The sequence below is a fragment of the Symsagittifera roscoffensis genome, chromosome 1, assembly GCF_963678635.1.
Source record: "Symsagittifera roscoffensis chromosome 1, txSymRosc1.1, whole genome shotgun sequence".
NCBI classification, from domain to species: Eukaryota; Metazoa; Xenacoelomorpha; order Acoela; family Convolutidae; genus Symsagittifera; species Symsagittifera roscoffensis.
In genome coordinates, this window is record NC_087062.1 from 87,068,700 (window position 1) to 87,140,788 (window position 72,089).

Below are 72,089 nucleotides of genomic sequence, written 5' to 3' on the forward strand. Positions count from 1 at the left end.
GCCATCATGGTGTTGTCTGTGGGTGATCTTGTAGTCGCCACAATTCGAGTAGAGATGTCGGACAGTTCCGACATCTCTTCTCGGTCCAAGGTCCCGGTGAAACTAGCAAATTCTTGGCCTTGTTCTACCAGAGTAGAATCACTCGCCAATCTTCTGTTTCCTCTACCTTCCGGTCCATGTCCGTCCTGGTTCTCATCCATGGCAGGGTCTAAATGGACCTCTACCTCTAACCTTGCCTTTTGTCCTTCTAATGACCTTTGACTCCAGGTTTCAATCATTATGCCTGAAACTTTCTTCCTTTTGTCGGCCCGGGTTCGTTTGATCCTTTCCACAAAAAGGTCAATCATTGCTTTTCTCTGTTTCTCTGGTATGAATTTCCTGGAGCTATCACCTAGTTTAGTTATCTTTGACTTGTCTAGACTCATTTTCAATTTAACACTTCTTACTGCCTATACACTCAATTCGATTTCTAGTGTCCTTTTAATCTGACCACTGATAATAATAACACAACACAATAAATTCCAAAAGTTTCACTCAAATAGTGACCACGAATCCTTTAATGTTATCACAGTACAGCGTGAATACAATTTATTCACAAAAACCGATTATTAGTTGCAAGATATGAAGCTAGCACAGTCTGATGATATCAATGTTTTTAAAAGATAGTGTTCTTACTACCCAACCAAGCACAAATATTATTTAATTAAAACCAAAAATGAAGAAAATAAGAATATTTTCAAAAAAAAACATGTTTTTTGTACTTTAGTCAATCGCAATATGATAGTCGAACTTGTTTTCAAAGAAAGAGCTTTCTCTGCTTGGTGCTGCACCAAACAGACAAAACATGAAGGCAGTAATTTTCTCAAGTGGGCGTCTAGTGCACCCATCGAGTCCTGTGTTACCTATCTGCCGTCGGATTGCCCGAGCTAGACCTACTTAAATCCTCAGGGCAATCACTCTCCCAAAAACGATTGAATATCAATCGACACAAATCAGTTATAAGCTCTTTATCAATTTAGACTTAGTGTCACAAATTTCCGAGTTCAGACCTGTTTTGTTTTGGTCTGGTCTTTTATAAAAGGCAAGTTACCAGTGCAGTCACTGGTTCCTAGCCTGTCTCTTAATAACCTATTACTTTTCACCCTTTTATTTTCTTCTATCTACTTAAGTCTTAACAAAAATTGTATCCCTTCGGATTGGCAAAAATAGTACCCCACCGGATTGGCAAAAATAAAACCCCTCCGGATTGGCAAAAAGAAGACCCCTCCGGATTGGCAAAATTGGGACCCCTCCGGATTGACAAAAACAAGACCCCTCCGGATTGGCAAAACAAGACCCCTCCTGATTGGCAAAATTAGGACCCCTCCGAAATGGCAAAAACAGGACCCCTCTTGATTGGTAAAAATGGGACCCCTCCGGATTGGCAAAAATAAGACCCCTCCGGATTGGCCAAAACAGGATCCCTCCGGATTGGTAAAATTGGGACCCCTCCGGATTGGCAAAAACAAGATCCCTCCCGATTGCCAAAATTGGGACCCCTCCGGATTTATTAGAATAACTCTTTTGAGACTTTCGAAACTTTCACCCGATACCCTTCCGGATACGTTCTCCGATGCTTTTATGCTGTTTGTACTAACTAGGAAGGGTGTATTTTCTTTTCCTAGACCCTTCCGGATTGAAGCTAAGCCTCTTATTTGACAATTCACCTTAACTGTGAAGGGTCTTATTACTAGACCAGTTTCGATTCGACTATGGTTTTCTGGTTCCCTTAGCCTTCCTTTTTGTCTAGAACAGCGTAAAATTGCGTTAATCAACCGTTGCTACCCTTTGGTAGGGGTGTAAGGGCTTTCTAAACAATTTTTATAAAACGTGAAGGGTCTACCTTCCCGAATTACTGAATTTTCTAAAAACAATCTCAAAAAATTTTCACGCTTATTTTCTTGAATAATTGATAGTTTTATGAGTAAGCTCGCCTAATTTTTGATTTAATAATACCAAGATCAACTAGATCTGTCCAGTAGTTCCAAAGTTATTAACAAAAACGTTTTTTTTTCTAAAATCAAAAAGTTTTCTCTCTTATAGGTTTCGCCTAACTTTTTTCGCAATTCTGATCTTTTCGACCTAAAAATTATTGATCCGAGCTCATAAGGCCTATAATCTTCTAAATCATTGCAAAAACCCGATTTAAAACTTTCCAGCTGAAAAATTTTGCCAAAAACAATGCTATTTGGACCCTTCCGGATTGACGCATCCACTAAATCAAACACGCTAAGATCGATTTTTCTGGGTCCCGGAAAGTTATTGGCAAAGGGGTTTTAAAACCTGTCGATTCACTAGTTAACGTTGTCTGAACAACAATTTTTACTGTCCTAACTCAAAAATTTCAAATTTTTTTTTATTTTGTGTTTAGTTTTTTCAAAAATCAAGAAAATTTGGTTTTCGGTACCCAATTAGTTCCAACCACTTCAGAACTAAAGTTAACCGGTTCCACTAAATGTACTGGTACAGTTACGATGTAACTCACTAATTTAGCGCAGTTTTCCGTTAAAAAAAAATTGATATCTCAAAAATCGCGATTTGTGGGGGATCAAAATATCACTACTTTGACCCTAAAAACCGGTCTGCTTAGCGTGTTTTTTACTGAAAAACGGTATAAGAGTATTAATATAGGCTGCATTAATAAAAATACTAGTAATATTTTACCCGTCCGGGTTTGTTCAATTTCCGAATTAAGGTGCTTAACTCGGAAATTCGCAGTTCGGTGAAGGGTCACTACAGTGCAGTCACAGTCGAGCCCGCAACAGAGTAATATCTTACTTTTTGTACCAAAAGGGATAGAAAACTTTTAACGATACCCAACAGTCGATGGTTGTTGTCCTTGAGCCGCTTCTTGTCGCTCCTTGTACTGCTTGCCGGATCAGTCTCCTTCACTAATCCCGAGACCCTTCCGTATTGAGCGCAAATTAGCATTAACGTGCTTAAATACTCAAATAACTCTACAGTACAAGTACCACAAAAGGGCCACACAATTGATCGTAACAATCCTAACTGTTATAAATGCCTGTGCCTGTAAAAACAAAATATTTAACAACAACAAGCGGGAAGGGTCGGATCACATCTCGTCTGGGGGGATGATTTCTACTGATTTTATACTTTTTTTTACTGTTTTTGGTTTTTTCGGTTGTTTTTTAAGTTTTTTGTTTTTCTTAGGTACTATACTACTTTTTGTTTGGTTTCTTGTATATCTTTAAGTGTTTTTGGTCACAGACCTCTCAGGGAACGACTGGACGGCCAATCCCCCCACCCTTCCTGGAACGTGAATTTTCAGTGTTAACTAGGTTAAAAAACTATTTACGGGAATCCGGAAGGCTTCCGCGTTCCAATCTACCCTTCCGCCCCGGCGGTTAGGACCTTATTAAGGGCGTTATTATGAGCATTCGCTCGGCGCCGAATGCTCGTAAACGGTCCTGCCGGTCATGATGTTAAAAAGAATAACACCCAGGAGCGCCATAAAAACATCTATGTAACATTCGCCCGGAATTACATATCGACGAAAATTAAAGCTAAGTTATAAAACGATTGGCTAGCGTCTAAACACAGCTCTACATGCTTTTCACCGTCTCTGCCAAAGCCAGTTCTTTTGGTGGTCTTTCTAACATCGGGTCGACAAAAACGTTACTGCTTCTGGCTTCGGTCAAAACACACAAATTAACTTAATTATATGCAAGAATAGTGAGCTCATGGCTGGGTCTCAGTATCCCCAGACAACGAGGTCACTCTTAAAAACAGGGCTACTATTATTTACTAAATTACCATTGTTTTTGTTCAGTAGATAAAAATCATCATCTCCATCGAAGATGGATCAACCATTTCCCTCAACTCCTAGCGTCTCATTATCTGAAAATGAATCTGGATGTTAATTAAATTCAATTCAGGACATAACCAGGAAGCTAAAAGTTTGTATAAAAAAGTTTGAGTTCAAATCTCGAGACCCCTCCGAATTCTGGAATCCGGGAAATAACGTACTTATCTCCTTTCCAGAAGGCTGGACACACACTGACACTGTCCCGACACCCTTTGCATGAATTGCTCTGTAACGATTGTAGCGACACAATCATTACAACTCGGAGCGGTCTCTGATAATTCCCAGTTGTATCTAGTATTTTATCGTCGTTAAATCTATCGCAACTATTGTTGTTCTGTTTTTCTTCTTGCTTTTTTTTCCAAAAATGGCCATTTCGACGTTTCTCAGAAGTGTGACGTCATCGTTCGAATTTTTAAAAATTAAAAATTCCAAAATCTTCTGACCTTCAGGATTCGTCTAATCTTTTAAATAACCTCGCTAATCTGCTGAAACCGTTAATCTTCCAGGTCAGCGGCTATGAATTCGAAATTGCAATTTTGTCCATTCTGGTCTAATGTCACACCTACAACTCAAACTTTTCAGTCTGAAAATTATCGATTTCTTTGCTTCCGATATGTCAGACAGGGAACTCAAGTACTTGATTTTTGTTGGGATTGAGAATTGACAGGGTCAAAGGAATTGGGAATTGAAATTGGAGTCAATTCTTGTTTCGGGAATGGGAATTGGAATTGAATTTTTGGCTGAAACTGACCTGGAATTGAAATAAAAAATTTGCAAATAAAACTGATATCTTGAAAAAAGACTTGGTCTGAATCCTAATAAACGTAAAAATGCTTGAATACAAACTTAAATTACATTATTTCGTAAGTTTATACGTAACTTCATGACGTCAAATTACACCTCCAGATCGAAAAAATACCGGATAAAACTATTTTAGAAATAAATATTAGAAATTTGAACTTAGAATAAATATTGTGGCAACGGAAAACAGCCAGGAATTGGAATTGGATTTGGAATTGAATTTTAGTCTCTCTAGGAATTGGAATTGTAATTGAATTACAAGGAATTGGGATTGACCCCCCGGAATTGGAACCGTAATTGAACTCCCTGATGTCAGATCAAAATAGCTTGTTTGCAACAGAATATATTTTCCCGAAAAAAATCAAAAATTTGTGGAGAAATATGAACATCTCAATTGACATAAATTCGAGTGATATTGCAATAATTTCAAATGTTACAAATAGCTGTTTAATTATCACACTGCAGGCAAAATTGTGAGACGTTTTTTATTTCTGCTTACAAAACTGTAGCTTTTGTCGAGCTGCAATTTCCCGCTTGTGTTTTGCTGCAAAAAGTTATCTCTGTTCAGAAGAGGAATTGATTAAATTTACAGACAAAATTTGGAAAAATTCAATGCTTGATGTATGGGAAAAAAACTTTCTTTACAAATTTCGCGTACGCTGTTTTTAAAGATCGAGAAAAGGGGTGGTTTTTTATTTCTTGAGAATGCCCCCGAATGTTTCTAATGTAATTTAGAATGCGAAACATTCGAACACCTAATTTTCAGTTGTCCCTCGCTTCAACCTTCAAGAAACGCATTACAGATTAACAATTGGCGTGACGTTTTTGTATCAACCAACATTGCAAGGCTTTAGTATGTTGCTGCGGTTATTCGTGGTGCATATTCAAAATCATCGACGTCATTGAAAATGAATTTGCAAACATTTGTGTCATGGGAAGTATGGAAGATACGAAATACAAATTGCTCATTCTGATAAAAACTGCCAAGGATATGGTAGACTTCAGCAATAATTCAGGATACCCGCTATCCGGTAAAAATTATGTCAATTGAACAAAAACTACTAAGAAGTAGAAGTTAGATATTTCAAGCGTACCAGGATACTCTGTTTCCGGTATTAAAAAATGTATTTTATTCACAAGACACGGAAAGAACAAAAAAAACAGTTTGCCGATCAGGACACGCAGTATCCGTTTGATCAAAAATGTACAGAAACAGTTCAGAAACTATCTAGACAAGCTCCTAACAATTTAGAAGGTGTTTCTTGTGTCAACATTTAGGTAACTAACTCGATGAGTTGTTTTCGATAAATATGATGTTATTTGATGTACATACTGATTATGAAACTCTCAACTAATGTGACATTCGACCAGAATGTGAAAAATGCAATCTCTGCAGAATTCGGAATTTTAGCAGTAGGCCTTCCGGATTGGTGGTTTTTAAGAACTAAGAGCGTTATTGGAACGTTTGGCCAGACGGTGAGGGCTGGAATATTCTAGTATTTTAAAATTTCAAAAATTCGAATGATGATGTCACATTTCTGAGAAATGCTGAAACGGCCATTTTAACAAAAAAACGAGAGAGAAAAAACAACAACGTTAGTTGCGCTGACGATAACAACGATAATCGTGATTGAAAAACAGCAGCAGATTGCAGGAACAGCAGAGAACGTTCTGAGTTGCAACTATTGTGCTGCTACAATAGTTGCGAGGCCGTTGCAAACAACGGTGAAGGGTAAGAAACCAGCCTTCCGGATTAGGAAGAAATCAAGATCAACGAGCTTGATTCAGCGGATTCAAGAATCCGGAAGGGTCTCGGGACGGAAACTTTTATTGAATCGTGTGAACTTTTAGCATCCTGTCATGTCCTGACTTGAATTTAACTGATATTTTGATTAGTTTTGACAAGGATGAGGTGCTAGGAGTTGGGGGGGAAAGGGTTGATCCATCTTCGATGGAGATGATGATTTTTATCTACTGAACAAAAACAATAGTAATATAATGAGTAGTAGCCCTGTTTTTAGGAGTGACCTCGTGGTCTGGGGATACTGAGACCCAGCCATGAGCTCACTATTTTTGCATGTAATCTAGTTAATTTGAGCGTTCTGGTCGAAGCCGGAGAACAGTAACGTTTTTGTCGACCCGATGTTAGAAAGACCACCGAAAAGTACTGGCTTGGTAGAGACGGTTAAAAGCATGCAAAGCTCTGTTTAGACGTTAGCCAGTCGTCTTAAGACTTAGTTTTGTTATCCGTCGATATGTATCTTCCGGGCGAATGTTACATAAATAAAAAGTTAATTTACAATTTAAAAAAAAAAGAGTTTATTTTAAAAATCCTGACGATGCACATAGTTAAGAAAAATTTGCTTTAGAGAGCGTATTTTCAGTTTTTTTGGGTCTATGCCAGCGGTGATCAGCTCGCGTCTCTTTTTTTAGGATAGTGTTTTCAAGAACGATTTCTGTTTTCGACAGTCCTTTAGATATGTATACGTTTTGTTCGTAAGTCTTGAGGAGGGGAGCCTTTGCTAGTGCTTTCCGAGCGTCCCAAACTCGAGGTAATGTAACAAGAATTGTGCGCGGACGGCTGCGGTCCTTGTTTAAAGTACCCAGTCGCTTCATATCACATATCGTGACCTATTCGTTGCTTGAAAGTTAAGAAAAAAGTTCAAACATTCAAAAACAGTTACCATGATTTTTTAAATACCAAAACTCAAAAAATGTGCTAAAAATTAAAACCCATACGGACATTTTTTCAAATTTCTGGCGTATTCAATCAATGAAACTCAAAGTGTAACTTAAAATACCAAATTTCCTTCGCCCTCGACGACATGAGAAGAAACTCGAATACCTGCTAAGCTTTTATGCAAAGTTTTTATGCTCCTTGTAACAAATCAATTATGGCTAACATCTATTTTATAACATCATGACCGGTGGAACCGTTAACGAGCACTCCGCGCCGAGCGGATGCTCACATGAACGCCCTTAATAGGCCTAAACCGCCGGGGCGGAAGGGTAGTTCGGAACGCGGAGGCCTTCCGGATTGCCGTGAATAGTTTTTTAACCTAGTTAAGACCGAAAATTCACGAACCAGGAAGGGTGGGGGGATCGGCCGTCTCCTCGTCCCCTGAGTGGTTTGTGACCAAAAACACTTAAAGATATAAATAAAACCAAACAAAAAATAGTATAGTACCCAAGAAAAACAAAAAACATAAAAAAAATAACCGAAAAAACCAAAAACAGTAAAAAAGTAAAAAATCAGTAGAAAACATCCCCCCAGACAAGATGTGATTCAACCCCCCCGTTTGTTGTTGATAGATATATTGTTGTTGCAGGCATTTATATCAGTCAGGATGGTTACGATCAATTTTGTGGCCCGCTTGTGAGGCTTGTACTGTAGGGTTATTTGAGCATTTAAGCACGTTAATGATAAATTGCGCTCAATCCGGAGGGGTCAGCTGATTTGCGCTCAATTCGGAAGGGTCTTGGGTGAAGACCGATCCGGCAAGCAGTACAAGGAGCAACAAGAAGGGGCTCAACGACAACAACAATCGACTGTTGGGTATCGTTAACAAGTTTTGTATCCCTTTTGGTACAAAAAGTAAGATAGTAATCTGTGGGGGGCTCGACAGTGCTGCACTGTAGTGACCCTTCACCGAACTGCGAATATCCGAGTTAAGCACCTTAATTCGGATATTAAACAAACCCGGAGGGGTATAGTATTACTAATATTATTACTTATATAGCCTATATTAATAGTCTTATATCGATCTTCAGTCAAAAACAACGAAAACAGACCGGTTTTTAGGATCAAAATTGCGATATTTTGATACCCCCACAAGTCGCGATTTTTGAGATATCGATATTTTTTGAAACAGAAAAAAGCGCTAAGTTAGTGTGTCACATCGTAACTGCACTACCGTAATAGATAGAACCGGTGAAGTTTAGTTCGGGAGTGGTTGGAACTATTTTGGTACCGAAAATTGAAATTTCGTGATTTTTGAGAAAACGAAACACTATAAATTCAGAAAAATTTTTGAAATTTTTGAAATACAACAGCAAAAATAGTTATTCGTGCAACGTCCACTAGTGAATCTACGAGTTTTAAAACCCGCTACCCGAAAGCCTTCCGGGTTGCAGAGAAATCGAACATAACGTGTTTGATTTGGTGGATTCACCAACCCGGAGGGGTCCAGGTAGCATAGTTTTTCGCAAATTTTTTCTACAAAAGCGTTTTAGATCGGGTCTTTTGCATTGAACTAGAAGAGTATAGGCCTTCTGAGCTCGGATCAATAATTTTCAGGTCGAAAGGACCAGATTTGCGGAAAAAGTTAGGCGGAACCTATAAGAGAGAAAATTTTTGAGTTTGGAAAAAAGACGTTTTGGTTGATAACTTTGGAACTACTGAGCATATCGAGTTGATCTTGGTACCAATAGATCAAAAATTAGCTGAGCTTACTAATAGGATTAGAAATTTTTCGGAAAAACGAGCGAGAGAATTTTTCGAGATTGTTTTTAGCAAATCACACAAATCCGGAGGGGTACACCCTTCACGTTTTAAAAACTTTTTCTGAAAAACCCTTAGACCCCTACCAAAAGTTGATAGCGATTGAACTAAGTAACTTAGGACAGTTCTAGACAAAAGGGGAGGGCTGAAGGCACAAGACAACCATAATAGAGTCGAAATTAGGCAAGTGATAAGACCCTTCACCGTTAGTGTGAATTGTCAAATAAGTGCCTTAACTTCAATCCGGAGGGGTCTAGGAAAGGATCCTATACCCTTCCCAGTTAATTCAAACAGCATAAAAGCAACGCAGAACGTATCCGGAGGGGTATAAGTTGAAATTAAGAAAACTACGAAAAGCTACTTTGACAGAGCTAAGGGCTCCCAATCCGGAGGGGTCAAAATTTTTCAAAGTCAGAGGGGTCCGAATCCGGAGGGGTCTACTTTCCACAAAACCGGAGGGGTCTGAATCCGGAGGGGTCCGAATCCGGAGGGGTCTTATAGTTGCTAATTCGGAGGGGTCTAAATCCGGAGGGGTCTACTATTAACTAACTCGGAGGGGTCCCAATCCGGAGGGGTCTATATTCTGACAGTCCGGAAGGGTCCTATCTGTGCCAATCCGGAAGGGTATTATTTTATTAAGGACCTAGGTAGACGAAAGAAAGACTAAAAAGTGAGAGGTATTAGGTTATTAATACACAGGCTAGGTATCAGTGACTGCACTGGTAACTTGCCTTTCAATAAGAACCAGACTAATACAAAACAGGTCCGAACTCGGATATTCGCGACACTAAGTCTAAATTAAAAAGAGCGTAGTTCATTGGTGTGGATTGAACATAATACGTTTTTTGGGAAAAGTGACTGCCCTGAGGATTTTAGTAGGTCTAGCTCGGGCAGTCCGAAGGCAGATAGGTAACACAGTACTCGGTGGGTGCAATAGACGCCCACTTGAGAAAATTACTGCCTTCAAAGTTTTGTCTGTTTGGTGCAGCACCAAGCAGGGAAAGCTTTTTCTTTAAAAGACAGGTTCGACTATTGTACTGCGACCGACTAAGAGTACAAGACACATACGTTTTTTTATATATACATTCATATTGTGTCAATAAATATTTTTGTTTTTGATTTTATATCAACGTAAACTGTGCTTGATTGGGTAGTGAATACACTATCTTTTAAATTGACTGATAACATCATATTGTGCTAGTTTCCAGATCTTTAGACCGATAATCGGTTAGTGTGAATAAATTTTATACAAACTGTACTCTGACAACATACAGGGATTCGTGGTCACTATTTAATAGAATCTGGTGAAATTTATTGTGTTGTGTCATTATTATTGTTAATAAAACTATAAGGTCTCTAGCAATTGAGTCAAGAGTAGGCATTGGAAAGTGACAAATAGAGAATGAGTTTAGACAAGTCAAGGATACCAAAACGAGGTAATAGCTCTAGTAAATTCATACCTGAAAAGCAAAGAAAAACGATGACCGATCCTTTTGTGGATCGGATCAAGCGATCCCAGTCTGACAAAAGGGGGACGGTTTCAGGCAGAATGGTTGAAACGAGAAGTCAAAAGACCTCAGAAGAGCGAAGAGAACTGTTGGAAGTGGAGGTCAATACAGACCATACCATGAATGACAACCAGGAAGTAAATGAACTGGAAGGGAGAGGCAGAAGGCTGGCGAGTGAATCTACCCCGGTAGAACAAGGCCATGATTTTGCCACTTCAACCGGGACATTGGATCGAGAAGAGATGTCCGAACTGTCCGACATCTCAACTGAGGTAGCGGCAACGAGAAGATCTCCGACAGACAACACTATGATGGCAAGCGGAACTGGGAAACAAACGACATCATCATCGTTCTCAGAAAGAATGAAGAACACCTTCGGAAACATCTTTCCATTCAGCATGGGAGGAGGAGCAGGAAACGATGGTGAGTCTCAGGAGGAAGAAGATGAAGAGGAGCAAGGGGACTCTGGATCTCAAGTAAGCCTCAATAGTTCGATCCAGGAGAGTGAGGCACACGTCGGAAGAGAGACTGGAACCATGGACAAATTTGGTGTAGTGACAACGATAAACAAAGAGGCAAACACACCAGGCCAGTCAAAAGACTTCGCGATTAGAGCAAGTTCGGAGCCACAACCTGGTGAGAATAAAACCAGAGGGCTCGGCAACGCGTTAATTGATCCTGAAATAAATAAAGAAAAGACGTTGAAGCAGAGAGTCAAGGCCCGGATCTCGACAAGCACGAAGTTACCTGGGACCGACAGGGTTACACCACCACTAGTAACGCCACTCGTGGATAACGGGGCAGCGCTAGAGGAAGCCTTAAACAACATAGTGGACAGTTTAGGAGAACAAAACGAGCAAATGTCAATAAGGATGAGTGAACTAGAAAGAGCAGTTCACATTGAGAGAGAAAGGCTGCGGGAAGAAATAAACCGCAACAGACAAGAAGTTGACAGGAGCGAAAAACGCTTGAAAGAGAGAACGGATGAACACATGACGAGGAACTTGTCGCGAATGACAAGAGAGGCGGAACAGAGGGAGTTACGCTTAAGAGCCGACATGGAGAAGTTAAGAATTCAGCAAGAGCAGTCTCTTGGGACTCTTGACACAAAGATAGATGCGATGATGGAGAGGCGAACTCAGGCTATCATGGATAGGTTGGACGGGCTACTTAGCAGCAAGAGTGGACCAAAAGAAGGAGAACCGAATTCGGGAGGTCCCAGCAGGGAACCGAGGGTGAACTTCAATGAATATCAAAAGAGGAAGACGTATGGATCCACTCGAGGCAGGGGCAGTTCATCAGGCTATGCCACAAGGGATAATGGAGCATGGGGCCCGAACAATAGAGCAAGTTCAACGGGGAACAGACAAACCTCTAACGAACGACCAACGCAAGGCACACATGCGACTGGGAGAAGTGATTCCGGCAACAGGGGGCATGCAAGCCCGAGGAGGAGTCATGTGGGCCAAGCGGGAAACGCTCATGGTGATTCGGATTGCAGGGATGCACCGCACACAGAGCCTTCGACAAGGTGTGAGGACACTCAAGCGGGACACTCAAGGGATGCTACGGCAATGGCCACAGCATTCGAACCCCTGAACAGGTCTTTGGAGACATTCCTGACGAGGTTATCTAGAACCAATGAACGCAGTGAGAAGTCCAGAAGAGTCTTCAAGAAGCCAAGATGCTACAAACACGAATCTGATGGCTGTATTGATACCTGGATAGAGGTAATGAAGCTGCATTTCGAGGAAGAGGACTTGTCGGAGAGACAGGAATGTAGCGCGCTCACCAGCAACTTAGAAGGGACAGCCCTGAACTGTGTCATGGCCAAGAAACAGTATCAACGTGACACTGCTGAGAAAATCTTCGAAATCTTGTTAAACCGTTTCGGATCAGGGGTGCAGGGGTACCAGGCGATGATGCGCTTCGAGAAACGGAGGCAACGAGAGGATGAAACCATAGACAAGTTTCTCGATGATTTGGAAATGCTGAGAAGACGCAGCCAACCGGATGAGTCAAACCGAAGGATGAACCTAGCCCTAGCCTCAAAATTCATCGATGGTGTGAAAAATGATGAACTTCGTACGATGCTAGCAACGCATTACACACCACTATCAACTAATGCGCCAACACCGGAGGAGTTGAGGCTCAAATCAAAAGAGTATCTTTTGTTGAAACCTCCTTCGAGATCTGGATATTACAAGAACAATTAGCCTCGAGGACGAAGATGCGTCAGAGTTGGATCATGAGGATTTCATGAGAGGAGTAATTGCGAAATTCGGCCCGAGGTGTTTCTTTTGTAACTTGGAAGGTCATTTTAAATCAGATTGTCCGCAATTCTGGGATGCAGTGGCAGACATCAAGCATCCAAGACATGAAGAAGCTTTGTCAGGAGTGAAAGCCAGCAAGGCTCGACTTTTGGGTGAAGCGGAGGCACGCAGAAAGGATAAACCTCAAGAGCTGGTGGCAAAGAAGATGCAAGCGGTAACAGAGGAAGCACGTGAACCGGAACCAGCAACTGCGGCCGATGACTTCAAAATCGATTATAGGGCAGCTGCGAGGGATGCTATAAATAGAGTACAGCAGGAACTAGTGACAAAAGAGATTGAGCGAAAGGTGAAACTCGAGCTGGAGAATGAAAAATTACAGGAGCAACTGAACGCCTTCGAAGCAACGGAAGTTGAAGAGGCAAAAGCACCAAGCAGCTTGAGCATGAAACTTAATGTTATCTCTGGTCAGAGGTTCGGTATGGCACCGCAAGGAAGTAAAATACAGTCGATAATCTCGGTGGCAGGGCATCAGGTAATCAGAAATCTGAGTGAACCGTCTGAGTTCACTTTGATGCATTTGGACACATATGCAGACTATCTGAGGCAGATGGAGCCACGCACCGAGTCGAGGGCTGTGAGGGCACTACTAACCACGGGTGGCCCTCGCATGAAGAAACTTCATGGACGCTACCTAGAAGTCTATGGGCCGTATCAAGTGATGCTGAACGTGGATGGGATCAGTATCTACACCAGGACTTATGTAACAACAGATGATGACCAAATAGGGCAGATCTATTTGGGAGAAGAGGAACTGAAGGTCCGCAGGATAGGCCATGACGCCATGATGGAACAAGACGCAGTACACATTGGATATGAAGCAGATGTGACAGCACATCTGCTCGACACCAACGGAACAAAAATCGGAGTCACAGGGCTTCTGGACACAGGAGCGGTAGTGAGTGTGATGCCGATAAAAACTTGGGAAAGAATGGGCTTCACGCGGGAAGATCTAATTCCAACGAATCTCCGACTGGCCGCCGCCAATCGAGGAGCTATCTACGTGGCGGGAAGAACACCAATAACGGTCCTCCACATGGGAGGACGGGATCTTTGGATGAGCTTCCTGGTGGTAGAGAATCTGGACGACGCCGACCAATTCATCTTGGGCAGAGATTTTGTCAGGAATTTTGACGTGATGATTGACTTGAACAACGGTCTGATACGGATTAGAAACCCGGACCGAAAGTATGTTAAGAGACCAATTAATAGGATAATTACAGACGAAAATAAGGTACCAGTTTTTTTGGATAGAAAAGTAAAATTAAAACCAGGACAAGCTGTAGTTGCAATTTTTAGAATGAGAAATTTAAATTCGTTGAGTGATAGTAAACAGGTTTGCTTAGTACCGAATCCAAATAGTCAGAGTTCGGTGATTTTAGGCCGGAGCTTCTCGGTAACGCGAAACGGACTGTGTGTCAGTGTGTTGTTGAACACACTGGACACCACGGTTTCAATCCAGCGTGGAAAGAAGCTTGGCTACGCTTTGCCGATGAGGACCGACTATGAGGAGACAAAAAACTTGAAGAAATATAGTGTAAAAGACTGTCCTTATCATGCCAATAAAGATAAAATTTTAAAGAGGATTAATGAATTAAAATCTATTCATAAATTGTTTTCAATGAAATCCGAAACGGACGACGGCTTATCAAGCTGCTCGAATTTTCCGGAACGCACCTCGTCATATGAACTAGATTCTGACAAACCGGTTTTGCCAGAAATAGAAGATTTAAAAGGGAAAATAAGTGAGGGAGATTTTGAAAGATTGCGGGAGGTTTTATATCGGAACGCAGATGTATTTTCGAAACATAAAGCGGACATCGGTTGCTGTAACTTCGTAGAACACGAAACTGAGCTGGAAGTAGGTGCCGTTCCGCACAGAGAGGGCGCGAGACGAATGACACCACACAAATCGGAAGCGTGCCGAGCGGAAATAGAAATGTTGCTTGAATACGACATGATAGAACCCTCGAAATCGCCATGGGCTTGCGGAGTAGTAATGGCGAAAAAGAAAGGGGGCAGCTTAGATTTTGTTGCGACTTTTGTTACTTGAACGCGGTAACGATAAAAGATGCGTACCCGATACCGCGAATAGACGAGAGCCTCTCTAAGCTTGGTGATGCAAAGTTCTTCGCCACATTGGACTTGGGTTCTGCCTTCTGGCAGGTTCCTTTGCGGAAGAAGGATAGGGAAAAGACCGGTTTCGCGTGCGAATTGGGGTTGTACCAGTGGAAGAAGATGCCCTTCGGCTTGTGCAATGCAACAGCAACTTTTCATAGGCTGATGGCTCAGGCTTTGACAGGAGTGACCAAAAAGTACGGGAATCTCTTGATGTGCTACGTGGATGACGTAGTCATAGCGACACCGACCCTGGAGGATCACATTGATCGGCTCGATGAGGTCTTCGGATGTATGAAAAGAGCAGGCTTGAAATGCAAACCATCGAAATGTGAAATCCTTAGGGATTCGATCAAGTACCTGGGAAGAATGGTGGACAGGCATGGTGTGAGGCCAGATCCGGAAGCAGTAGAGGCTGTGCTGACATGGAAGGCTCCGAGGACGGACACACAGCTAATGAGCTTCCTGGGGTTTGCCAATTATTACCGTGAATTCATTAAAGGATATGCGGACAAGGTGTACCCGATGCAGAAGCTGATGCGCAACAAAGGGAAATAGTTCGAATGGAACGATGAGGCACAGGTTGCTTTCGAGAACATAAAGCGGGAACTGTGCGAAGCGCCAGTGCTAGGCATGCCTACAGAAAAGGGCATGTATGTTCTCGACACAGACGCATCGGTGGTGGCCATCTCAGGAATCTTGCATCAAGAGCAAGAATGGAACGGAAGAACGGTTCTCCGACCCATTGCATACGGCAGCAAGGTCTTGAGTGACACAGAGATGAAATATGGCGCACCGAAAGCAGAAATGTTTGCAGTAGTCACCTTCGTGGAAAAGTACCGTGCATACTTGGGGAGCGCTCCCTTCAAGTTACGCGTGGACAACAGAGCGTTATCCTGGTTGAAAACCTACTCGATGGATCAGAGTTATATTGGTAGATGGATAGTAAGATTGGATGGCTACCATATGATAATCGAACATAGGATGCGTGATAAACACCAGAATGCTGGCAGCCTCAGCAAGAAAACTGAGTTCTATGAAAGATTGGAGCAGAAGCAGGCCAATCAGGCGGAAATAAAAGAGGGATTCTCATTTCTGGACAAAGAAAGTTATGAAGCGCTTCCCTTAACGAGGTGGTTGGATAAGTCTGGACATCCAATTCCAGGACATCCTGAGTTACCAGTAGAGAAAGCAGCCGAGATAAAGATCCTGTCAAAGGAGGACCCGATCCCGTTGGATTTATTGCTGCGCTCGAACCTGGTCCAGCAAGAACTCTCTCGCATGAATATAAACAGCCTCTCATTATTGGATAAAACGGTGCAAGTCACACCACAAGTGATGCGGATGCTGGGTGGATTGTTAGAAAGAGAAGTGACCAGAGATGACCCCGAGTGGACAGCAGCAGTGGCATCGCTAACAGTCAGAAAGAAAGTGAAGATCATGCCGTCCAGACGACAGCACGAAGAGAACGAGAGGGATTGTAGGACAATAGTTCAGCAACTAGTATCCTCAATACCCCAAGAGATTTTAACCAGTACTTCATACGGACAGAAAGAACAGGAGAGCGGCAAGCAAAAGAAAACCGTCACCTTTGTGGACCGGGATAAAGAGGGTGAAGTTGTAGAACAAAATCTGCTGCAAGACTATTTGTCCGGGGAGAAGGATAAGGAGAAAAACCAGCGATCACAAGATCAACACCCGGGACAAGTGAATTTGTCCGGGGAGTCCGAGATAGACGAGAAAATTCCTGATGAGAAACAGGACCTAGAGAACAAGGTTTTGTCCGGGGAGTTCAGATGGATGCGAAGAAAGCACAGACATGATCTGGAGGAGAGCGCAGTCTCCAGCACAACCTCTTCGACGGATGATGATTCCCGAAACTCAGGAATGGACACCTATTCAGACAGGAACTCGAGTTCGGGATCCGAACTGTCAGAACTAGCGATACACACGCTACTAGTGGAAACTCGGGCAAGGGACCTGGACAGAGAAGTGTACCAGGATCCTGACAGTGATCGCTACCTTATACCAAGCGAAAGAGTCTTTGACAACGCAGCGGATGACTTAGAAACGATAGCGGTATCGAAACACTCGATAAGCCTGTTGCCGCAGAAAGAGGCAGTCAGGACTGATCTTCAACCGTTTCAGCAAGAAACACAACCGTTGGCGAAGATTTGGTGCGTTAAGATGGAAGAAGACACACATCAGCCCAACGAGCTGAATAGTCAGATGAGGGTCATGAAGACGTACTTGAAGGCGAGATACAGACTCTCGGACCTTCTAAGAGCGCAGAGAAATGATCGCATGACAAGCAACCTGAAAAGGTGGATCGAGAATGGTTCTCCGGATAAAGGGGACCTCGAGGAAGATAGTTATCGCATCCTGAGACAATACTTCCTGCAGAAGGAAGGGAGGTTATATTTGAACAAGGACGGGATTGTGGCTTGCAAAAGAAGGGAGGAAGACAGAGTCCTATACAAGTATAACGCGATAGTATTACCGCAACTCTATCAGACAGAACTTTTATTCAGGTCACATGATCAAATAGGCCATCAGGGGATCGACAAAGTATATCAGAGGATCCTGAAGCGCTGGGATGAAAAAGGCATGCGAGAAATGGGTGACAGCATGTCTGTCATGCCAACAGGTCAAGGATCCTAGGAAGTTGCGATTCCTTTACAATCGATCGAGTCGTCTGAATTCAACGAGGTGGTGCAAATAGATCACCAAAAGATGTGCATGACAGACAATGGTTACAATCAGGTGCTGGTCATGATAGATCATTTTACGAAGTATGCAGAGGCCGTGCCCTGCATAACTGCCTCGGCGGAAGAGACATGCGACCACCTGATCAATACATGGATAGCAAAACATGGTTGTCCGATGACGTTTCAATCGGACAATGGAACAGCTTTCGTAGGAGAGCTTACGAAAGAGCTTATGAGACGCTCACAGGTCGCTCAGGCTCACTCCACGACATACCACCCTCAGACGAATGGCTTAGTGGAAAGACAGAATAGGACGTTAGTGTCGATGCTGAGAGTATATTGTTCCAGGTATATGACCGATTGGGACAGATACCTTCCACAGGTGATGGGGGCATATAATAGCACGCAACACTCCACCACTGGAGTCAGTCCACACATGATGCTAACTGGACACGAAAAGTCTTTACCCTTAACCTTCTTCTACCCAGAATTAGAGGGAAAGAAAACGTCCCCACAGGTCTACGTGAGGGATGTGATCAGACGCCAACAGGAGTTGAACGATTTGTGTAGACGAAACACTCAACAGGCACAGGCAAGGCAGAGGAAAAGATTCGACAAGAAAGCAGCTGGTGCAAAGGCTTACTCGGTGGGAGACTACGTATGGGTATTTCAGAACGTTATACCACCGAAAGGGACAGAGAAGCTTCTAAAGAAGTGGAGGGGACCCTGCATGATTACAGAGGTGCACCAAGAGGGACGCTTTTATAGACTGAGTACTGGCCGAGCCGCCCACTACGAGAACATCAAGCCACACAATCCATCGACAGAAGACTGGTGTATACCTGCAGACATGGAAGAAGGGGATTATCTAATGATGGATCCTGCTTGTGAGGTCAATGAAAAGGGCACCTGGGAGAAGAACGATGGAAGCGAAGTCGTAGAGGAAGGTACGGATACACCATTGGACCTGGATCCAAACGAACAGATCGAAGCGGACGATGAAACCTTACCCTACGCAGAAGAGGATTGGCAGGATACCGAACAGATAGAGGTTCCCAAGAACTTGGAACCAGATCTTCCGTTCACGATGCAGACTCGTCAGGAGGACGGGATGAGATCAAGAAAGAAATACAATCCTTACGGTGACGACTTTGTAGTGGATAAGATAGATCTAAAGAAAATAATGGAGGAAGTAGTGGGTTTAGAAGAAATAACTGTGTCACAAGACATTGACATAGTCGATGATCACAACGATGAGTGGGTTGACGACTGGTCGAAACCCGAGGTAGAATTTGACGATGAGCAACAGCAGTCATATGAACAAGACCAGACGAACCTGCGTGTCTTAGAGTGGCTGAATGAAACGACCTCGGATCCAGAGGAGACCAGCGTCACGATTCAAGACGTAGATCGTGAAAGCATGAAATACATCAAGACTGAACGAGATGATCCTTCCTGGGCTGCCCAGGAAGGACGATTACTCATTCCAGCTTCTAACCTTGACTTGATACCCGGTATGCGATCGACGGGGACGTCGATGGATATTTTTGTCCGGGGAGTGGGGGTAGGACTTACCCACACTGAAAACTTGATAATAAAAAAATTAAGAATAGCAAAAGAAACAGGAGACTTAGAAGCAGAAACAGGCGAAGAACCTAAGAAACCTGACATAGGCAGGGTAGTTGAGTCATATTTTAATTTACCAAATGAATATTCTAGTAACATAATACTAACAGACAGTGATTTCATACTCACAAACAGAACATGTGCGATAGCATTCACCGCAGACATGAGGTTTAGGACGGCGCTAGCGGCAGATTTTAAGAGGGAATACAAAAACGTGGAATTCCTTTGGAAGCAAAGACCAGGGATAGGGGGCGTAGCAGCCTTACCTCCGGCGGTGTCGCAGATACCGGGAAAGTACTTATGCTTCTTGGTAACGAGGGCGACAGAGAAGCAGCACGTGGACCCAGAAAACCTAGTCTTGTCTTTGACGAGGCTGAGGGACTTCCTTGTGGAAATGGACGTGAAGGAGCTCTCGCTTCCAGTGTACGATCCAAATAGAGGAAGACTGCATCCTCGGGAATTGTACGCGCTTGTACACGTGATATTCTCTGATACGAACATACAAGTGTATCTACATAAGAAATATTACTTAAGTATAGGCTGAGTGATGTGCGAGAGGGTGTTAGGCCAAAGACCAAGTTGCATGTAATATGTGATATGTGTGTTATGTCATGTTATGTTATGTGTTAGGTTATTAAGATCATGGGTAAGTAGGGGTTAGTTACCATGAACAACTAGATGACAATCTTGGGAATAGATCCAAAATTTGGACTGTCCAATCTTAGGTCGAATTCCAAAATTTTAGAAACCAATTGATTTTAATAAATTTTAGGATAAATATCTTTTTATCTGAACTGTTTTTAAGCAAATTTTAACGATATATGTTAAGGTGAAACTGACAAGTGTGACATTCGTGATTTCTTTTCTAGATCCTGATTGATCATTTAATTGCTCATTTGAGTCAAAACTTGAAATCGAAATCAAATCAAACTTGGAAAGAACAGTATGGACAATTTCAACCTGGATGAATTGATGGACCTGGCAGAGGCATATGTAGGACCGATGGTAGATTCGATCTATCGTCGGCTGATCGAACGAGACTTCGCTCTGGAGGACCCAGAGGTGGTCATGTTGCTGACCGCCCTAATCAACATCTTGGGGCACGACAACCGTGGGGACCGCCCCACGGAAGTCCTGTTGATGGCAGCATATGGAGAAAGAGGAGTACTAGACCGCCCGAACTTGAGAGTGATGAGGTGGAGAAACGGGGCTCTCTCAGGGAGTGACTTGGCGAATGAGCCTGGATTGGGAAGTTCTAGGACTTACCAACCAGGTGAGATGCCAATGCCCTCTAAGCCTAAACCTGGGCTGACGAGAATGCATCGGGAGATGAACAGCGAGGCGACCTCGTCTGGTTCACCACTGAGAGCAGCTGTGCCACCAAAAAGGGCGAAAGTAACACAGAAGGTTCAGACGAACCAAACCATACAAGATCTGGACGAGATGAACGATCAGCTGAAAAGTACGGAGAAGGAGTTAGACGATATGACGAAGACCATGCTGGCAATGGAGGAAGACCGGGACATGTGGAGAAAGTTGTTTGAAGACTGCAACAAAAAGCAGGGTCAAGAGATCGAACGCTTAAGGCAGGAACACAAAGAGCGATCGGAGCAGGCGGCGTTGACAACGGCCATTGAGAAAGTGATACCTGCAAGGGATAATCCTCGTGGGCAGTCCCCGATGGAGCTCTTGACACCTCGAGAAATGAGTCAAACAACTTAGACACGGCTTCCAGCAGAGACGAACCGAGTAACAATCCCGGATCCTAGTGACACCTTGGGTGATCCCGTCGTAGAACAGACAGTGAGAAAACTGATAGAGACAGCTGGACGATTGGTCGCTAACAAGAATGCACCAGGTTCCGGGGTGAATGCACCCTATGGAACGATTGACGATACGGGCAGAGTACAACTCTCCCAGACAGTGATCAGACAAGGGATAAGTAACGTGACACCACTCATGGGGAGCTCGAGAATCCCAGAGAGGAAAGTACGGAAGATGCCAGCGAAGAAAGTGTCTCGTATAATAGACGTGCAGAAGAATAATCAATTGAAGTATAATTTCACGGGAGTTCCGGAGACAGATCCGAGAGCCTGCTTCAATCGAGCTACCTGGAGCCCGGCTGTGAACCTGCAGCAACCACCACTCGGGACATCTCACCTGATATTGGGAGACAGCTTAGTCAGAGTGCTGTCGAATTTTAGGACCTCATGGGTCACCACGATGATGGCCTTTGGAGGCGCGACGATAGCCCAATTATATCGGATGGTGGAACTGATGAATCCAAGGAAGATTCCCAATGTGATGATCTTAGTTGGGACGAATGACATCTCCAGAGGATCAGACGAGCAGGAAGCACTGTGGGAGTCAATGATGGTGTGTTTGTTCACTACCCTCTGGCAGAAGTTCAGTTGCGCGGTACTGACCGTTTGCACTGTGCCAATGAATACGAGAAGCCTGACAGCATCAGGAAGGAGGCACAACGAAGGAGTCATGAGATGGAACAAGATCTTGAGGAACATAGCAAATTGAAATGCCGGAAGGATGATCCTCATGGACATTGAACATGAATTGAGAGCCATGGATCAAGCCAGACTGACCACAGATGGCATCCACTTCGACAGTATCGAAGGACAAGCTAGGTTGAATCGAGTCTTCCAAGAACGGTTGGATGAGCTGGAAGCAGAACTCTTTGACACAGGAACGCTGAAGGAAGAGGGAACGGCGAGTGATGCGGTAATTACCACCTTTGTGCCTCCTAGCCTGGAAACACGCCTGGGTACGGTCCCAGCCGTCACGAATTACCGACAACAAAGCTCCAGCGAACCAGGTCGAAGAACAGACGTGCAGGATCGGTTGGGAGAAGCACCGATGAGGAGGACAATTCATCCTAGGAGAAGGATAGGACCTGTCAACCAACCAATCGAAGAAGTAGCAGGCACATCTAGATCGGACACTAGATCGGAGACGACGAGTACCAGTCGAGAGGAAAGACCGAGCAGAGGCTCATTGTTGTGGTCGCGATCCATACCATCTCCTTGGCATATATACAAAGACGAACTAATGAAGCTGGACCTACAGAGAGTAAGCTTCATCGAAGATGCAAGGAGGATGCTGAATGCAGCGACGCTATCCGTCAGCAGATTGTACTCGTTAACCGGCGTAGACTGGTTGATAGCCGCTAGCATAAATTTCAGCTCCACGACGGCCTTGAGATTTGCTGATTTGGAGGGACTGCCCTCTAACAACACGATGGGACCAGTGAATGCGAGACCGTTGCAAGATGTGAGGTTGAACCATGATGAGGGGAATCGTGAAGAGAGACCAGGAAGATTCCTGACGGCGAGAGCACCGATTGGACAACACGTGAAGATATTCAGGCAGCTGACGACACCACCTGGTCATGTGAAGGAGAGAGTGTACCCAAAACTAGTGAACCAAGATGGTGATGCCCAGAGATATGGCGGATTGACAGCGATAAAGAAAGATGAGACCATCTTCGCCGCCTATGACAAAGCAGAAATGAGGAAGGCCAAAATCATGGTAGTAGCGAATTCAGAGTTCGTGTACACCTCCAAGTCTTTTTTTTGGCCGGACGTCATAATGTTGGCTGCGGTTGACCTAGACCTATTGCAATCAGTGTCTTTGGCTATAGGGGTACAAAGGCAGACAGAAATGAACCCAATTACGATTGTGTTTGCTGGCATCAATGACCATCTACGCAGTAGAGGTTTTCTGAGCAGGCTCAGAGATCCTGCAACAGCAGAAAACGCAGTATGGCCAGCGATAAAAGACATCCTGGAGTCGATGGGTGAAGTGGTGGATGCGACGAAGGAGGGATCATTCAATAAAGTGACGTTGAGAGTAGTATTTGCGTTGTCTCCGGGATATGCACATCTCCCGGATGGACTGAAATTTGTGTATGCAATGGTAGCCTTACTTTCGGAAGGATGATATGCTGTGATCATATCAGCCCCGAATCGCATGATAGAAATGGAGAACCTGAGGCCACTTAAGGCTGAACTGCCTGCAGTATGGTCAGATATCTCAAACGCGATGAGAGGATTCAAGGACCACGCGCTACACATGTTAGTGTTGGACGAAACGCTGGGGTTGGAACTGTCCAACTTCAGTCGGCAACTCAAACTGAAACCAGGAATAGATGACGACCATCGAGTGATCACGGCAATGTCCAACGACTTGTGGTTCCGAGCAATGGAAGTAGCGAGTGAAGACACGAGAAGAAAGAATTCACTGGAGACGAGAGCTCATCTGGAGGCGATGGTTCTGAGAACCAAGCCGGAAGCAAACCAGTGGCTACACCTGAATCCTAGAGTAGCGGCATTGGGTGCAGATGCTTATCAGCAAGGCCCAGTAATGATCACTAAGATACACGCCTACTTGTTGAAGGAGGTGAACCTGGCGGAAAATGCCGGAGAAAAGACAGCTGAGTTCGTGAACAGAATGTGTCAGATTACTCTGGAAACCTTCTGGACCCAGGAAGTGAAGGGACAGCAGGGATTTGAAAGGACAGACAGCATGGTAGAAGGGTTGGGAGCCGGATGGACCGCGTCCTTCTTGGCAAAAGTTTACCCGAAAGTCTCGCACTATTTGATAAAGGAATTCCTCCAAGCAGTAGTGAAAGTATCGATAGTGGAATTAATAGCCTTGTTCGTGACCTTCGGAGCGGAGAGTTTCGTGAAAGGACCGTTGATACTGCTTACGGATGGAATAAAGAACCTGCGACCAGACGGACTTCTGACATTGATCGCAATAACCCACGGAAACTTGGGAGGACTAATGAAACTGGCACGCTGTCCAGAGCAGATGAAAGAGAGAGTGAGGAACCTGGATATGAAGAAATCCACGGACTCGTGGAACAAAATAAGAGACCTGAGACACACTCTTATCCAATATCTCTTGCAGCAAAATCGTTTTGGAACCGGAGAAGACGAGACAATTGAAAGAGAGGAAGATGTTAGACGATATGTTGGAGGCATGCCGCTATTAACAGATTTGAGCTTAGCTATGAGAACCGATCCCTTGGCGCTGATCAGAGGAGTCACGGAGTTCGTGACAGTGATCTATGGACCAGCAGTCACGTTTGCGTTCCCTGATGTTAAAGTGGGAGCATATAGGAGGTCGGTGCTGCACCTGAACCTCATATCGGCAGTGGACGGTAGTACACTGAATTGGTGTGAGCAGAACACATTGCGGGAGCTCATGAGTGAAGATCTGTTGTTTGCGAAGATATCAGAGCCAGAAATGACGATCATCAATTTTGACGATCACTTCCGTGACCGCATGGGAGAAGTAGAAAGAGGACACATCGAGGTGTTTCCAAAGCTTTGGAATCTGAGACCCTATGACAAAACGAATGGTGAAATAACCAGAGTGCCTCGTCTCACTGCAGCATACCACAAGGTGAGAGAAGAAACGAAGGACTGGGGCGATTACAAGAAGCTACCGGAGGCAATCCCTGAATTCCCTATAATAAGAAGGATGTTGCTCGGAGCAGGTTCAGAGCATTCGAAACCAATGAAAGGAGAATAGGGAATTTCGTGGGAACGATGGATCCATACTTCGTAGGGAGAAATGCCGCCGTGTTACAGTATACACGATTTGCGTACACGGATCAGGCGACGAGAAGGCGAATAAGCAACGCCGCTACTCCCAAGCCTGGAAGATTTGATGAGGAATGGAAGGGACTAGGCTTAGCTCCGATGAGAAAAAGAGGCAGGACCGAATTGCCTGAAGCCTCATTAATCCTGACCAGTGTGAAAAAGGAGATGAAAGTAGGAGGGATATTGCAGACAAGAACCTTCCTAGCACCCTTCGGCTGTGAAGAAATCAAAGTGGTCCATGGAGAAGAGGAAGATAAATCGGCCGGTACATTGCTCATGCCGAGATTCCAGGAAGAAGCCGACAATGACGAACAAGGACCATCGAGCTCGAATAAGGATAAGTCAGAAGGAGATGACGGACAGGGTGGAAGCCGTCAGACTGAAGAACCCATGCAACAAGATCAAGCTGGTGGGGAAGACGACAGGGCATCGACAGGAGGAACATCCAGCCTGGATTTCAATATCTTCAGTGATCTTGAGAATAATGCAGACACGTTGGAAACGACTGAGCCAGCGGATGAAGGCATCTCGACACTGGAACCTCCGTCAGCCTTTGAGGAAATGAAACGGAATTTGCCGGAGAGCAGCTCTCCTGGCAATTCAAGAAATAACGACCAGAGAATCCTCATGGAATCACCTCGGTGGAGAAGAATAGAGGCCTCAGCCATAGTACCTTTCTTGGGAACGCTGCCCGAAGAGGAATGGGAAGTACATCACCGAGACCACGAGAGTAGGACGGGATGTAAGCTGGACAGAGTGGCGTTTATGGAAGAAGTCTGAACCGTGATTCAGAGCTATGGGACCCAGTCCATCCTCAAAACAGGTCTCAATCAACCCTTGATGAGAGAAGTACTTGACAAGCTTGATGAGTGTGAAGGGAGACGGAGTGAGTTATTGATCGACTCAAACACTGATGAGAGTGAAGCGAATTCTCCCATCAAGATGACACCGCAGGATGATGAAGGAGAGGTGGTGTACCTGTCAAGAACCAGGAGAGGGACGATGCGATCGAAAATGGTGATTGATAAAATCAATGCGATGAAAAAGAAGTTAGGCAGCAGAGTGATGCCGAGGAGAATTGGGAAGACGAAAGTGGATCCAGAAATATCGATGAAAGCTGGTAACTCAGCGAAAAGAAAACAAGTCGAGGAAGTCATGGATTTGGGACAAGGTGATTATCAATTGTCTGGCACAGATAGAATATTAACTGATATAGCGAAGTCAACCGGTTATAAATCCAAAAGGAGTGACCGCACTCTGACTGGAGCAACGTTAGAAATGGAGATACTAAGCCAATGTGGAGAGAGCAAAATGAGGGACTTCAAGCCATCTCCCATGAATCATGGAAAGGGAAGTGTTGCAGGACAACTAACACCAGTGGAATACAACCGACTAACCGTGTCGGAGACAGTGTCGATAGATGAACCAACTGGTGGATACATGGAGTTGTTGGAATACCGAAACTCGGCTAGAGGGTATGTAATGGCCCTGGAAGACGAAAAAGCCATGGAGGGTTATCTGGAAATGATGTTGCAAGGTACCACCCTCAAGCAGAAGGCGTATGGAACTTTGGCGTCGTCTGACATACAGGCGGAAACGATCGAGCAGTTAGTGAGCCTTCCATGGAAAGCAGTAGTATTGAGGTATTTCGAAGAAGAAATGAGGACTACGCCAAGAATACATGCTCTCGTGGCAGTACCTTACGTAAGGACAGAGTTACAACTCAGGCTCGCCTGGTGCATGATGGGACTGACTCGCGAAGAATATGATTCAGAAGAGAGAAAGAGATCAAAAGAAGAAAAGGTTTTCCTTATGACGAATCTGAGGGATCTGATAGTCCAGGAGGGAGCAGCAGTAGCGTGTGCGAAACGGAGAGACGCTCTCTGTTTCATTCGATTCCTGATAGAGCAGATTTCAGTACCTGCATTAAACACTTGTGTTAAAATGTTGAGGGAAGGCGATGAGCGAACGAAAGCCTTGTTCTTACTAGCAATGCTGGATATGCAGCAAAGTAAACCGATGAGGGTAAACATGAAAGAACCTGAAGAATTGGAACCCATGGAAAAGATAGACGAGATCAGGAGATTCTCAAACAAGGAGTTGAGACTCACTAAAGAATCTATGGGAGCATTGCCGAAATCCAGTGAATACTGTGGACCGATCAAGAAGAAGTCATATAGCTACGTATCCGGGATCATAGGGATAGCGTACAATCCTTTCCTGAGTGAAGACATACGCGATTGCTTCTTTGATTATGAGCAGGCGGTGTTACTAAGATTCTGGACGTCCAGAATTGTAACGATCAAGAGCGTTAACAATCCACAGGCCAAATTGGGATTGGTCTTGGAAGAAGAGGCAATTGCACCTTCAGTACCAAAATCCGACAAGAGAGTGGAGTTTGGGTTGGGATTCTCAGATGAGTTACTGAGAACGAGCTTGATGGCAGTATGGGAATTGATGAGGCCGTCATGGTGTCCTAGTCCCAACGCTGACTCAATATTACGGGCGACACAAGACGTACAGAGGGAACTGAATGCACACTGTAACCTGCGTGACCTCAACATCATATATAATGTGATGATAACAGCCTCTAAGAGCAACGGAGAAGATAAAGTGGAGTTGCCTGGCTGGGGACCAGAAGACTGGGTCAAACCTGGTAGCTGTCTGGCGGAAGTCTGTGGACTGGAGGGTCATGTTTGTGGAAGTCTAGACTGTGTGAAAACCCTGGAGAAACAACACAAGCAATTGACAGTATTGTTTGGAAATGTAGTGATGAAAGCAAGAACGGAGACGGAACTGATAGCAGATTGCCATGGAGGAACCGATGTGAATCTAGTGACTGCACTAGGATTCTACAGCATGTTTGGTTCTTTAGAGTCACTATTGAATCTAGAACAGAAACATGAGATGGTCACAGCCATCAGCGTAGAAGTATTCCCAGGAGTTCTGCAGACTGAGCAGAAGTATATAGGAAAATGGAGGGAAGCAATCGAAACAGAGATGAACATCAGACACAGCGAAACTTATTGTAGACCACCAGGAGCACGAAATTTGGTGGGTTCAACGTTGGCTCCAATGTGCAAGAGCAGGTATCCTGTACATTTGGTAGCTGTCGACGTGAAGAGTACAAGAACGATTGTGGATCAAGCCTTCTCAGTGCCGAAGTCCGAAAAGTTGGCGAGAATGTCTGAAAAGTCTTACGAGTTACTATGTAAGATGTTCTCAGCAATTCCAGAGAGAACCAAAGAAGAGTTGGAGTCAATACTAGGAAAAAAGTTCATGGGATATGTGAGCGGGAACTTCAGTGACTTCGAAAAACAGAAACAGAGAGGATCAACTGTCACAGATTACAATGCAGTAGATGAGAATGATGAAATCCACCGAGTGATGATGGAAGTGGAACCATTGCTGGAAGCTTCGGGAAAACGTAATTGGAGGAGCATCATGTTGACGCATGACGAGTTTCCTTGCCACTGCTTGCTGCAGACCTGGTGGTATCCCAAGCGTAGTAATCTGATGTTGATCTGGGACTCTGGAGAGCTGCTCTCCATGGGTTTACCAGATTCATCACAGCCCGTAACAATAGTGATAGTGGGAGTTATGATGGCGATACGATGGCTGGAAGCTCATGTGAGAGAAAATAATACACAGGAGGCGCCGACGAGAGAACAATTGCGGAAATTAGATTGTCTAAAAGATTTCGATCTTTTTGAGACAATGTGCAAAGTTCTGAACATTCCGATGGAAGTGAAGAAGATATGGGCGAGAAAACGATTGATGCCATGGTTCAGAGCTAACATGACTGCGTGGTTGTACGAGTATGCGAAAAAGCATATGTCGAAACATGGCAGAGTGTACAGTGAATATCAGCTGGACATTGGGGCAGGAGCTTTCAAGCGAGTTTTCGTGACTCATCGGAATGCAGTGACCACCGCTGTGAAAAGAATTTCCAGGACGAGTGAGCGTAGTGGAAATGAGAAGGCAGAGATGCTGAAAGAAGATCTGGAGAGAAACGTGACGTTGTGTCTCCACAACAGCTTCTGTAGAAACAGAGAATCCAACGTGGATCCCCTACGTTGCTGTAAACAGAGGGTAGAAGAGCAGAAGTGTTGGAGGACGGCTTCCAACAGCGTCAGGATAGCCAACGACGTGCTACAAGACACGGAAACCGAAAGTGCGGAGTCAGCATCACAGGAGGAGGAAATGGAACATTGACAAATGGTCGAGGAAACAAGAGGCAACAAGAAAAAAAATTAGAAGAATTTAGAAGTTTTAGAACTTCTAAACGACGAAAAAAGAAGAGAACAAAGGAGTGATGAAGAAAAGTTAAAACTCAGAATTGTTTTATGTGTGTGAAAAACTCAAGTGAGAAACCAAGCAACCAAGTTGTAATTGAAAACTGAAACATTTAGTTGAGTTTTGAAATTGTTGCATTTATAAATTTGCATTTTGATTTTAGCAGAAGTGGCTTTAGAGACACTTATTATTTATTTAGAAAGACTTAAGAGAAGAGTATATTTAAATATTCCAGCCTGCATGATTGTTTTTAATCACTTAGGAAGATTGATCACTTTGTGGTGACATGAAAAACTTGAGTAACCTCTTGGAGAGGGAGGTTGGTACATTGTTCTTTCTAACCACAAAGTTTCTTAGTTTTAATATTCAGGACAATAAACAAGCTAGATTTCCGAAAGGAAGGAACATAGTAGGATAATTTTAGCTTGTTGGTTGGCAGGACTGTCCTGCAAGCCAACACCTTTTAAATCTAAGAGAAAAAGTTTTAATCGGGACATTGACACTGGAAGTCAGAAAATATGGTTTTATCTTAGGTTGTATCCTCAACGTGCCGATTAATGAGAGAATTTGAAGGCTATAGTGATGTAGTATGATGCCATTTATATTCTGCGGTGAGTTGAAGTGACGTGGATAAAAGTAATTTCGTTCATTTTGTAAATTCTGTTCGATGACACTGTAACCATTTTATGAACATTGCGCGATTCAATGAGGACATTGACCGGACTGTCCGGGGAGTATGTGACATTCGACCAGAATGGCCAAAATGCAATTTGTGCAGACTTCGAATTTTTAGCAGTAAGCCTTCCGGATCTGTGGTTATTAAGGACTAAGAACGTTATTGGAACGATTAGCCAGACGGTGAGGGCTGGAATATTCTAGTATTTTTAAATTTCAAAAATTCGAATTATGACGTCATATTTCTGAGAAACGTCAGAAACGGCCATTTTGGCTAAAACGAGAAAGAAAGACAAGAACAACTTTATCTGCGATAGCGAACAGGACGAAAATCGAGATTGAAAACGACAACGAACTACAGAATAGCAGAGGACGTTCCGAGTTGCAACTATTGTGCTGCTACAATAGTTGCAAGGCCGTTGCGAGCAACGGTGAAGGGTAAGAAACCAGCCTTCCGGATTGGTATTCCGTCTATTCGAATTTGGCATAGATGCGCATCCGTGGTTTTCACTGTTCGCAGTGGAGTGTAGTCGGGTGCCTGCTCGGCAGCTTTTGGAGATGTTGTCTCCTTTTTGTTTTTAACTTGTTTAGTTCCAGTAAAAATCTCCTGCACTGATTCTTCGATATTTGGAAAGCTAGTTTGAAATCGTTAAGACCTGATGACAAGGATGTGACAATTTCCGTCAAAAAGGCTTATTTGTTTTGTGAGACTTTCAATTGTGAAAGGCATTCACGTAGTAGGCATGAGAGGCTAGACTTTTGGAGGCCCGATAGGAGCTTGTTCGTGTCTTCATCGGAGGCCCATACCAATTCTGAGATGGTAGGATTATAGTCTTTCGAGTTAGATTTGGCAGTGGCGCTGCGTGGTTTTCCGTCGTCAGGCATCGTGCAGTGTATCTTGTAAGGAACTTTCAACTAAGGTTAGTAGCGGGAAAGTTCGTCCAGTGGTCGGCTACCCGCTCGTGACCCCTAGACCACAGGTTCGTCTCCGGACGGTGAACTTTTCAGGATTAAGTTTTTTACAATATTTACAGTAAGATCAAAGATCAGATTTTACTATAAATATTGCTAAAAAAAATTAATCCTGATGACGCACACAATGTGCGTAAACGTTTGAATCAACAGTAATAGACTAAATAACTGTCCTAAGCTTCATATTCTAACTTGTCCATTTTCTAACCTGTAAACAGGGTGCACTTATGCCTATCTATGCTTGTCACTTTTCAGAATGTAATGAACTTCATTCGAAGCTTAGAAGGATTCAAAAACCTGAAAGAAAACGAGCTTTCATGCAAAGAAAGGGTTCTGGATGCATTTATTGGTAAGGGAGAGTGAAGTTACTTATAGATATTTTCGATCTCTGTCAGTAAGTTGTAGCTTTATGGTGGGGTGTTAGTTTTGAGACTAGGCTGCTGGTTTAGTTTGATTGAAAAGACCTTTTTTTCGAATACATCATCTAACATTTTCAAAATGTTCTATCGAGCACTTTCGTATGGATCTTCCACGAGGATTGCATTTATTTATCAATGCATTGTTTTACAAAGCTCAAAAAGGTAATTTTTGTCAACAAATTTTGACTACCTCAAGGAAAGCTCGCATGGGGTTAAGTAAGGTATAATGTTTAAGCCCTATTATTCATGATTCGGGCTCTTAAACAAATTCAAACTAGTCTTTTCAATCTCAAGAAAAACGGCTAAATATTTGTGATTTTCAGACAAAATTTGCAGAGAGGCTGACCCTCGAACTTAAATTTTACAAGAATGCTTACGGTTATTTTTTAACTCATAAATATGGTTACATTTATTTATTTACATAAATCAATCGCAGTTTCTAGAAATTTAGACAACAAAAATTACAAAAATATTTTTTTTTTCTCGAATTTTAAAAAGCATCTTCTATATTTTTGAAGCTCAAAATATTTCGAAAGTGTTTTGTACTTGCACAGTAACATGCTAGTTTATTTTTGTAATGTGAATCCGTAGCAAAATTGAAGGGGCCAGTGTCCTACCTTAAATAGAAGAGTTATAGCATTTCAAGCAATTGCATTGCAGATTTTATGCATGCTGTTTTGTTTTTCCGACCGTTGAAAATGGGTAGGAACTATTTATTCGCGTGTTCAGTTTCTTCTTTTTGTTTTCCATGCGAAATCAGGTGTCTCAAATAATCATCGGAACCTGGATGTTCTTATCAGAATTTCGGAGTGCGAAGGAACTATGGCATAGGGCTGGTTATTTTAACTGATTTTGTCTTCTTCAAGAGAAGGTAGTCGATAGTCATGTTTGATATCATATTAAAGCCTTCAATGGTGATTCAGATTCTATTAAAAAGAAAATTTTTAAGCTCGCTTTTATGGCCTCGCTAAAGTGCACAAGGCCAACTCACCTTTGCGGCCGATCGTTTCGATGCCTGATTCGGCCTACGAGCCTGTTTCGAAGGTTCTTGCTGATTGGATTGGTGGACTTCCTCAAGCTCGTATAAATTGCCATGTTGCAGGCGTTAAGGATTCTTTGTGTAACTTGAAATTGAATTCCGACGAAAAACTGGTTAGTCTGGACGTGGTTAGCTTGTTTACCAATGTCCCCGTCCAAGAAACTATTCTTCTTTGCGCTGATTTTTTGAATAGTGGTGATTTCGCTCAACCACCACTCGTTTGATTGATGCTTTTATTCAGCTTCTCAAGCTTGTTTCTGTCAATATGCTGTTTTCAACTCCCATGGGTTATTACCGCCAGGTTGATGGAGTGGCGATTGATCACCCGTTGGCCCTTTGCTTGACATTATTTTCCTCTCGCAGTATGATGATGAGCTTGCTTTCAATTCTATAGTTTATCACAGATGTGTGGATGACATTATCAGAACGGTGTGAGATGGTGAGATTCCGTACATGATTCCTACTGTAAAAAGTCTACACTCTACACGAGAACTTGAAGTTCACTGTCGCGGAACCCAGTGATGATGGCTGCTTGGCGTTCTTGGACATGTCTGCTAAACTTTCCAACGGTTTTGTCTATACCAATTGGTTCAGGAAGAAAACAGACACTGGTGTTATCTTCAATTAGCATGCAACTGCTCCCAAGCTCTGGAAATCGGGAACTGTCTCGGGTTTTGTCTACCCGGTTTTTTATTCCACCAGCACATGGGAGAGTTTTACGGAAAGCCTGACTAAAGCCGAAAAAGTTCTCACGATCAACCAGTATCCTAAGGCAGTAGTACAATCGATCATTAACAATTTTCTTACAAACATCTTATCCAAACGCGTTGAGACTAAACGTTACGCTAGTGCAGCTGAAAAGTTAAGCCGTACGCGTTTTGCTTTGGCTCTTCAATACCGTGGTCCAGGCAGTGAGAACTTGGCTCGTAACATCAAGAAAATTATCGATACTTGCAATATCTATTTCACCACTGAAAACTGCGCTCCTGCGCTTAAATCCAAGGTTCCCTTTTCCTTAGGTAGTAATGTTGTTAATCACATTTCTTGTCATGGCTACCATGCCACCTATGTCGGACAAACAGTTCGATACCTCTCAACAAGGATTGAAGAACATGGAAGAGCAGGAATGCCAGTTCAGTGCTTTCACTAAATGCACGTCTTCGCAAGTTTCTCTGGACGATGTCAAAGTGCTCGACTCGTCACCTTCTCTCAATTTTTTTTACTTGCATTAGAAGCCCTGCATATTCGCGCCATCCGTCCCAGTCTCAATACGAAAGATGAATATCGGAGCCGAGCGCTGACGTATGCCCTCTGAGGTATTCTACAGAAGAGAACTCTTGTTTGACTGTTGATCAGCCTCTCATTCCTTCTATCATTGTTTTTCACAATCTACTTTTTTACATTTCACTCAACGGTGCTTTCGTTTCAGATTTCTGATGACTGATGATGGAGTATTTCTCCGAAAAGCTTTTCAAACTACTGATGTTTTTGTTCAAGAAATTAGAAAATTGTGTCTCAATGTCGAGAGAAACTGAGCCTAGTTTCAGGTTGAATTGCAAGGTTTAATTCATGCTGCAATTTGATTATTTTAGCTCTTTTACCTTACCGTAAGTAAACTGCCTGAAGACCGATTAGGCCCAAATTTTAAGAAAGAACTACATTACGCCATTTTTGGCGGAAAAGGATTGGTGCTTTTAAGCTAATAAAGTTTTCGAGTGAAAGAAAGCTTTTCAAAGTCGACGGTAAAATGAGTTCTTAAATTTACATCAATATTCTGAGAGAACACATTTTGCGCAACATGTATTTGAGGGCTTTTTCAACAAGATAATGTTCCATATCACAAAACGGTGAAAATTTTGACCGGGATAGCGGAAAATGTTTTGGAGCTCTTGAAACGTTGGTTGTTGTTGTTGTTAGTTGCCCATAGGGGGCGCGTCATGCAAGCGTGGCCCGAGTCTAAGGAACATTGCTACTTCGGCCGGCCGAAGTCACAGGTCTATTGGGGTTAGTTCAGTCGGGTTTGTGGGGCAGTTAAATAGATTGGAAGCTTGGTTACCACAGTCGCCAAATTTTAGCATCCCTGAAAGATGTAGATTTTGTTGAAGAAAGTATGGAAGAATTGGGCATCGAGTCTCTTGGACAGTTTGACAGATTTGTTGTGAACCCAGTGGTTGCTAATGGAGAGAACCTTAAAGATATCAGCCACCTGACTGAGCTTGCTTACAGGTATTCCAGTAATGTGCTCGAGCGACTCACAAGCCGTTCGTTCGCCAGAATGAAGAAGTACCTCGTCGAAAACGACCTAAAGGCAGTGCCACTTGACAAGGGCGCAGGCTACTGTATCACGAAGAAGAGTGTTTACCTACGGAAGCCTAATGATGTCCTGGTCAGTCCACAATTCCAGGTAGTTGAAGAGGGCAACCAACGACGGGTTGAAATAGAGGAAGAATTCAACAGAAGTCTCAAGCTCTTGAAAGATGCGAACAAAAGCAATGCCGACTTTGATGAGAAGTCACGCAGTTGTGGGGCTCAGCCAGCTCGCTTGTATGGTCTGGCTAAATTGCACAAGCAAGGTAGTCCGCTGAGACCAATTTTGTCGTTCCCAGGTTCCTGTTATGAAAACTTGTCACAGTCACTGTCAAGATGGTTGGAACAATTACCCGGCGCCAACATCGAGACTTCCAGTCAAAATGAAAGAAGCTGTTGCCAAAGATAAGGTACCATTTCCCTTGACCTGAAGAGTCTCTACGCTAATGTTCTTGTTACTGAGTCGATCCAATTAGCCGCTGATTTTCTATTCGGACAAGAAATAGTTCCCCGAGTTTCAAAATTTTTTTGAGTTCGTGAATCTGGCCGTTCGGAATGTCATGATTCTGCACAACGACACCTGGTTTGGTCAAAGAGCTAGCCTTGCGATGTGCTCTAAATTTGCTGTTTATTTAGCCAATATTTGGATGAAGAGTTTCTGGGATAAAGTCTCCGGTCACTTAAGAGAGACTTTGCCGAAGACAGCGACCGTCCTGATATCTGTTTCTGGAGCTAATGATTGAGCGCGAGGATGACCGTGCGTCCGCTAGTTGTTACCACAAACCCACAGATACCGGTCTTTACCTCCTGTTCTATCTCGCATGTGCACCAGTCAAGTACAAGTGGAATATTGTCGAGGGCGCTTTTCACAGGATACATCAGCCCTTTCTACTTGGGTTGCTTTCGATATTGGCATACAGAAGCTCAAAAAAACTTATCTCAACACCAGTTCATGTCTTCGCTCGTTGATCCTATCATTTTTGGTACGATCGAGAAAATACGGCAGAATCCGTCGGCTAATGTGCTTGAGAGTCATGATGTTTTCCGCCCGACCGTCTGGAATGAGCGGCCGAATATGGTGCTACCGTACCGCCGTAACCTCTGATCAGTTTGACAAGAGGCTCAGAAAGATGCAGGATATGGGTGTCATCTTCACCACCCGGAAGTTACAAATTATTCTGCCCTCTCTGAAAGCGCCAGTTGCTACAGAACTGCGAAGTAGTCGTGTAGTTTGTGAATTTCGGTGTCCGGGCAGCAACGCCCGCTGCGTCGGACAAACTGACCGTCACTTCTCCACACAACAGAAGGAGCATCTGGAGACGACAGTACCCGTAGCAGAGTACCTGAGCGACTGCGAATGAGTCACAAAATACGAGACAAAGATTCTTGCGCAAGCACCCGATCTAATCACCTTTTGACAATGGAGGCGTTGCATGTTCAACATAATCACCACAGTTGAAAAGCCAAGAAGAGTATTTGCAGAGCACTCTGACTATCCGCGTATGAGCGTTCCCCGCGGAGTCGGGCCCTTAGGCTGACTCTGCGGGTCGCGTGTCTGTTCTCTTTCTGAATGTTGCATCTCTTTTATAGATGTACCAGATATTTCGTTGTTGCTTGTTTAATTTATATATTTTTTTAATTTTCAGTATCTGATGATTCATACAAGTTATGCGAAAAGCTTCACATTTCATTCTTGAACATTGATCTTGGTTTTCAACACCTAATTATGTCGGCTTACTTTCCACAAAGGTTTTTCTTGGCTTCTTTCTAGTTCTAAAAGCAGCGTTTAAAAGTTCTAATATTGCAGTAGGTTTCACTTCAATCTTTTTTCGGCTTTTACTTTTTTTATGAAAAATTTTTTAGACAGTTTTTTTTTTCAAATTCATTTATTTTTTGTGCGAAGATCAGCTTCGCCTCTTAGTAAAAAAATAAATTTAACTTGATTGAAACCAAGTTTGTTAGCCTGAACAGAAAATGTTTGCTCTGCATTGGCTCCCTCTTGCACTCCACTTAATTGTAACTGTTTCACTGTTCCACCAAGTGTAAGTTGTGTTCAATTTTAGGAGAATTTTTTATGATTATCAGAAATTTTGCAGTGAGGTATTTTTCATAAGTTGTTTTGTTATAAACCTTTGTGAAATCGTAAGTTATTCGCACTTTTAAGATGCTATCTTCGAGATCCCTTTGCTGTCCTCTCGGGTTAAATCAATTCCGAATATTGTTTAAACACACGTTAAATTTGTTTAAATTCTTGAGAAATAAATTCTTTCTTTTTTGAGATTCAACCGCGTGTTATGCTTTCAATTTAAAAATAATTTTCAAATGAATATCTAAAATAATCACACTTAGAAGGTTTGTTTGAAGCAGATTAACTGCTCTCATTACCTATTCTTTGCTTTTTCTCGGCCATGATGCTTCTTGAATAAGCATGAGAAATATATTTCAATAGCTTGATAAATTTTTTCTTCGAAGCTGACTTGAAGAAAAGAGATACTCTGGGCGTTTCCGTCCATGGGGGATCGGAACAAAAAGCAGAATCTGCTCGTAATGAATAGTGGGTAGCCATCTACTTTTGAATAAATGACAATTTTTGAAGATGCTCTAAACTTTGTTTGGATTTTAATTTTTGAAGCTTTTCCGTCAAAATTTTTGTTAATTTGATGGAAGGTAAAGAGAAGGAGTTTTTCTTATTTTAAGATAATCGAGCCTTTTCCCCTGAATAGCGCGCGGTCAATTTCAGGCAAAAATTATCCTATATTCTCCAAATACATAATTTACGGCAGATTATACTCACATGAAAGTTTTGTTTGAAATTGCTTAGGTGTCATGTCTCAGTATTTCAACTATGACCCAGCCGAATGCGTTTTGCAAAACTTTGACGACGTTAGCCAAATGACGAATCCAGAAGCAGTGAGAAATCACCCACTTGTATGGTTCAGGCATATAGATGATCTTTTGCGAAGAGCGGGGTACACCAAATTCAAACCGAGTGATCTGATGCTACCGAATAAAGTGAGGACTCTTGCTGCAATCGAACATCTGGATGTGCTGCATAGAAAGCAGAATGAGCTTAAATCGGAGGCAACTCTCGCCATCGGCAGAAGTAGACAACAGGTATGATTGAGTGAGTACGCAATCATTTTATCCCTTGTCTAATTCAAGTTTTTGGAGCAGTGTAACAATTATTAATGTTTCGCATAAAAAAGAATCACTTCTACTATCAAGGAGCATAGAAGTTTTGATTTCACCAAGCAAATGAACGAATTTTTTCACGTTTTTGGTGTTTTCTCTGCAGTAATTTCAGATATAGGATTGACATTTTGACAAATGCTGACTGAAACTGTTTGTAAGGAGCTTACCGCATCAATATTTGAGAGGTTTAGTTTAAAGACTGAAAATAGCAAGTATATCACAAATAGTTTTAAAGAAGCTATTGCTGTAGAAATAGTATCGCAAAAAACTCGAACAAGTTGAATAAATGGGCTCAAATTGTTTTTTTTTGGGAAGCGGATGGGACTGAACTGTTTTTATGGTACGAAACAACGACATTGAAAAATTGAAAAAGTTACTTGGGCCGTCGCCAAAAAATGGCTAAATATTCTGGTAATTTCGCGCTGGTGATCAAAATACGCCGTCAAAAAACTGTTCCAGCATTTTTTGAAAAAATGACTTGCCGGTCGATGCACAGTATTTTAATCAGCAGTTACTTTGTATCTTAGTTTTGTTCAAGTTTCTGGTATAGGCGCCCAAGAAGTTTTAATGTCTGTATCATCAAATCAGATCCGACCATTTTTGATTCTGGATCCTGAGATCTAGTAACTCTTGTCAGGATTTTCCGAGCTGATGAGCTTCCAACAACCCAATTTGAGCCTATAATTTCAAATTCTTTGCGTTATTTGCTAGGATTTTGGTAAAGCAAGAACACTTATGGAGCTAGTTATGACATTGAATGTTTTAAGCCTCAAAACAAGGTTTCTCAAATTTTGATTTGGGTAGCTCTTTCCAAATAATTCCATTCAGCATGTATCAAAATTTCAATCATATATCTTAAACAGTTGTAGAGAAAACGACAAAAGCACCAGAAATTCAGTTTCATTGTAACACTGAATTCTTTGAATTAATTTTCCCACAACAAAAATTGACTGTCTATAACCAACAAGGCTTAAATGAGCTTAAATTAAAATGGCACTTCAATGTGAGGCATGAATTATTTTAACCACTGTGATAAGCAAGTGTATTGCAATCGGGCACTAGATTTTTTTCCCGTAAATTGCTCTAATCACAGGATTACTCAAATTATGGTAATCTATATCTATACCTTCGTCAACTAACAGACAGATGGAGAGCAAACAATTTTTGAGCATTTTTGGTCTAAGTAATATATTTTTTTAGTTTTTATTTTCTTTTTTCTTTTTATTTGGCTCAAAAGGCTCCGGCTTAAATTATATCGGCTTTTGAGTCGTTTGAGAAGCAAAACAGTTTTTAATAAAGTGGTTTTTAGTGGGAACCTAAAAACTTTTTGCGTTTTTAAGTCTTCGAAAAAAAAAACATTTTTGGCTTAACGTGTTTGGTCAAGAATGGTCGGCTTTGGTCTTTGGTACCTTATAAGTTTATTTTTGGTGCTTATTTAACATTCAGTGGTCCTACTTCTTTGCACATTATCATAGAAGGTACTTTTATTCAAGACAAATCACGACTAATGAAGGAAGTTTTTTGATAAATCAATTTTTTTGATGTTTTCGACTGCTTTCTTTTCTATTTTTGTCGGTTAGTTTGTTATGCTATGTATGCATTTTGTTGCAAAAAGTGTTGCGTTTTATTTTTCTTCGTGAAATTTTCAAAACGCAGGTATATTGTTTCCCAGATTTTGCATTTTTTTTTGGCTTAACGTGTTTGGTCAAGAATGGTCGGCTTTGGTACCTTATAAGTTTATTTTTGGTGCTTATTTAACATTCAGTGGTCCTACTTCTTAGCACATTATCATAGAAGGTACTTTTATTCAAGACAAATCACGACTAATGTAGGAAGTTTTTTGATAAATCAATTTTTTAAATGTTTTCGACTGCTTTCTTTTCTATTTTTGTCGGTTAGTTTGTTATGCTATGTATGCATTTTATTGCAAAAAGTGTTGCGTTTTGTTTTTCTTCGTGAAATTTTCAGAACGCAGTTATATTGTTTCCCAGATTTTGCATCTTTTTTTTACACTTGCGTGCTGGTTTTCTACAAGTTAAGAAAAATATGTTTTTTCTCCACCTAACTGCCAAATAGCAAGCTATTCAAGCAGTGAAACTTAAACAACTTGGTTGATTTCATATTAATAATCTGTTTGCAAGCTTTTAACTTTATCGAGATTCATTCAAGCTATATAACTTTGAAATACTTCAAGGTATTTCAGCCTGAAACAATTTCCAAAGCTTTTTTGAGCAAATCACTCAAATCGAATACGCGAGCGGAGTGTATTAGTAGGAACCTTCTTTGTTTATAATCAAACTCGCAAATAAAAGTGTTCATTAAAAGTCTTCACTAATTTGGTGGCAATTCTGCTATAATCACGATCTGTAGCATTGGAAGTTTGTGCTGAGTGGTTAGTGCGCGAGACTCATAATCTCTAGGTTGCAGATCGTATCCGAGAATTTTACTAATTCGAGGCTTAGATCTACTTTTTCTAATTACACTTTCTTGCTTTTTTTGTGTTCTCGCTAGTTCTTGTAGTGTTTGCGAAGCGCAGCTTCGCCTCTGTTTGCATTTTTAATTTTTTTGTAAAGATTTGTCGGTTCATCTGCAAGTAGTGAGAGTCATTTTTTTTTCTATCGGAAAGGGTTCTCAAACGTAGAAAGCATCAAAGATTTTTTGCCAAGAAAAAATATCAATTGGCCAAGTTATGACTCGCAGAGTGAGAAAAAACCATGGCGCAGGGTGATTTTGTTTTCGCGCTGCCTTGTGATTGCATCTCAAAAAAGCTCACAAGTCAGTCAGTCGTTCAAATGAGCAATCATGATTCTTGTTGTTGCCAGTTTTTGTTGATACCAGTTTTCGTTGATACCAGTTTTCGTCTTTGTGTTAAAATACTTTTTAGTTTCCAGAGACTTTCTTAGCAGCCTGAAGTGGCCAGCATATTGTTCGTCTGCATCACTCGGCCTCCAAAAACGTTTTGATTCAACTATAGCCAAGAGATCATAAGCGATCTTTTGTGTTAAAATTCATATCAAAAACTACAGTATTTAATTAAAGAAGGCAATTTCAATCGAACATCAAAAGTGTAAAAGTAATAAAATACGTTATAGTTTTAAGATTTCCCAGCGGAATAAAAAGAACCAATCGGTCCAGTTGTTTCCAATTAGGTTATTTTTGCAGGAAAAAAATCTGTAGCTGCAACAACTGCAAAGAAACGAAAAAAAACCTGAACTCTTTGAACTTCCATTAATAAACTCTTAGGAACAGGTCAATAAAAGGGCCTTTACCAAAACCCCTGGACTGAATGTTCTAAATTCTTACTTATTTTTCTCATAAGGTAGATTCAATATTTTATTGGAACATTAACATAGTATTGCATCATTAGCAGTGTGTATTTAATGTCTTTGTAATTATACTTTAAGTGATCCCAATTGTTATTTTTACCGTGCGTTTTTCGGGCGGAAGATGGAGATCTTTTCGACAAAGTTGAATTATAAAGTCAACTAACAGCTTAGAAATACATGAATCTACAATGTTTTGAAAACATACTTGGAATGAATGTTGTGTTTATATAATTGTATATGCATTTTATTCAAAAAGGAACCATTGCAACAATTATCTGATAAACATCGCACTTTCAGGCAGAGAAAGATAACAAGGATCTTGAGAATGAAGTTAACCAGCTGACGGCCAAGATCCAGCAGATAGACTACGTATCTCAGAAGGCTAAGAGAACCCTGGGAGCACGCACAGCTGGGGCAAAGGACTCTCAAGGGGCGCCACACTTTCTACGCAGGGAAATGGATACACTGAAACAGGAGATAGATGACCAACGCGAGTCTATCAAAAAAGACAGAACAAGTTAGAAAGAAAGGGTATTTTTCTTGTTGAGAGTCAACTCACAAAATAAAGCTCATTTTTCACAGCATCCCTCATGAAAAATGCGCAGCTCGATATTTAGTTTAAACCGTACAAAAATGTGTCTAAAAAGAGCAATTTTCGTTTTCGAATTTTGTTATGACGATATGTGCTCTTTGAAATCTTTATTTGGGGAGCCAAAATTGAATTGGAAGACATATAGTAAAAAAATTCTAAAAACTCCCCTTGGTATAAAAGTTCCTCTTTTATTGCTAGCATCTACAATGTTTTGAATAGTATTGTTTTTTTTTCAGCCACGGAGTTTTGGCGAAAAGTAATCAAAGACCTGGAAGAGTGCGAGGAGACAATCAAGGCGAAGTTGGCAGCTGTCAGGTTCCTCATCTGGTGCTCGAAGGAGAACCAGCAGATGTCGAAAGGGAACCAGGAGAATAAGCAGAAGACTTTCGAGTTGGTAACTGGGAGAAAAGAGCTGATGATATATTTGGACAAGATAGACAGTTCAAGACGGGAGATCTTGAAACACATTGACAAACTGAGCTTCAAAGAGATCACAGCTAGAAGTAAGCTGAAGAAAGTATTGGAGGAGGTGGTGTCTCTTCTCGAACAAATTGAAGTTGCAAAAAGAGGACTGTTAGAAGCCTTTCAAAGTACACAAGAGCTCAATGCGTTTATACGAGAAAACGCACAAGTTTGTAGTTTTGTTCGTGATGCCTTGGTTAAAATAACCGAAGAATAATTCAGAAAAACTATCAACTCAAATTAAAAACTGTTTTTTGTTTGAATTTGTTTGTTTGTGATTGTGATTAAATTTATTGCAAATTTTGCGTGCTGAAAGGGGCGGTGAAAATTAATTGGAAATCGTTTTCGAGATTTACCGAAAGAGATTTTCTAATATGTAAGTTTTGGCCCAGCGTGCGACGGTATAAGTAAGAATTTGTATTTTTTTAGTCAATAAACGTAGTGAAGACACTAATATAGGTCGTTTTGATATTGTTGAATTTTTGCAGGCAGACTTGATTGCATCAAAGTTCAATTCAAAACATGTATTTGTTTTAAGGAGCGCAAATTCCGCTCTCACTTTACGAAAGTGCAAGATATACAAACAAATGAGTTCTAGTTTTGGAAATGAAGTAAAATTGAAAACTTTTTAGCGAATTAAAAACCTAGCTATGATCCAGTTTTCTGAAAAAAAAAAACGTTTTTTCAATTACCCTTGCGACTAGCTAGAGTATTGCAATCGGTTACTAGTCTTTTCCCGCCGTAAATAATTTCAATCATTGAAAAAAATTGATTGAAATTGGTGGTCCTCTTTGAAATTGGTGGTCCTCTTTATCTGTTATTTCGTCAAGCAATAGAAACTTTTGACCTTCCTTGTCTGCATTTAAGTTGCCCGTTCTATTCGACATTTACCAGCTCCGATTTCAGTATATCAATTTTTTTTCTTCTCCTTATTCGACTTGAAAGGTTTCGGCTTGCAATATATCGGCTAACTAGGCAATTTTTGAGTCATTTGAGCAGCAAAAAATTAAATCTAAATTTTAGGAAGCACCTAGAAACTTTTCTGAGCTTCTAAGTTTTCTTAAAAACATTTTTAAGGATCAACGTGTGTGTGTCTATATTCTAGAGATCGACAATTCTGGAGCAGAAAAACAGCTTTGAGTCGCAAAAAAGAGCTTCGGTCATCCAAATAATTCTGGAATGTCGGGAAATAATAGAAACGAACTATATTTAGACAGGCTGGATATCTTTTCATAGATCCTCAGAGAATCGCAGCCACTATTTTAAAAAATTATTATTAAGAAACAATTAATGTAGTTAAGACTCCTATATAGGTCGCGATGATGTTTTTTAAGGCAAAGTCTAAAAATTTGTCGGGCTCAAATTTAATTTTTCGCGGTTTGACTCGATTTCTTAACGCTTGCGATTAGCAAGTGTTATCAGAACGGCAAATAGGCTTTTTTTCGGGTTAAGAACTTGTTCAACAGAATGATTTGGGTATCTTGGTCATAATGCATTCAAGTTTCTATGCGTCTCCAGCTCACTTAGTCTGGAGGTAACCAATAGGCCTGGAACGGCAAAGGTCCCGGGTTCGAATCTGACCAGGTCCTGTTTTTTTTTAAACAGGAAATATTCTGTTTCAAAAAATTCGTTGGCCTATTATCTGTCTGCTTATGTTGTGTCGGCTTAGGTGCTATGTGGCGGTTATGTTTTTGCCGTATGCAGTGCTCATTATAGCCGTATGAGTTTTACTCCTGCAATTTGTAATCCTCTTCGCCTCGGCTTCGTATGTTTTTCTTTGTTTTTCTTTTGCTTAAAAAGTTTTTTGACCTTAAATTTTATCAGCTTACTAGTCTAATATTGGATGGCTCGAGGGAATTATAATACGAATGATTTTCTCCTGATCTCACAAAATGTTAGAAATCTCAGAATGGAATTTATGTGTCAAAGATTTTAGGACATTATTTTTATTTTAGCTGGATAATTATTTTTGAGTTTTCATTAAACGCCGTCAATTGTAATTCTGAATGCATTTTCCGCAGATAGACCTTCATTCCAGGCCACTTTTTTAATTTTGATTTCTTAAAAAAAGTATCCGTTTTTTGGACTGAGCGGCTCTCCTTTTCTTTCCAGTTAGCTAGCATGCAACGCTATTTTAGTGGTATCGCAAGTGATGCGAAGCTCTGCTTTGCCTTGTTTTCAATTCACTTCATTTCTTTTGTTCAATAGAAAACAAACTACCAAATAGCAAAAATGTGAACAGCACAAAAAACGTGATCGACTTCTACTTTCAAAAAAAATTTAAATCATCGGCGAAATTAAAATTTTAGCTATTGATCCAGTTTTCTCAAATTAGTGTAATGTTATCAAAAAATTCAATCATAAATTCTTCGTAAAATTCAAAAAAATTTAAGGGCATATAATTTACGGGCATATAATTTTCCATTGAAAATTGCAACTTAAAACTTCAAAACTAGCTTTTTTTCCCACTTTTCTGTGTATTTCAATTGGTGCGAAGCTCTGCGCTCCCACTGTCTGTAAAAAGGTTCAAACTTAAACGCTTCGATTTTTAAGTTTTGATTAACGTTGTGAAGACACTTATATAGGTCGTGATTTGATTTTGTTTTTTTTCCTCGGAAAGGCTGTTTACGCTCAAGTTTGATTTTTGATTTCTTTTTAGTTCAGATTGTTATCTTTGTTAGAAAGAAGGCAAACTAAACCTTCGAAATGTAAAGGGTAAAATGAACAACTTGTTTCGAAAAAGATTTTTATTGTTAGATTTCCAAGCAAAATGAAAAAAGTTTGTGCATTTTTCTTATATGGGCCCAATTTATCAAGAAAAACATCAATCGAATTTTTTCTCAAAATATGAACAGTTTTAGGGTAATTAAACTTGCTAGAGCAATTGTCTTGTAATCGGGGACTAGGCAATTTTTCTTACAAATATTTAAAAAAATATATAGTGAAGTTGCTTTATTACTGAATCTTAGCAGACTCCTTAGCAGACTCCTTTGGCCTAGAGGTAGCGAAAGTGCCTGTGTACTCAGAGGTCTGCGGCTCAAGTTGCTGTAGCGCTTGATTTATTTTAGTATCTGTGGAATTGAAAAAGTTTCCAAGAAAATTTTAATTATTGCACTTTAGCTTGACTGCTTTCTCAGCTTAAATGCCACAACGAGGGTCTTCTTGTGTTGTCAGCAAGTTTCATTGTAGATGCAAATGGTTCTGGTTTCCTCCTGCAATTAGTAAAAGAGTTTTAGCCCTGACGTATATTTTGTTTGGTTTTCCTTTCTTTCACTTAAAAGTCTTATTTTTATTTCAGTTTGTTTTATTGGTGCAGTTAATTTATTTTGTGTCGGTTTGAAAGCAAAAACTGATTATTTTTTTTTGGAAAATTAAGCTAGTTTGTTTTGCAAGATTTCCAAGTCGTAAAACTTAGTTTCTCTTAAGTTTTTTATGTCACATTTTAAGTACACTTGTCTTAGGCTCAGTGGCCGCTTATTACTGGTGTTAGTATTTTTTTGCTGTTTTTTATATTGCTTTCTTTTTTTCAGAACAAGCTAACAACCAAACAAACCGCTCCAAAACCTACCATGCACCACAATAATTAGTCAACATTTTATAACATCAGAGCGTAAAATGCTACCATTTGACCCCAACTTATACTAAAACCAAGAATGGTCTTAGTATAAGTCGTGGTCAATTTCTTCTCGGATCGGAAACTAGTTTTAATAGCTTTGGATTTTTCGAGGATTTCATTGTTGTAAAATTTTCGTACAAAATTTGCAAAAAATTCTGATAGTCAATTAAACTGAAAAGAGCAATCAGCTGTTCCTGCAAAAGCTCCAAGTAAGTTGGAGTTTTCAGTTGACCTTGAGGTATAGAGTCGTTCTGAAAAACTAGATTTTGTAATGAAATTTTCCACAAATAGTTTGTTGAATCCTACTAATAATTTCCATTTTGCTTAGACTTTTTGCAACTCGTCTATACCTCGTGATAAGGTTCTGCAATTTTTTAATTACTGAAAAAAAAGTAGGACAAGAGCTGGTCGTATTTAGAAAGATTGTTCACAATTCATCGCAAACATTTTGAGTTGGATTCTTTGCTTAGCCTCTCCGAGAAACATTCCATACATCAAATCACACACCAAAGCAAGGCCGCTTGGTTGCTGTGCATTGCTAAATCAATTCATATGGAATTATCTGTAATAATTCTAATGACAAATTGCTCTGTCTGAGATTTTTATTTTTGTATCGGCGAAGATAAAACCTTGAATTCACGATTTGAGCAGTCAATATACAAACTTCTCAGCCCTTCAATCAGCACAGCTTCGTTCCTGTGTCCCCTAGAAAGCTATGATTTTTTTCAAGATCAAGACTTTTTGAATTGAGCACCCGATGAGAGTCTGGAAATGGAAGCACTCTTCGGACTATAGTGGATGACAAGCAGACGGGGCTAATCTACGTAATGAACCTAAAAACAAGCAAAACAACCAAAAAAAATGAAGGCATTTTGGCAGTAAAAACAAATAATTTTCACAACTTTTTTGACCTCAAATCGAACGAAAATAAAACTAACTGCTGCCACGATTTGTGATTGAAAATCGGATTAAACTTTAGCAGACTCCTTGGCTTTTGGCCTAGAGGTAGCGAAGGTGCCTGTGTACTCAGAGGTCTGGGGCTTGAGTTGCGGTAGGGCTTCGTTTATTTTAGTATCTGTGAAATTGAAAAAAGTTTCCGAGAAAAGTTTTTCATTGGACTTCCATTTGACTGCTTCCTCGGCTGGAATTATCTGTAATAATTGACTTGGAATTATCTGTAATAATTCTTATGGCAAATTGCTCTGTCTGAGAATTATATTTTTGTATCTGCGAAGATAAAACCTTGAATTCAAGAGATGAGCAGTCAATGTACAATTTTCTCAGCATAAAACATAAAATTATGCACGTGTCTTGTTGAGCAAGAAAAAAAACAACCACTGCAACATCGACAACTGAGCGGACATTTTATCTCAAGCAGTGCTCGTATTTGGATCAGAGATCGTGTTTGGAGCTGAGCTCGTGAGTTTGGAGCAGAGCACGTGTTCGGAGTACAGCTTATTTGTGGATTGGTGCTCGTGTTGGATGCAGAGCCGGTGGTTGGAGCTCGTGTGTGTTTGGTACAGAGCCGGTGATTGGAACTCGTGTTTGGAGAGGAGCTCGTTTCTGGAGCAGAGTGGCCCGTGCTCGGGAAGAGTTCGAGTTTGGTTCGAGGAACGCTCGTGATATCATGAGGCGGACTCAGAGAATCATCAAAGCGCCTAGTTATCTGGGGTATAATTCTGATTCGCAGCTCAGTGTTTCCAATACCAGCGGGTTTGTAGTGAAAGACTTGTTAATATCACAAAATAACAATGACCGCATTAATGTTACACCGACAAGCAATGGCCGCACAGGATTAACTCAAGCCATGCAAGACCTGCAAATAGAAGATGTGCTACCAGAAACTGATCCGAATCTTGAAAGCCATGAAGAAGACATAATGATGGAAGCATTCGGTGCCGTCACTTGACAAATCAACTTGTCTTGATCATTCGATTTGGACTGAAAGATGGGTGAAAAGTGTACTGTTGCCAAAAATACTATATACTTTGCCTAATGGTAACATTGGTAGGAAGTACGTGGACCTCCTGACACATGAACTGAAGCTTCTTTCTACCACTGCTGATTTCACTTCAGAAAGAGTTCTGGTGATGAGTCGTGTTTTGTTACAAAGAGATCCAATGATCAAAGCATCAAAAGACATTCGAACACTTATTGGACGGCGCATTGAAGACTGGAAGGAAAACAAATTCGACAAGTTGTTGGCGGAAGCAGTGAGATGTGGCAAAAAGAAACAAATAAATCAAGATAATTTGAACGACAAACATGTCTCGAAAGTTTTTGCTTCAGTAATGATGAAAGGCAAAGTGCGAAGTGCTTTGCGGTGGCTATCGGAGAGAGCAAGCGGGGGTGTGCTTGATCCGATGCAAGAGGCGAAGAAAAATGTGACCGTTTTAGAGACTTTGAAGTGAAAGCATCCAGAGCCACACAAGTCACATCTCTCTTCGCGAGTGCAAGTGCCAGTTTTACCCGACTTTGAAGATGTAATATTCAGTTCTGCTTTCATTGAAAAGACGACACGTTCTTTGCAGGGCAGTTCGGGAGCTTCGGGAACAGATTCTGAGCATTGGCAGTCGGTTTTATTACGTCATGGGGCTCACAGTTCACACTTGAGAGGCGAAGTTGCAACTCTCGCCACAAAAATGTGCAATCAAATCTTACCATGGTTGAAAGTGCGAGCACTGGTTTCTGTAAGATTGATTGCGCTTGATAAATGTCCTGACGTGCGACCTATTCGCATAGGCGAATGTCTACGGAGAATAATTTGCTAAAGTGTGGCTGAGTTCACAAAAATTGACCTTGAAGAAACATGTTCGACTGATCAATTAGCTTGTGGGCTGAAAGCTGGCGTTGAAGGTGCAATTCATGCGATCTCTGATGTTTTTGATGACAACAAGGAAGATGGCTGTGGCATGCTGTTGATGGATGCATCAAATGCTTTCAACTCGCTCAATCGTGAATCAGCAATGTGGAATGCTCGAATATTGTGGCCTAGATGTTCTAGATTTCTCTTCAATACTTACAGAGGCTTCGCGTCGCTTTTCGTTGCTAGCGCCGATGAAGTGATATACAGTAAAGAAGGAACCACACAGGGAGACCCACTGGCAATGTTCTTCTATGGTGTTTCACTTCGTCCCCTGATTCGGAAGTTAAAGGATCCGAACAATGTGTTACAAAGTTGGTATGCTGATGATTCTGCGGCCATAGCAAAACTCAAGAAATTGGAGATATGGCTCAAAAACTTGATTGAAGAAGTCCCGCCTTCAGTTACTTTCCAGAGCCTTCCAAAAGTTTTCTGGTTGTCGATAAACAATATGCTGAAGAAGCGCATCACATATATGACAAGTACTCGATTACTATAGTGGAAGGGAAGAGGTTTTAGGGCGGTTTCATTGGAGACGGAAATGAGAAGGACATCTACCTGAAAAGGAAAGAACTTGAATGGGTAGACAAATTTGAGAAACTTTCTTTTGTGGCAAAAACAGAACCACAATGTGCTTTATCAGGACTGACTAAGTCCCTACAAGCGGAATGGAGTTTTTGCCATCGTGTTTTGGGTGTTTCTAGTCAGCTTTTTCAACCGCTAGAGAACCTTCTGATGGAGAAATTCTTACCTGCGATACTTGAAACTTCGTCGATTTCATCAATGGAGAGACGTCTCTTTTGTTTGCCAGCAAGAAGGGTGGTCTTGGAGTGTCTAACCCAACCAGTTTCGCTGATGAGCCTTACAACACGTCACGGGAAGCAGTTACGGTTCTTTATGATGCTATTGTTGGTCAGCACGGTTTTCCCATGAAGACCACAGAAAGCAAATGTCTCGATCGCGGAAAAAACATCATCGAATAATGGAAGAAAAACATGAAGATTTGTTGGGGGAGTTATTGAATGAGCTACCAGCAGACCAAGTTCGCGTAGTAAAAAGAATCAATGAAGGAAGCTTGTCTGCCTGGCTGACAGCGTTACCGATTGCTGCAGAAAACCTTGATCTTTCGGAAGTGGAGTTTTGGGATGCAATGAGTGTCCGGTATAACAAAAACTTGATTGCTTCGCCAATTTTTTTGCGATGGTTGCCAGTCACCATTCACCCTACGACATGCGTTAGCGTGCAAAAAAGGTAGTCTCTTAACTTTACGGCACAGTGAGATTAGGGATGCTGTAGACGACTTAGCTTTTTTAGTGTGGAAGGATGTACAGAGAGCGCCTGTTATTAGAGAATACAACCCGCAAGATGAGACACACGCATTAATTGCAGATTTGTTTTGTCGTGGAGTTTATGTTAGACAGGGAGGAGCGTCTTTTGATATTCTTGTCTCTGACACCGACGCCATCTCCTATCAGAACAGACGCCCCATGAGTGTTTTGCACTCAGCAGAGGTTGAGAAAAAGACAAAATAATCAGACGCGTGTCAGGAAAGACATGTCTTTCACTCCTCTTGTCGTGTCTGTTGATGGGATGCTTGCTCCAGAATTTGCAAGTTTCCTTCGGAGAATAGGAGAAGCTCTATCTACCAAGTGGGAGAATCCCTATAGTAAAACTATGAAGTGGGTGAAGTGCCGGCTGTCTTTTGCCGTGCTCCGTGCTTCCAGTGTGTGCTTCCGAGGCACAAGGACCAAGTGGAGGAGTCTTGGCTCAAACCATGATTTCTTACCCTAGAGAAATATTTACGGATGTTCTACAATGAAGAGAAATTGGCTAGCTATGTGCAGACTCTGCTAGTAATGTAAAACCTGGACCTAAACGAAACAAAATGTTGAAAAAACGAACCAAATAGATAATTGACTGATTATAATCGAAAAAAAAAAACTTCTCAGCTCTTCAATCAGCACAGCTTTGTTCCTGTGTCCCCTAGAAAGCTATAATTTTTTATTGAGCTTTCTGAATTGAGCACATGATGAGAGTCTGGGAATAGAAGCACCCTTCGAACTACCTGTGTCGAGGTCCCAGACTCATGTCCAGACTTTCGTGTCAAAATTTTGGTATGTCTAGACTTTCCAGGCCAAAATTAGGCATGTCCAGACTTTGGCGACCAAAACCTGGCATTTTCAGAATTTTGCGACCATGATGATCCGTCGCGAATTTTGTGACCGAAGCGGAGGTGGCGCGACCAAAACATCGCGACTCATAATTGGTATGTCCAGACTCTCGCGACTTAATTTTGAATAATTTTGTTTTAATTTGGTGCCTTGCTCCTGCTTTGTTTGCTTTACTGTCTCTCATAATTTTCCACTAAGTTCATTGTCTGGATCCGACCAGTCTTCTTTCATTCAGTCTCTGGAATTAGCAGCGGCGGCATTAGTCACTTCACCAAGGCCATCACCCGCTAAAAAGTGTAACTCCAATTGCGAAAACAAAGAATTAAAGACTGCATGTAGCCAGGACAAAGCCCTGAATGTTTCTAGTGCCATTTCTCGTCGAACAATTTTTGGTTAAAAAATATTGCTAAAATGCTTTTAAGAAAAGGAAGACTAATAGCACGTTAATAGCACATTATAAATTTCCCGCGTTGGGTCAAATTAGCAAATTTCAAACCCCTATAACTTTTACGGTCAATGATTACAGATGACTTAAGTTTTTGTAATTTGAGCTTAAGGTTGAGTTCTTTTTAGGGTTAGCAACTAGTGTAACAAAATCGGTTGAATCGTTTATGATGCTGCTACGCTATGCTGCTGACATGCTCAACTTTATGAAAATTCACTACTATGTACCAGTTACTACATGTATAACTCATATGTATTACTGCTATATGTATAACTCAAACCTTTTTTGTATATTTATGGAACTTCGATAATAACTTTCTGCTGATGATTTTTTGACTTCATGAATGTCGGCTTAAGCTCTGCCGGTATAGTTTCCAAATTCTGTGTTCCACTTTGCATACCACTACAGCTATTGTCGACCCCTGTGGACGTTTCGTGCAATTTTTTCCAATTCGATTTTTTGACGAAAAGTTTTGGCTGAGTTTCAGCTTATTGGCTGTCGTTTTTGCCTCGGTGTATTAAAAAGTTCCGTCAAGAATTGCTAGTTGAAAATTCGAAATTTATCTGGAAAAAAAAACACCCGATCACCAATGTATCATCCTTTTTTCGAAAAACAGAAGAATAATTTTTCAATTGATGCTAAAAACTAATAGATTGTAACAAATTGTAATAAATATAACACACTGAATTTTCAATATGATTTTAGTTTTGTGTTTTTAGGCAGGGGCGGATCTAAAATTTTCTCGAGGAGGGAGCGATTTTCAAAAAAATTTCAAAAACTTTGACGACATTTTTTTAGGTCGACCAAAAATGGATTTCCTAAAAAGTATCAAAGGGGGGACCCTTTGGGTTGGCAGGGGGTCGAATCCCTGAGGGGAGGGGGAGCGTCCGCCCCGCCCCCCTAAATCCGCCCCTTTTTTTAGGTATTAGGAGCCAAAACAATCAATTATTTTCTCAGTTAAATTGGCAGTCAATTTACGGACTTTTGTATATTAAACAAAGTTCTCTGTTGTTAGCCGCAAATTTTCAAAATAGTAAATAATTATGGGGGCTATTCCCATGCAAGAAGGACCGAATGAGCAAAAAAAGTCGTGAGCGAAAGACGATTAGCCGAAAGTCATTTTTTAAAAAGAAGCAATTGCCCTTCAATTAAAAAAAATTAAATAATGCACTATTTTGCTTCTTTCATAACAAAAATCTTGAAATATAAAATTTGTTCCAATTCGGCGGCGGTCAGTGACAATTTGAAAATTTTGCATATTTCTGCAGTTTTTTTATTCGGCAAATATCAATATTCAGTCCCTTGAAATGTTTACTTTCTTTCCAAATTTTAGATTACTGAAATCTGATTGGCTGATTTTTATTTTCGCGCATTCGGTCCTTCGCGTATGAGGGATTCCACCAATAATTATCAGACGGTTCCAAAAATCAGAACTTTCATCGTATTGACGAGGAAAACAAAAACCTCTAGGAACGTCAGGAAACTCCAGCCAATCCAGAGTCCGATGTTACCACCAAAATCGGTGATCAACTGAGTCGGGCTGTAACTCGGCTTCTCCTCTATTTTCTGGAAGTTCAGATTCTGGTAGTAGATTTCGACACGCACAAAATTCTTTTTGATCTCCCGATTGAGCGACTCAACGGTGGCCGAAGGATCCGACACGATCTTTTGGAGGTACTCGTAGATACGATCGGATGTGGAGTACTTGCGAAGCCTCTCGATCAAGTATGGGGTGTAGTTTACATTCGGCCACTCGGCTGTTGAAGGGTCTTTGGAGAAGAGCTCGTCGTCGCAGGCGGCGTTGCAAGGACAAGTGAAGTCGCCATTTTTGTACTGCTTCAAAACCTGCACTGTGCAATTTCTGCTTGTAGCGTTCCATCCCGAGCACATCGGCGCAAGATCTGAACAAACAGTCATTTTTTGATTCAGGCAGTCTACTTTTCGATTCAGGCAGTCTTGTTGTTCCGACTTTGGTTACAAAAGTAACGGAATATTTGTGCTCGGGTAGGATTTATCTTCAGACAAAATTCGACTTTTTAATTAGCCATTTTTGACGGCATTTTTTAAATATCATTGTTTTAAAAGCACTGTTGTCCTGAGCTTAAATTTGAAAAAAAATATCTTAGCTGTGATCATTTTTCATAAAGTTATGGGGGTTTAAAGATTGCCATTTTGGCGAATTTGGGACAATTAACGCGCGATATATTTCGCGCCATTAGCGCGTAAGCGGAGATTTAATCCATCTTAGAAACCGTTCCAAATTGGTTGAAGGAAGCCTATTTGCCATAATTGATTTGTTTCTAGGAGCGAAATCTATCACTTTCTACTTTTTTGGCGTGTCGGGGGATGATTTTAGCAAAAATGTCAAATAAAAAAAAATTATTTTATTTTTTCTTACATTTAATTTTTCATGATATTACTGCTCCATAGACTTTAAAAGGCTGTCGGAACATTCAGGGCCTCGCTTTGATACGAGCAGTCTTGTACGTCTTAGAAGTCTTTCCAAACTAGTTGAAGCAGCTATTTGTCATTTTTTTGTTCCAACTTTCGAAAAAAAAAACGGAATATATATGATGCCTGGTTTTTATTTTTTCAGTCAATTTTCGACGATCGAAATAATAGTTTTTAACAAAAAATGATACCCCATTGAAGAGGGTATAGTTTTTTTTGTTAAAAACTATGATTTCGTTTGCCGAAAACTGACTGAAAAAACCACGCAGCATCAAATATTCCGTTTCTTTTTCAAAACGGAATATGAGAGGCAGATAGAAAAAGAGACAGATCTAAGTTAAACTTTTTTTGTACTTCTAAGGTTATTTATAACTTATTTCAAACCAAATTATTTGCAAAAGAAGCATAAATTTTGACTTTTTGAATACAATTATATCTGGCAGAATATTGTTTTTATAAAACCTATCTTAGTGTAGCATGCTCAATTGACACAAATTGAGATGAGTATTTTTAGCATGATAGTTTTCAAGTTTAAAACATGCACTATTTTAATTCTCAAAAGTGCCCCTATTGTATGTTTCTTCTTAGAAGGCTCATCTATTAGAAAAACAAGACTGCTCGTATTAGGGCGAAGCCTTGAATGTTCCGACTGCCTTTTAAGGCCTATTGAGCAGTAATAACATGAAACAAACTAAATGTAATAAAAGGAAATGAATTTTTCTCTTCTAAATTTGAGGTTTTTTTGTGAAAAGTATCTCCCCACACGCCATATAGAATACAAAGTGATAGATTAACAAATCGGCTCAATAACAAGTCAATTTGGCAAATAAGCTTCCTTTAACCAATTTGGAACGATTTCTAAGACGGATTAAATCTCCGCTTATGCGTTAAGAGCGCAAATTATACCGAGCGTTAATTGTCCGAAATTGGCCAAAATGTCAACCCTTAAGCCCCCATAACTTTGCGAAAAATGATCACAGGTAAAATTTGTTTTCAAAGTTGAGCTCAAGACAACAGTACCTTTCGATTTTAAAAAAATCCGTCAAAAGTGGCTAGCTAAATGGCTAGTTAGAGTCGAAATTCGTCTGAAGAAGAAAAAACGAACCCCGAGCACTAATATTACGTCACTTTCGTTATGAAAGTCGGAACAATAAAATTTTGACCTTCTTTTTTATTTCCTGTCTTAGGACTCTGCTGACGTGCTGTGCTATAGAGGGTGTGTTCGATATGAAATGCTTCACAAAACTAGTATCCACTGCGAACTCACTATAACGGGATGAAAAGTGGCGCTTCCCAAGTGGTTCGGTTAAGAGTTTGATCTTCTTTTTGAATTGATCTGCTCTTGAAGGATTATGCTCAGTGCAACCCCTTCGAGGCAGATGTTTGAAAAAAAGGCTGATTGAGCACGACTTTTGTTTTTGCAGAAGATATGAAATGCTTCACAAAACTAGTATCCACTGCGAACTCACTATAACGGGATGAAAAGTGGCGCTTCCCAAGTGGCTCGGTTAAGAGTTTGATCTTCTTTTTGAATTGATCTGCTCTTGGAGGATTATGCTCAGTGCAACCCCTTCGAGGCAGATGTTTGAAAAAAAGGCTGATTGAGCACGACTTTTGTTTTTGCGAGTTAGCAACATACGTGAGTCAACTGCAAATATAGTACAGACGCATCATTTTTTCTCAAATTCATATTTATGCGATGATCGAAATCAACGTTTACGTAGCAGTATTTAGACAACCGCGTATTCAGACTCGTCAGTAAGCAGACAAATACTTTTTAAACCAATCAGAATCGAGGCATGGAAAAAAATAATAATTACATATTTCGTAAAATTGCTCGCGCATCTCGATTCTGATTGGCTAATACAGTATTTGTCTGCTTAGTGACGAGTATGAATACGGGGTTGTCTAAATCACTCCGAAATCAACTAACTAAATTTGCACAGTTTTCATTTTGAGACAAAACATCATAGAAACAACTCATCATTCTTTTAAAGTCTCGGAAACATTATTTGGAAACAATGACAAAAATTGAAAAATTTCTAAAACAAAATTAGGACAAACGATAAAATCTCCCCCCTCTCCTAAGTGGCCTACCTTAGAGTGCCCTCCCCAACCATGTATTAAATCTGAAAGTTGAATTTTAGTAATGTTAATGTTGATCAAACCTATGGGCAATACTCAAAATTTTTTGAAGAGTTTTTGAAAAATTCGTATATTCTATCCCCTAAATCGACTAGGGGGGGGGGGGGGAAGAATTGTTTAATTGATACAAAAATTACTCCCAAATTGTCAAGTTTTTGACAAAAGTTTCAAATGAAAAAACTGAGATTAATAATCCTTTCAAACTTATCTAAAATTTTGCGACCAGCTTTTTCTTTTTGTTTTACTGAAGCGTGTATAATTGGCGTCAGCCTAGCAGGATTTCATTTTGTAGTCTACTAACATATCCATTTTCAAATCTTTTAAACACAGAGGTAAAGTGAAGTTTTGTACATCTTGCGAGACCATATAAAAAGGCATTGCAAGCCAGCAGACAGGAAAAAGAAGGATAGCAACTACGACCAAGAAAAATCGAAAACCGCAAGTAAAACTTCAAGATTTTGCCTGGAATGATTATTTGATAGCAAAAAACTCGTCCAGAAACAAAGTTGATGGCAAATTAAAAAAAATTAAAAACAATTATTGAGCGGCAACTGAGCCGAGAAAACTTGAGTAAATTCCCCTAGAACCGTAAACAACATTGTTGTCAAGAAAAAATTGTTGCCATATTTTCCCATCCAATATTTTGATGAGGAAAAAAGCATAGAACTTTGGAACTTAATTTTCCTTTGCTTTGAAACCAGCCAAAACTAGGCCACGTAGCCGGTAAAATATGAGCCAAAATCATTTGTGAGGAAAAAAAATATCATCGAAAGTTTTTTTCAAGATTCCAATTAAACCTACAAAACATAAGCGGACAAATAAAACGTCGGCATTTTTTAAACGGAGTATTTGCCGTTCCAGGCGTATTTTTTTACCTCCAAATCATTGTGGCAGAGACGCTAAAAATATTGAAATCATTATTTACCAAATTTATCATGCAGTCTTGCTAGCTATTGTCCGACCTATTGCAAAATGTGGGGGGATAAATTTAATAGAGGATACAAAAACTATATAAACTTAACCGTTGACGAAATTCTTTTTAGGTGTGGCAATTATTTACTATGTATCATCGGAAGAATAGCTTACAAGATCCAGTTTTTTTTTTAAAAAAACTGATCGAATCACGACTGAAAATTTTCGATCGATTTAAACTGGCCACTGTTTTTAGTACCTGCATGAGTATTGCAAATTTAATTGAGCAGAAAGTTTGTTTCCATTTCTTAAAAAACTAACATTTTTTTTTTTGAAAAAAAGATCCCCCTCAAATATCGATTTAGTTTTGAAATAAGAGCCTTAATTCTTTTCAAATTGTTTTTACATTTGCTATTAGCAAGCATTATCACACCAGTATATATACTTCTTTCGGGTTAAGAACTTGCTTAACAGAATCACTCGAATAACTTGTATCTTCGTTCATAAAAAATAAAGACTTCTATGCGTGTTCGGCACCTAATCTTGAGATGAAAAGTACGCCTGGGACGATAAACGTCGTGGGTTTGAATCTGACTAGGCACTTTTTTTAAATCAAACTGGAAATATTTATTTCCAAAACAATGTCGCCCTATAGTTTGTCTGCAAATGCTTTGTCGGCTTAGTTGCCACATCGTAGAATTGATTTTTCGTTCGCAATTTTTTATTTAGTTGCTTTCAGTGTATTTAATTAATAATGCAACTACAATTTTACTAGCCTTGTCTTCATATATTTATGCTGTTTTTTTTCCCTGAAAAATTTTATTCCGCTTAAATGATTTTGGCCTACATTTGATTGGCTTAGTGACCTAGTTTGGGTTTATTTCAAAAAAAAACTTAAATTTTATGCTTCATTCTAGATCGGAAAAAAATGAACAAAATGCTTAGAATAGAATTTATAGCTCAAAGTTTTCCATGACTACAATTATTTTTTCAGTTCAACGGAAAATTACCTAAATTTCGTCGGCTCTGTTGCCGCTTGTTAATTATTGTTTGAATATTCATTAATAGCCGTCAATCGTGTTTTTTGACGTGTTTTGTGCAAATAGAACATGTTTTTGAAGTTCTATAGAACATGATTTTGACGTTCTTAATTCCAGACATTTTGATCTTGTATAATTGTGGTTTTTTGAAGCGTTTTTTTTCTATTTTTTGGACTTAGTTTCTTTCTTTTCCTGTTTGCTAGCTTGCAATGCTAGTTTTTGTTAGTATCGCAAGTGATGCGAAGCTCCGCTTTGCTTCTGTTCAAAAAATCATTCAAAAGCTACTATTGTTTGAGTCTAACTTTATCTGAAAAAAATACTATTAAATACAATGATTTCGTTAACTCGGAATAATAAATGTTCTTACCGAAGTAGTCTGTGACGCATCCGCATTCTCGATATATCTCTGACTGAACGCAGTAATGTTCACACACCTTCTGGTGATAACGAGGCCATCTGAGGGTGAAGGATGTGTCATTGGTTATGAACATGAACTCTGGCCACTCTGACAGGCACTCACCGTATTTGCCACCTCTGTCAAAAATATTATCTGCCATAATGGTATAATCATGTAGCTATAATGAGTCCTAACCTTTTGTTTTTTTTTGGTTATTCGACCGTAAAATTTTTTTAAGTAAGTCAATTAATATCGCAAAATAACATCGAAATACCAAAGGTTCCCACCATCTATTTTAACTACCATCTATTAAATTTTTAATTTTCTGAAGCGTTATCAAGCGTTATAAATAAAAGTAAAAACATATTAAAGAATTTTTGAAAATATCAACTTTCGAATTTCCAGGAAAAAAGTATACATCCGTAAACCTCCTCCTAGAACAATAGACAAATTTTTGATAAATTTAACTCAATTTCCGAAAGCTGGACCAATTAAAAATTTTTTTATTTTGCTGGGAAAATTGAAAATTAAATTCCACTTTCGAAAATTGAAATTGATCACGTTTTTCGTTACCATTACACTTTGCTATTCGATAGTGGAGTTTGCCTTCTTTTTCAGGAAGGAAATGGACCGAACTTAAAAAGAAATCAAACGACAAATTGCGAAAAGTAAGTTTGAGCCTAAACAATTTTTCAGACTTTTCCTTAAAAAAAAACGAAACATAAATTTCATCGCGACCTATTAAGAGTCTGAGTTAAGTTCATGGAAAAGCACAATTATATCAGGAAAGGTTCAAATACTTGCTTAGGCTCTTCGTCTTCATAGGCTAACCCTCTTATCACAAAAATAATAGTGTGATACTTTTTGGTACTTATATAATTACGCTTGCGATAAGCACGCGTTATCAAACGGGAATGTACACTTTTTCCGGATTAACAACTTTAACAGAATCAAATGCATCATTGTATCTTTGCTCATATTAAATTCAAACTTTTGTGCATTCGCAGTCAAGTTAGCCTGGAGATAACGGATATGCCTGTAACGGCAAAAGTCCTGGGTTCCAATCGGACTGGAAAATGTTTTTTTTTCAAACGGGAAATATTCTGTTTCAAAAAAACGGACGGCCAATGATTTGTCTGCTTATCTGTTGTCGGCTCAATTGTCATACTTTGGAACTGTTTTTTTCTGGCTGCGCGCGTTTTTCTGTAATTTTGCTTTCAGCGTTTGATTTACTTCCACAATTTATATTTTTACTTTCTTGACTTTGTATTTCCTTCTTTGTTTGTTTGTTTCGCTCAAAAAGTTTCTCGGTCATTTTTTTGGCCAATTTTTAGCGGCCTAAGGACCTATTTTTAGGTCGTTTTAAAGGAAAAGAACCTTAACATATGCCTCCGCAGTTTTCAATTAAGTTTTATGTATACCAATCAGCTTGCTGAAATTTCTTCTTTTTTCGTTGTGGAAAATTTTTTCCATTGAAAAAGTCTGATGGGAAGTATTTTGATTTTTGTTTTCTCAAAAAATACCCATCTCATCTGAGTTTTTTGTTTCCAAGAACAAGATGGCTTTGAAAAACTCCCTGCATAAGCGGCTACGCCCAAAAATTTTTAACACTTATGGCCCTCAAAAAAGTCAAATGCTTGATTGTTTTTACCGTTTTTTAATCTTGTTACATATTCCTTAAAACAACTCCGCCATATCAGAGATATTGGGTTCAATTCAAATGTTTATGCAATTGCGACCAAATTTTTCTCACATTTCTTTCAAAACTTTGATTTGTATCGGTTTTTTTTTGAAAGTTTTTGACTTCTCTCGAGAACTACCCTTTCAAATCGGACATTTTGGCTTCAATCAAAATTACAGGTTGCGTGAATCCGTTCTGCATAGGCGGCTACTCACTGTTTTTCCACACAGAAAGCTATGATTCTCGAAAATTTTTGTTTTGTTTACCATTTTTTGGACCTTTCTCGCTAAATCTTCTGTCAAATCTGATATGATATTTTAAATCGAAAGAGCGCGTTTGAAACCGCGGCTCCTAAGGTTGTTGTAAGAGAAATGTTGTCTGCTTGGGAAAAATGATTATTTCAATTTTTTAACTCTTCTCACTTTTTAAAATTAATGAACGAAATTAATGACTCTCATATAGGTCTTGGTTATTTTTTTTATTTTTTTTGCGGGAAAAAGTCTTCAATTGCCCTTATAACTACAGATATGCATTCATACATGTTAATGCATTTATGAATGCACCTATGAATATATGCACTTTTTGAGTTCAATTGAAATTCATCTGCTGGAAACTACGTAAATAGCATTCTTTGAATACGAACGTGGAAATGGCGCAAAAAGTTGAACAATTTCTAGTTTCGAAAATGAAATTTAATTTTTAGATTTCTTGCGGAATAAAAACTTTACTTATTGATCCAGTTTTTTCTAATTGGGTTCATGTTATCAAAAAAGCGCCAATCATAATTTTTTATAAAAATTCAAAGAACTTAAAGGGCGTCTATTTTTTATTTGATATTCGAAAGTTGAGCTTTTTTCAACGAAGTCAATAATTTTTTCTGTTTACTTGCGTTCAATTTTTTTCCAACTGTCAGTTGGCTATGTTTTTAGTAGAGAAACAATAAGGTTTTGGGCAAAGTTTTTGTAATCAGATTTGTCGTGCCGCATCAGTATAGCAGTTTCATTCAGTTTCAAACACGCCCATTCAGCTTTAACAGGGCCTCCAGTTATTTTTTATCGAGACATACGAAAGTTCTGAATCACCATGTTTTTTTTAAACATTAAAATTTTTTTTCCAATCTTTTATGTTTCTGTTGTATAACAAGTAGTGCAAAGCTCCGCTTCGCCTCTGTGTCTTTTATTTTAGACTGTTAATGAAAAAAAAACACAGTTTAAGGCCTTATTACTGTTCCGACTTTCGAAGAAAATATGCAATATTTATGCTTGGGTTGATTTTGTTTTCACTTATTTACGAATTTTAAACTAGGCGTTTTTGACGAACGTTTTGATACCATCTGAAAGATATTGTTGCAGGAAGCTCAACTGTAAAAAATTTTCACCTGTGTTCATTTTTTGTAAAGTTATGGGGGTTAGAAAATTGCATTTTTGGCTACTTCGTGATAATTAACGCTCGGCGTTTTTTTATCCTAGAAAAACACCCATAAAAGACATATTAATGCGTTCCAAATTGAATTGAGGCCACCATTTTGGTTATTAGATAGCATGTGGTGGGGGGAGGGGAGGGTGAAATGCAGAAAAATGAAACACAAAATGACGAGAAAAAAATTGTCAAATATTCAAGGAAAAGATTTCCTATTGGCCTTTAAATTGAAGGTTGTATTTAGCGTGTCGTGTATTTATAAGAGAACCTGGAAAGCAATAATACGCGGCTAACGCGCATTTGTGCTTTAATTATCCCTAATTGGCCAAACTAGCCATGTGCAAACCCCATAATTTTACAAAAAATGATAACAGTTAATTGTTTTTCGGCTTTCGTAACAAAAGTAACGGAATATTTGTGTTCGCGTGGTTTTTTTTCTTCAGACAAATTTCGACTTTTTATCTAGCCTTTTTTGACAGAATTTTTAAATATCATTCAAAGGTATTGTTGTCCTGAGCTTAAGATTGAAAAGAAATTTTACCTGTGATCATTTTTCGTAAAGTAATGGGGGTTTAAAGATAGTAATTTTGGCCAATTTGGGACAATTAACGCGCGATTTGTTTCGCGCTATAAACGAGTAAGCGGAGATTTAATCTGTCATAGAAATCGTTTCAAATTAGTTCAAGGATGTTTGTTTGCCATTATTGATTTGTTTATAGAAGCGAAATCTATCACTTTGTATTTTATATGGCGTGTGGGGGGATGATTTTCACAAAAAATCTCAAGTTTAAAATAAAAAATGTTAGTTTTATTTTATTACATTTTTTTTTCATGTTATTACTGCTCCATAGACCTTAAAATGCAGTCGGAACATTCAGGGCTTCGCAGTGATACGAGCAGTCTTGTTTCACTTTATGAGTGGATGAAACAGTCGTTTACGCGTTTCAATAACACTCGCGCGCTAATTTGCGGAATTTAATCAAATTGCCAGTTTGCAAACCCCCAAAACTTTTCAAGAAAAATTAGGACGTCAATAATTTTCAGATAGTGTAAAACTCAGGACGTCAATACCTTTCAGATAGTACGAAACTGGATAGTTAAAAAACCGAAATTGGTCTCGAGAAAAAAGTCACCCGAGCAAAATGTTCGGCACTTCCCCAACCCCCCCCCCCCCCACATTTCAAACTTTATCGTCTCGGTTGTCTCACGTGTAATTATGACAAATGGTGATTTCACGATGTGAGGCATGAAGAAAAAGTGTATTTAGAATTTTTAAATTTTTCACCATGCAATACAGTGCTGATTTAAATTAACCGGACAAAACGAACAAATTTTGAAATTTTAAGCGCGTTTTTCTCAAATTGGTTATGATTAGACAAAAAGGAACAGATCAAAAAATGCTCAGAATTTCACCAGAATTAATATGGTTCCATTTTTTTCCAAAATTTTTAACGTAAATTTTGCCACAAAAAGGATCATTTTGGCTTTTTTTTAATTAATCAAGAATTACGCTGCAATTAGATTGTTGATAGGTAAGAAAACTACATCACAAGAAGCCTCTACCTCTTACACATCCCAGCAAACTTCTAGAAGGGTTAAATCTCCAAAAACCTTTATAAGAGAAAATATTTTTGCTTGATAGTCAAGAAATGTGATTATTACTATATAAAACAATAGTATGTGAACAATTAGCGCAATTTTTTGGAGATTCAACCCTTCTAGAACTTTGTTGGGATGTGTAATAGGCTTTTTGTGATATGGTTTTCTCATCTATTAACAATGTAATTTCAGTGTAATACTTGATATATTTTCCACTCTTAAAGATAATTAAATTTATAAAAGTCATAAACGCAAAAAGTATGGCCAACAAGTCTTCTCAACTTTAAAAACACCGTTTTTCCTGCCCGATTTATTGGTTCAAGCTCGTCAAAATTGCAACAACTTGACATTAACTATAAAAAGTGAGGTGAACTGACTTTCGTTCGACGACCTCCTGTTTAATGGCGACGAGAGTTGCTGTCCCTGCAGACACTGTGAAGGAATCAGACTCAGGCAGAGGCCGAACGTAGGGCGCATTCACTAACACCTACAAAAGAACATTGACATCAATTTTGGATTCAATGACATACCTATAAATTGGCTTGATAATTCAAAAATTTCCGCACTGGAGAACAAATACGAAGGACAGACAGTGGACCAAGTTAATACCCTCAATCCCCCACCCCACCCCCAAAAAGCAGTTTAGGGGGGATGTTTAAATTTGGTTCTGAGTTTGAATTTTTAGCCAATCAGAATCGAGTATTTTACATGCAGCTCTTAGCAAATTTATTTTAAATAGATTGAACGCAGGGAGGGAGGTATATAACTTGGTCTATCTGGATGGGGGGGGGGGGTGTAAGTTAACTTGATCCAGACTGTTGAAAGTCAAAAAATTGGAAAAATTACCTACATTTCTTAAAAGATTTTGAAAAAAATGTAGTTTCAAACTCAAACAATGTATATCGAGTTTTTTGTACTCGATTAGAAGTATGGTACCGTTAAAAACCTCTTCTAGAAGTTTTTCCCGAAAGTCTATCAAAGTTTTCATATAAAAAACAGACAGAAAAGTTTTTTAAAAAATTTTCTAAGTTTTGCCAGTAAATTCATACTTTTGATCACTATATTTTTTAGAAATCGAGTGACAATCGAGTCGTTTTTGTTATACAGCCCAAAAACAGTTATACAGCCGAGTTTCTGCTATACAGCCGAGTCTTTTTATTGCTATAGTGAAAACTTGATGACACCAAGCCGAATCGTAAAATAAGGGACTTAAGCCCACATTATTCTCAAAAAGTCATGAAATATAGTTAATTTGAAGATTGGTCTGAAGAATTTCTCAATTTCATGACCTTTCTTTACCAGTTTTTGTCTTTTTCATAAAATATAAGCCTCGTTGAAGGCGCTTTTTATGTTTATAATTTATTCATTACAAAATACGGCTGATGTACATAATGGATGCCTTTCCTAAGAGGGACATTGCCAAAAAAATGCTCATTATAGACTAAAATTGATTAAATTTTTGAAAATTAACATTTTACAGATGAAATAATAGTGCATTGAGGTGCTTATAAATGTTTAAGTTTTGGCCTGAAGTCCTTTTGGCTTGAAGTGTGGTCGGCTTGTTTTCCTAGACCCCATAATTTAGGCAGTATAACAGATAAGACCAGGCAAATCTGACGAAGAAATATTTTCAAGTTTTTTTTTGTTTTCGTCCACTTTACGCGCTTCAATTATATTTCAAGTGGTCTACTTGGAGCACACTTTTAACCGAGCCTATCTTGTCCTTTTATTTTTGACTCTTACAAAAACGATGAGAGTTTTGAACTCTCGCACAATTTTAACGTTTTAACAAGCCATTTTTGATGGATATATATTTTTTTCAAATTAAAATTATTGATGTCTCAAGCGCTTAAACTTTAACCGACATTAAACCGATATTTCACCTGTCTGTGATATTTTGTTCACTAAGTTATTTGGGTTTGAAAATTTATAAAACTTTGTTCTATTAACGCGAAAGCAAAAACTCGATCTTTCAATTTGTTCTAACGTTACCTGCGGTAATTTATTAATACGTTAATAGGCTAAAAATGTCATCACATTATAATGTTGAAACGGCATGTAAGGGGGGAGATAAAAATTGGAAAACTACTTTTTTCTCAAATAATGTAGCAATTTTGTTCAGTAATTGCCTTTAAAGGATAATGAGCTCTCGAAACATTCAGGGTTTTGCCCTGATTACAAGCAGTCTTGTTTATGCTTGGGCCGGTTTTTTAATTTAAGATTTGACCTGTAACTAAGTTATTTTGAGCAATTTTTTCACCAGCCAAAATGTCTAGTCAATCAAAACTGAAATTGAAAAAATAATTCAACTCTGTTCAGTTTTTGTAAGTTAATGTGGATTTAATAAGGGCTAGTTTGGCTAAATTGGGATAAACAGCGCGCAAATATTGCTATTTTAGGACACTCGTAAACGGCTGGTTAATGCGTTTTAAAACAAAATTGAGGCAAACTATTTAGTCCTATTAAAACTGACGCTAAATACATCGTTTTGTAGTTCATATTAGCCTACGGGGGGTTAAATTGAAGAAAAAAATTTTTAAAATTTTTTTAGAAATATATTTTCTTTTTTAAAATTATGTTGACCATTTTTTAACGAAAAAAAAACACTTTTAAATTCCCTTGAAGTGCAAACCGAATATTCAGGATTTGGCTTTGTTTAACGAGCAATCTTGTTATGTTGAAGTATAGTTTGAAAAATTAACAACACTTTTTAGAGACAAATTATCTCACAAATCAGTAGTTTCTCACAGACAAATTAAAGTTCGGTCAACTCCATGAAAAAAAAAATTTTCAGTTAAAACTATTTAGTTGTTTTATAGCATTGAAAAACTACTTCAAACCCTCATTTTTGACATTTTTAGCTGTGAGAATTTTTAAGTGCACAGCAACCAAAAATTCATGCCTCAGCGGATGGTGGTTCGAATCGCAGAAAAGTACTACTGCAATTTAGAACCAAATTATTTTTGCCATTTTGAACTCTATTCTTTATATTAGTGTTTTTTGATTTGTGCGCTCGCTTAAAACTCGTAAGCGATGGAGATCTCCAGTGGAGTGGGAGTGTAGCAAATCACAAAACAATTTTTTTTTTGAAATTGTTTTAGAAGTTTAAAAAACAGCACAAAAATAACGATGTTTTCAGGCGTTTCAGATGGTTAAAAAAATTACCAAAAAAGGCGTTTTTTTCGTCGCGCGCTCCAATTTAAAATCAGTTTTTATTGACGCTTAGAAAACTATTTCATCGAATTAGAAAAATCTGGATTAAAAATTACCAAAAGATAATCTTTTTGCTCGCTAAAAAGTCAAGTCTCTTAGGAAAGGGGAATGTCCGCCTCCCCTTTTAAATCAGCTAGTACCCAATAGACAGTTGGAATATTATCAGCAAAATCATAGAATAAACTTTTTTTTTAATTTTTTTGCGTCGAGTCTCGCTGCACCATGTTTTCAAAGAACTAACCCATTCACAGAAAATGGTCTCAAATTGTTTACTTCCGCTGGGAATGTTTTAATATTGATAACTATGTTTGCAGCAAAAACCAATTTTTTTTTGCAGTCAATTGTCTTTTGTAATTAGCCAGCTGAAATTGTTATCCGAGAGCAAAGAGATATCGACCTGAAATTTATAAAAATTCAAAATTCCAGCCGCAAACAATCAAAGTGAGCGTGAGGACCTTTGAGACTTATTGCTGAAACAATTAGCAGGAAATGTAAACTAACTTTAAATCACTTGGTTTAAAAACTTTAATAAAAATTGTTTCTTCACTAGAATATCTCGTCCTTTTCATTCTGACTTTTACAGAAAGGATGGAAGATTTGTGCTCGGGTAGTTTTTTCTCCAGCACATTTTTAATTTTCACCAGAATTTTTCATAATTTTTTCTCAGATTAAATTTATTGATGTCTTAAGCTTAAATAAACTTAAGCCGATATTAAACCGATATTTTGCCTGTCCGTGATATTTTATTCATTAGGGTATGGGGGTTTGAAACCTGCCAATTGTTTCCCTCTTAATGCGTAAGCAAACAATTAATCTAAAAACTTGCTCCAGTGTTACCTGCGGTACTCATTAAAACACTATTCCTCTCAAAAAATATCTTTTTATTATAATGAAATAGCATGTAGAGTATAAAAAATGAAAAACTTTTTTCTTTTTTTAAACAATTTTAGCAGTTCTGTTCAATAACTGTCTTTTGACGTTAGTGAGCTGTCCAAATATTCAGGTTTTTGCCGTGATTACAAGCAGTCTTGTTTATGCTTGAACGGATTTTTGAATTAGGTTTCCTTCTCGGTTGAGCAGTGAACTGATTTCTGGGTTTTTCTTTCCAGACCTTGTTTACTTCTCAACTAACAAATAAATAGATCATTTCTGTAAAAAAATACTTAAAAAATTGGCTAGGTAATCACAGCTCAAATTTTAATAAAGGCTAAATGTGTAGTCATTCAAAACTCAAATTGAAAAACAATTCAACTTTGATCAGTTTTTGTAAGTAGATGTGGATTTAAAAAGGGCTAGTTTGGCCAGATTAAGATAACCAAATATTGCATTTTTAGGACATTATCAGGTTGGATGGGAGTAATTATTGCGTTTTTAGGACATTAAATTGCATTTTTAGGACATTATCGGGCTGGATGGGAGTAAAGCAAATCCCAAAATAGACCCTTTTTCGACAAAAACTCACAATTTTAAAAAACAGCACAAAAATAACGACATTTTCAGTATTTTTAGAGGGTTTGAAAAATGACTAGAAATACGAGTTTTTCGGCTCGAGCTCCAATCTCAAAATAAGTACTTACTGACTTGACGTCTCTAGAAAACTATTGTAGTAAATCAGAAAAATCTGGGTGCTGTGATAAACACCAAAGGATAATCTTTTTGCTTGCCAATAAATCAAATACTTGAGCAAAGGGGAACTTCCGCCTCCCCCTTTAAATCTGCTACTAGCCAATAGACAGTTGGAATATTGTCACGGATATTAATGAAGCAAAATTTTTTCATTTTTCTGGCGTTAAATCTCGCTGCACCATGTTACCCTAAATTATTTACAGAAAATGGTCACTAATAGTTTTATTCTGCTGGAGTTTTTGTGAATACTGATACTTAGGTTTGCAGCAAAAAGCAATCTTTTTAACCCCGTTTTTCCTTTGTTATCAAAGAGTTGAAAATGTTTTCCGAGAGCAAAAGACTTTGACATGAAATTTACAATTATCAAAAGTCCAGCCGCGAATCGTCAAACTGAGCGTGAACACTTTTTGAGACTTATTCCTGACACAAAAGGAACAAAATGTAAGCTAATCTTAAATCAGTTCGTTATGAAACTTTTATAAAAATTATTTTTTCACTAGCATATCTATCTCGTCCTTTTGAATCATGTTTTACAAAAAGGGTGGAAGTTTTCTGCTCGGGTTGTTTCCTTCTCGGTTGAGCAGTGAACTGATTTCTGGGTTTTTTTTTCCAGACCTTGTTTACTTCTCAACTAACAAATAAATAGATCATTTCTGAAAAAAATACTTTAAAAAATGGCTAGGTAATCTAGATAACATTTCTATCTAGAAAAACAGCCTTTGCTGGGTACGGGAAGTTTTTTTACCAGCTAAAATGTTTTGTCATTCACAGCTCAAATTGAAAAAACTGAAAAATTGAAAAAACTGTAAGTTTATGTGGAGTAAATAAAGGCTAATTTGGCCAAATTGGGATAAACAGCGCGCGAATATTCCGTTTTTAGAACACTCGTAAACGGTTTATTCATGCGTTTTAAACCAAATTGAGGCAAACCATGTTGTCTTATTATTAGGACTGACGCTAAATACCGCGTTCAGACAATTCGGTCACAGACAATTCAGCCAATTTCAAATTAAGACAATTCAGTCAAAATGAGCGAGACAATTCGGCCAAAGACTATTCAGACAGTTTTAAAGTTTTAAAACGTGCACGCAAAATCTTTTCACATGCGGCAAAACATCAAAGCTTCCATTAGACGACTTATAATTAATTCCTTTCAATTGCACATAAAACAAATAAAATTAACAGAACCAAAAGTACCTAAACATAATAAAACTTTATGCAACTTATTAAGTTTCCAATTTTAGAATAGTAGCTAAGCAAAAATCGAACTCAACAAAAACGAAAGTAGACCCGAGATTGGGAATTTTACAGGCGGTCAAAAAGGATGATATGAGTTAAAGGGTTGACCACGCCTACCACGTACTGGCTACACAGTTACGCTGATGTTCTTATGATGCCTTAGGCGGGTGAGGGTGCAACCGCCTATCAGGTAATTTGGGTAGTTGGTTGAAACCTAAAATTCTTTAAAAGATAAACGAATTGCAATTAAAAAATTTTCAAACCAGAAACCAGTACCTCGTTCAACGCCTACTTTTTGCAATTAGATGGTCCATTCACACAATCAATATTGATTAATCTTTATTAGTAACTAGCTTGAACAACTGGCTGGTTAGTATCTGAATCAATCTCTTTCATTTACTTTTAGCAAAAGTTGATGTAAAACGGAACTCGTATTATCTGAACGCAGAAAAAACCATCTTTGTCTTGATGGTTATAGATACCGTGAAAAAAACATACTTAAGAACGGCCTCATTAAAGGGCAATGTACATTTGGAAACTGCAGAGCAGTAGATTATTTGGACGAACAGCAAGAATGCACCTTAAAAACCGAGCACGCTCATTTACCAAGCCCCTCAAACATTCAAGCTCAGAACTTTTCTAACAAAGTTCGAGAAAAAGCCGCAAACACGGGTAACGCTTCCCGCCAGATTGTCTTCAACGCCCAAATTGACATGCCTCTTTATGCAGCGCCGACAATGTCGAGTTACTCAACATCTCTTTGGATTATAAATCGAATCAGGCAGCAAGCCTTAGAAACAATCCCAAAACCAAAAAACCTTGAGAGCATTGACGAAATTGCTAAACCTCTTAAACTCACACTCAGCGGTGATACGTTCCTATATTTTGATTCTTGTAAGTCGGACAGTCGAATTTTAGTTTTGCAACATTACCTGCGCTCGATTTGCTTTCTCAGTCAGAAATCTGTCATTGCGATGGAACGTTTTCAGTGGCACCAGATGTCTTCTACTAAGTTTATACTATTCATGGTGCGATCGAAAACGCAGTTATACCCTTGGTGTATGCACTGCTGCCCAAAAAGACTGAAGACACTTATGAAAAAATTATTTGGCTGCTTAAAGCAATTTGGAAAAAATAGTAGTCATTAATTTTGAAGCCGCTGTTCAAAACGCCATAAGTAAAATGCAGCCTGATACAGAAATTCAATTCTGTTTCTTCCACCTGGGCCAGGCAGTATTTACAAAAGCTTGGATATACGCGCAAGTACATGGACGATGATGAGTTTCGACTGAACGTCAAAAAATTTATTTGCTTGGCATTTTTTCCCGTTGACGACGTTATTTTCGCTTTTGAGGCGCTCCGAAAAGAGGATCCCTCAGAGGAATTGCAGAATCCATCGGATTATTTTGACGACACCTATATTGGTGCCTGTCGAGGTAATAGACTCGTCAAACTAAAGTTTGACATTGAAGATTGGAACGTTTTTAATCGGGTGCCCAGCGGAGAACCTCGTACGAGCAATGCATTGGAGGCATGGAATGGCAGCTTCAATAAATTCAAATCGACAAAGCACCCAGTCCTCCCCAAGTTGATCAAACGTTTCAAAGATGAGCAAAAAATGCCAAAATTAATGTAGAGAGACTGATGTCCGGTGATATTATCAGAAAACCGAGGCCCAAGTATTCAACTGCCAATAAGAAACTCGTTCAAAACGCAAAAAACCACAATCGAGACCATATAAAGAAGTATTTAAAACTTTTTACCTTCAATGTACATATATCCTAAAACTTTATGCATAGCAAGTTTATTTTGATCTTTGAAATTTGTTATTTGATGTTTAGCATTTCTTTGTTGAAGTGTTGAAAGCCTTTTGACTCTAATCAAATTAGAAAAGTTTTAATTTTTCCTTTTATCTAGTCTCTTTAATCTAAATAGGCCGAATTGTTTTTGGCTGAATTGTCTGTATTTCAAATCGGCTAAATTGTCTATGACTGAATTGCTTCTGCGCCGCTAAATACATCGTTTTGTAGTTCATATTAGCCTATGGGGATGAATTGAAAGAAAAAAAATTAAAAAATATATTCGTTTTCATTTTTAAAAATTGTGTTGTCAACTTTTTAACAAAAAAAAAACATTTTGAATTGCCCTTGAACTGTAGATCGAACACTCGAACAATCAGAACTTCGCCCTGTTTAACGAGCAATCCTGTTAAGTTGAAGTATAGTTTGAAAAGTTGTTCATGCATTTTTAAATTTTCATAGTAGTCTAAAACGCTACTGCGGAAAATGATTGAGGAGATAACTGATCTCAGACATCACCATTTTTTACAGACATATTGAAGTTCGGTCAATTCGTCCATTAAAAGAACAAAAACTATCAGATAAAACTACTTAGTTGTTTTATAGCATTAAAAAACTACTTCAAACCCTCATTTTTGACATTTTTAGCTGAGAGAAGTTTTAAGTGCACAGCTGCCAAAAATGCATGCCTCAGCGGATAAAGGTTTGAATCGCAAAAAAGTACTACTGCAAATAAAAATAAAGATATTTTCGCCATATTGAATGCTATTTTTCCTATAATTTGTTTTTCGATTTTTCTGTTTCACAATTTTTAAATTTCACTGAAAAGTCTGTAGTCGCATAGCACAAGAAAATCACTAAAATAAAGATAAAGAGCGTAAACAAGATAAAGGCTCTTCAAAAATGAATAAACAAAAACATTACCTAACAATTGAAAAATCACTCGTTCAATTTTATTCAAACTACTTAAGGAGCAAATTTGCAAAATGCTTAAGCAGTTGATAGACGGTAGTTATTTGTTATAAGAGCATTTTATGTTTTATTGTGACATTTAAAAAGTTCTGTGTACTCACCTGAGCGGCAGAACTCTGACTCAGCACACCGATGTATTC

The 72,089-nt window shown here is 39.5% G+C and overlaps 1 protein-coding gene across 1 annotated transcript; it reads left to right on the plus strand.

Moving 5' to 3' along the window:
* Positions 1 to 31,283: 31,283 nt before the first annotated feature.
* Positions 31,284 to 42,762, plus strand: LOC134857166 (uncharacterized). The gene is made up of 4 exons (XM_063873543.1): positions 31,284 to 31,373; positions 37,611 to 37,903; positions 41,605 to 41,824; positions 42,136 to 42,762. Exons 1-4 carry the CDS (start codon positions 31,286 to 31,288, stop codon positions 42,576 to 42,578), a joined length of 1,044 nt encoding a protein of 347 aa, XP_063729613.1. The 5' UTR covers positions 31,284 to 31,285; the 3' UTR covers positions 42,579 to 42,762.
* Positions 42,763 to 72,089: the final 29,327 nt, after the last annotated feature.

Bases quoted from the DNA above. Each gene is read 5' to 3' on its own strand.
- LOC134857166 (XM_063873543.1), top strand. From the start codon at position 31,286: ATGAACTTCATTCGAAGCTTAGAAGGATTCAAAAACCTGAAAGAAAAC. The intron at 37,904-41,604 runs GTATGATTGAGT...TCGCACTTTCAG, and splicing joins TCGGCAGAAGTAGACAACAG to GCAGAGAAAGATAACAAGGA. The intron at 41,825-42,135 runs GTTAGAAAGAAA...TTTTTTTTTCAG, and splicing joins TATCAAAAAAGACAGAACAA to CCACGGAGTTTTGGCGAAAA.